The sequence below is a fragment of the Triticum urartu genome, chromosome 6, assembly GCF_003073215.2.
Source record: "Triticum urartu cultivar G1812 chromosome 6, Tu2.1, whole genome shotgun sequence".
NCBI lineage: Eukaryota > Viridiplantae > Streptophyta > Magnoliopsida > Poales > Poaceae > Triticum > Triticum urartu.
Window position 1 is genome coordinate 15,367,051 of NC_053027.1, and position 72,089 is coordinate 15,439,139.

The 72,089-nt window shown below is 44.9% G+C and overlaps 3 protein-coding genes across 3 annotated transcripts; all 3 read left to right on the plus strand.

The window, feature by feature from the left end:
* The first annotated feature begins 34,857 nt into the window (after positions 1–34,857).
* On the plus strand, positions 34,858–35,671 carry LOC125515796 (histone H2A.1). Its single transcript, XM_048681299.1, has 2 exons — positions 34,858–35,125; positions 35,222–35,671. Exons 1-2 carry the CDS (start codon positions 34,949–34,951, stop codon positions 35,483–35,485), a joined length of 441 nt encoding a protein of 146 aa, XP_048537256.1. The 5' UTR covers positions 34,858–34,948; the 3' UTR covers positions 35,486–35,671.
* A 6,998-nt stretch (positions 35,672–42,669) lies between these two features.
* On the plus strand, positions 42,670–43,463 carry LOC125515795 (histone H2A.1-like). Its single transcript, XM_048681298.1, has 2 exons — positions 42,670–42,941; positions 43,029–43,463. The coding sequence occupies exons 1-2, from the start codon at positions 42,765–42,767 to the stop codon at positions 43,293–43,295; spliced, it is 444 nt and encodes a 147-aa protein (XP_048537255.1). The 5' UTR covers positions 42,670–42,764; the 3' UTR covers positions 43,296–43,463.
* Positions 43,464–47,059: 3,596 nt separating this feature from the next.
* LOC125514069 (histone H2B.2-like) lies at positions 47,060–47,813 on the plus strand. Its single transcript, XM_048679316.1, has one exon. The coding sequence runs from the start codon at positions 47,075–47,077 to the stop codon at positions 47,687–47,689; it is 615 nt and encodes a 204-aa protein (XP_048535273.1). The 5' UTR covers positions 47,060–47,074; the 3' UTR covers positions 47,690–47,813.
* The last annotated feature ends 24,276 nt before the right edge of the window (positions 47,814–72,089 follow it).

Sequence of the window (72,089 nt, forward strand, 5' to 3'; positions counted from 1 at the left end):
CTTGTTGAGGAAGGACTGCATCATCTTCTACATTGTCATGTTGACCAATGTCTTCAGCAGTGATGGGATCAGCTGCTGGAATGTCTTCAGCTTCATGAGCCTCTGTGGAAGCAGGCTCATGGACAGTCAGTTGGCGTTCAGCTTCAGGATAGACCATAGAAATGGGTTCAACCATCAAGGGCTCTGTGGGAGCAGCCCGATCTTTCTTGGTCTTCCTCTTCTTCTTAGAGGGGGCAGTTGCAGATGCTTCAGGATATTTTCTCTTCCTTGCTTCAGCCTCAGCAGTCTTGGTCTTCTTGAGCTCTAAAGCGGTTGACCGGCTCTTTGGCTTCGAGCCAGTCATTGCAGTTGGGAAGACAATCGGAACTTCTTCTTGCCTTGGTGCATCGGGTTCAGCCGTAGCAGGCTTCTTCTTCTTCTTCGCGACCATCCTAGGGTCGATGCCTGGACGCCCAAGTGCCTTGCGCTTCTCGGCCTCATTGTAGGCTTGCACACATCTGTCAGCCAAAGTCTTCATGCGCTCACGCGAACCCTGAGCTTCTGCGCGTTTCTTCAGAAAGGTTTCCTTGAGCTCGTGCATCATGATCTTGAAGTTCTTCACTTCTTGCACGCTGAGCTTGGCCATATGCTTCTTGAACTGAGCTTTTTCATAGTCAATCTTCTGCTTTAGTTCAACAATGCGCTGGGTGATGGCTAGTTCTGAAGCAATGGCTCCTTGGAAGGCGACACTGAGGCCAATGGGTAGCTGCAGATCATCAAAGCTGATGTTTGGCATGTCAAACCACTCGTCAATGAAGTTGTGGATGATGGTGACGTCAAAGAGTGGCAGATCATTGAAGATTTCTGCTTCTTCTTTGCTCTTGATGAGTTGCTCAAGAGCGTCATCTGCAAGATCTTCGTCACTTGACAGATCAATGTCATCATTGCGTAGAATGGCAGCAGCAGTGAGCTCTTGGCCAGTGTGAGGTAGAGGCATCTTGGCCTTCTGGGGCTTTGAGACGCATGATAAGTCTTCAGACTGCACACTGTCTTCAGGAGGTGCAGTTTCCAGTGGCTTCGCCCTTGAAATTTTGGGTGAAGGGGCAGGCATTGAAGCTTTAGGCTTCTTCATCTTCTTTGGCTTCAGCACTGCAGGAGCTTCTTCTGATTCAGTGTCAGCTGGAGGCTCATTCACTGCAGTCCCTTGAACTAAGATGCGGGTGATGAGGCCTTCAAGGTTGGCGAAAGGACCAATGACATTGGGTTCTGCTTCTCGTGTGCCATCTGCCCTTGGTGTTGAGGGACCAGGGTTGAAGTCTAACCCAAAATTCTTCTTGTTCTGCTTCGCTGAGTTTTGGGCAAACTGGAAGTTGCGCTTGAACAGATTGTCGTCACGACACCAGAGTAGTGACGACGGATGTGCATCATCAGGCTGTGGCCCACGGACCATGCATGGATAGAAGCCTTGGGCAATGGCTTCATCTCTGGACCTGGGTAGAAGATTCTTTTATAGGATGTCTCCCCACGGTCTTTTGATGGCACTTTTCTCAGCGTACTCTTGGGTTACGAAGCGGTATTTGAACCATTCTTCTGCCCAATATCGTCGAATCCATTGGATTCGGGTCTTGCGCTGACTGTAATCCTCTTCAGGATCTGTCTTGTACATTTCTGCGAGTTCATCTGGCAGATCTCTGGATGTTCCGCCACGACGCTGTCTGCCCCCCTTCCTTGCTGCTTTCTCTGAAGCCATAAACTTTAACTTGAAAGGCTTCAAGACGTTCAAAGGCTTCAAAGGATTTCTCTTGCTGGACCAACAGGAACTGGCTTCAGGAGAATTTATGTGATGCTGTAAGAATTCTGCAAATGAATGCAGACTATGAGAACCAAAGGATTCTCCCACGGACATGTACCTGTGACAGCATTAAGGTGCGAGGGAAGGGGAAGAGGTCATATGCATTCTCAGAAGATTTTGAAGATAAATCAGTTTAGAAGGCATTGACCTCATCGTGCGAAGACATTCACTCATAGATAAGAAGTTGGTTCCAGATTTGTACGAAACCACAGATCAGTACAAGTGAGGAATCTAACTACTTTGTGAAGCACAAGTGAATATACTAGGCATGTTATGAGATGTAGTATGAGAGAGATCTAACTTGTGTGAATAGAAACTTCTTATGGTAGAAAGTGACAAAGCCATAGGATCAAACGGGGCCGTAAAAAGAAGTTTTATTTACCACACTGGGAACTGCTAGACGGAGTGGGAGATGAGGCCGAGCAGTTCAATCTTCCGTGCCCTAACTTGGCGACGGAGGACACCTACGGCGACGGCGGAGAGGACGATGTCCGCGATCGGCGTGAAGACGGCGTCGGAGAGGTTGCGGCAGCGAAGCGCTCCGTCGCCGGCGTCGTCGAGGGCTAGCGGTGGCGCTAGGGTTCGTGCGAGGGTGGAAGAAGGGATAATGACCGCTGTGAGTGTGTATTTATAGGTACAGGGGCGGCACTGCGCTATTACACAGGTGCCCCTGGCGATTCGCATCTGAGTAACACGTGGCCGTCATGCGGAATTTTGGGGTTTGTTCCACGTCCCACACACGCCTGGATTGTCAGGTGGTCGTTCCTACTACTCCGGATTTCATGTGGATGAATGAGCATTGAAAACGGACTTAAAGGTTGTCTCTGTGTCGTCTGCTGACAAGGGCGCAGAGAAGACATTCGACAGTTTCAATAGAATGCATATGACTTGGAGAGATAGAATTTGAGATAGAAAGCATAGAGAGGTCAGGGTCCGATCACATTCACTTAGTTCAAAAGATTCAAACAAGAAGACATAGCTATAAGTGAATGCTGTGGAGGACAGAACACTGGTATATATATATATATATATATATACAATCAACATAGTGAAGATAATCATGAAGACATGTTGAGATTGAAGCCAAACCAAATGTGAAGACATTGCAAGGTAACGCCATGAGTGAGACACTTCAAAATAGAATGTGTGGTGGTGGCGTTACCCACCGTATAGGAAGTATTAGACCCAGACACAGCGCACAATTATCGTGGCGCTCTGAAGTCAAATTCCACATTGATGTATTCACACTTAGAATGTATGTCTTCATTGATTGAAGATATACGTTACTTCGTGTGTTGCACATCTAAGTCATCAATATGCATAAGTGTTAGGATGAGTGCCTGATCACAGGACATTTGAGGATTCCGGGATATTTAGCTCACACCGTAACTTGCAAAATCTCTTCTCATCCAAGGGCTTGGTGAAGATATCTGCCAATTGCTCTTCAGTGTTGACGTGTATGATATCAATATCTTCCTTCACAACATGATCTCTGAGAAAGTGATGATGAATTTCTATGTGCTTTGTCTTCGAGTGCTGAACTGGGTTGTTGGCAATCTTGATGGCGCTCTCGTTGTCGCAGTAAAGTGGCACTTGCTTCAGATGAATTCCATAGTCCTTGAGAGTTTGCTTCATCCACAGAAGCTAAGCACAGCAAGATCCAGCAGCAATGTATTCAGATTCAGCAGTGGATAGGGATACACAGTTCTGCTTCTTTGAAGACCAACATACAAGTGATCGTCCCAGAAAGTGACATGTGCCTGATGTAGACTTCCGATCAACCTTGTCACCAGCATAATCAGCATCCGAGAATCCAACCAGATCAAACTCTGAGCCCTTTGGATACCATAATCCTAGAGTTGGGGTGTGAGCCAAATATCGAAGAATTCGCTTCACAGCTAAGTGATGCGACTCCTTTGGTGCCGCTTGAAATCGAGCACACATGCAAACACTAAGCATAATATCTGGCCTAGATGCACATAAATAAAGCAAAGAACCAATCATGGAGCGGTATACCTTTTGATCGAACTCTTTACCATTGTCGTCGGGACCCAGATGATGTTTGGCTGGCATTGGTGTTGTGAAGCCTTTGCAGTCTTGCATACCAAACTTCTTCAGGCACTCTTTGAGATACTTCTCTTGAGATATGAAGATGCCGTTGCGTTGTTGTTGTATTTGAAGACCAAGGAAGAACTTTAGCTCCCCCATCATAGACATCTGATATTGCTCTTGCATCATATAGCCAAACTCTTCACTGTACTTCTGATTGGTGCAGCCAAAGATAATGTCATCCACATATATTTGGCACACAAACAGTTCACCATCATATGTCTTCGTGAAGAGAGTGGGGTCTAGGGAACCAGGTATGAAGCCTTTGCTCTTCAGGAAATATTTGAGTGTGTCATACCAGGCCCGAGGGGCTTGTTTGAGGCCATACAGTGCCTTTTTGAGCTTGCATACCATGTCAGGATGTTTTGGATCTTCAAAGCCAGGCGGTTGTGCAACATACACTTCTTCTTCAATCTTGCCATTGAGAAAGGCACTCTTCACATCCATTTGAAATAGAAGTATGTTATGATGATTTGCATAGGCCAGCAGTATACGTATGGCTTCAAGTCTAGCCACAGGAGCAAATGTTTCATTGAAATCAATGCCTTCCACTTGAGTATATCCTTGAGCAACGAGACGAGCTTTGTTTCTGACAACTTGACCACGCTCATCTTGCTTGTTGCGGTATATCCATTTGGTGCCTATTACATTGTGCTTCCGTGGATCAGGACGCTTAACCAGTTCCCATACATTATTCAGCTCAAACTGTTGAAGCTCTTCTTGCATAGCTTCAATCCATTCAGGTTCCATGAAGGCTTCTTCAACTTTCTTGGGTTCTGTAATTGAGACGAATGCGAAGTGCCCACAGAAATTTGCCAGCTGAGTTGCCCTTGAACGAGTGAGTGGACCAGGTGCATTGATGCTGTCAATTATTCTCTCAATCTGCACTTCATTGGCAACACGAGGATGTACAGGGCGAAGACTTTGCTCTTGCTGATCTGTGTTGTTGTTGGTAGGAATGTCTTCAGGCTGAGCATTGTCTTCATGTGGATCAGGTGCTGAGATGATAAGTTCTTCTTCAGGATGAGCTTCAGAAGGTATAATCTCTCCAGTTCCCATTAGCTTGATTGATTCACTGGATGGAACTTCATCTAGCACATTTGGCAGTTGCTCTCTTTGTGAACCATTGGTCACATCGAACCGCACATCCACTGTTTCAACCACTTTGTAATGAAAGAGATTGAAGACTCTGTAGGAGTGCGAAATCCTTTCCATATCCAAGCATAAAACCCTCATGTGCTTTTGGTGCAAACTTTGAGGTGTGATGTGGGTCCTTGATCCAGCACCTTGCGCCAAATACTCTGAAGGAACTGACATTTGGCTTCTTGCCAGTTAGGAGTTCATAAGATGTCTTGTTCAGAAGCTTGTGAAGATAAACACGATTGATTGTATGGCATGCAGTGTCAATGGCTTCAGGCCAGAATTTTCTTGGAGTCTTGTATTCATCTAGCATCGTTCTGGCCATCTCAATGAGTGTTCTGTTCTTGCGTTCGACGACGCCATTCTGCTGTGGCGTGTACGGGGATGAGAATTCATGTGTGATGCCCAAGGTATCAAGATATGTATCAAGTCCAGTGTTCTTGAATTCAGTGCCATTGTCGCTTCTGATGTGCTTTATCTTGGCGCCGTAATTGTTCATAGCTCGATTGGCGAAGCGTCTGAAGACATCCTGCACTTCAGTCTTGTAAAGGATTATGTGCACCCAAGTATATCTAGAGTAATCATCAACAATGACAAAGCCATAGAGGCAAGCAGTAGTGGTAAAAGTTAAGTAGTGAGTGGGACCAAAAAGATCCATGTGAAGTAGTTCGAAGGGTCGAGTAGTGGTCATGATTTTCTTCGAGGGATGTTTGGCCCTCGTCATCTTCCCTGCTTCACAGGCACCGCATAAGTGATCTTTCTTGAACTTGACGCCCTCGATGCCTATGACATGCTTCTTCTTCGCAAGGGTGTGGAGGTTCCTCATGCCAGCATGCCCAAGCCTCCGATGCCAAAGCCAGCATTCTGAAGCTTTTGCCAGAAGACATACTGCAAGCTGTGGCCCTGCTGAGAAATCTACCACGTACAAATCATCTTTCCGATACCCTTCAAACACTAGAGACTTGTCAGATTCCATTAGTACCAGGCAACGATATTTTCCAAATATTACGATCATGTTCAAATCGCAAAGCATTGAGACTGACATTAAGTTGAAGCCAAGGGATTCAACAAGCATGACTTTATCCATGTGTTGATCCCTTGAGATTGCAACTCTACCTAGACCCAATACCGTACTTTTACCAGTGTCAGCAAATGTGATGTGGCTCTTGTCGGATGGACGTAAGGTTGAGTCCATAAGAAGGCTTCTTTTGCCAGTCATGTGATACACCCACTGTCAATAATCCATTCTGAAGACGCTGGTGTCGTACCCTACAGTGCAGTTAGGGGGATAGGCTTCACGAAGAGAATTGTGAAGCAAAAACATTTGACGAACCAGTGGGTTATGAAAACTTAGATCCAGATTAGGACTAATAGGGAGAGTAGCATGCGATTCAGGAACGAAGTACATAGTAATGCCATTCGGGCATTTGATCTTGCGCCCTACAAGATGTTTAAGGTCCCCAGCAATAGCGTCAGAAGATTTTGGTTTTCTGCTGGAGACCTTTCCCTGCATATGAGAGTTAAGCTTTCTTAGCCACCTACATCTTCAAGGGTGGCTTAGAAGCAATAAGTCTAAGTGCAGCATCTGAGAATTTTGGCTTTGGAGCCCTAGCAAACAGTCTAGCAGGCGGACAATAGTACTCATAAGAATAGGCAGAATAGTTCTTGGTCATATGAACATGGCGGTTTGATGAACCGCTCTCATATTCATATGCCTGAGTATGGTTTCCCTGCAAAACATTTGCGTTAGTGCGACTCAGGTGAGTCCTCTGTCTGTATGAAGCCTTTGGACCGTATGAAGCCTTTGGTCTGAGGTTTGTCTTCTTCATGTGAGGTGTCATGAAGACATTCACAGGAAGATTTTCAAGACACCTTTTGGGAACCCAGATCTTCTTCATAGGCGGTCCATTCCTGTAGTTAGTACCAATGTACCTGGCAAACACTTCACCATTTTGATTCTTAAACAGTACATAGTTTGCATCAAAGGATTCATCAATGATAATGGGGTTAGCACAACTGAAGCCAGATAGATTGGATGGATCTGCTGAAGGTTCCTTTGCGGCAACCCACTTGGTTTTGGGGTACTGCTCAGGTTTCCAGTAAGAGCCATCTGCATTCATTTTCCTTACGAACCCAACACCCTCTTTCCTAGGGTTTCTGTTCAGAATCTGCTTCTTGAGGACATCACATAATGTCTGATGCCCTTTAAGACTTTTGTACATCCCTGTTTCAAGCAATGTCTTCAACCTAGCATTCTCATCAGCAATAGCGGTGGTATCCTCAGCAGAGGGGTTAGTTACCACATCAACAGTTGAAGATATTGCAACAACAGTAGCAGTGGAACTTTCAGCAACAGAAGTAGCATTATCACGCTCAATGCATTTAAGACATGGTGGTTCAAATCCTTCCTGAGCGGAACTGATCTGTTTGGCGCGAAGTGACTCGTTTTCCTTTTGAAGATCTTCATGAGCCGCTCTCAATTTCTCAAGATCTTGCTTCCTTTGAAGATAATCATAGGAAAGCTTTTCATGAGTTGTTGAGAGAGTATCATGACGACTTTCAAGTTCCTGATACTTAATGTGAAGATTTTTTATGTCTTCAATTAAGGATTCAGACCGAGTCATTTCAGCACCCAACAGATCATCGCTTTTGTCTAACAGTTTTTGAATATGTTCCATAGCTTTCTGTTGTTCAGTTGCAATTTTAGCAAGTGTTTTGTAGCTGGGTTTTGAACCACAATCAGAGTCATCGTCACTAGATGTTTGATAGTGAGTAGTGCGTGTGTTTACCTTGGCACCGCGTGCCATGAAGCAGTAGGTAGGAGCGGAGTAGTCATTGTCATTTGCATCGGTGTCAGTGATGAAGTCATTGTCTTCAGTGTTGAAGATGGACTTGGCGACGTATGTTGTAGCCAGACTTGCAATGCCAGAATCAGACTCCTCCTCAGACTCCACCTCTGCCTCCTCAGAAGAGGACTCCTCCTCTGAATCCATTTCCTTGCCAACAAACGCACGTGCCTTGTCAGATGAGCTCTTCTTGTGTGATGAAGACTTTGAGGAAGACTTGGAAGAAGACTTTGAGTATTTCTTCTTCTTGTCGTCAGAGTCATATTCCTTGCTCTTCTTCTTCTTTCTGTTCTCATTGTCCCACTGTGGACACTCAGAGATGAAGTGTCCAGTTTTCTTGCACTTGTGGCATGTTTTCTTCTTGTAGTCATGAGCAGAAGCTTCATCATTCCTTGAGCTTGATCGTGAAGACTTTCTGAAGCCTTTCTTCTTGGTGAATTTTTGGAACTTCTTCACAAGCATTGCAAGTTCCCTTCCAATGTCTTCAGGATCATCAGAACTGATGTCAGATTCTTCTTCAGATGAGGAAACAGCTTTTGCCTTCAAGGCACGAGTTCGCCCATAGTTTGGACCGTAGATATCTCTTTTCTCAGAAAGCTGAAACTCATGTGTGTTGAGCCTCTCAAGTATGTCAGACGGATCGAGTGTCTTGAAATCAGGACGTTCTTGAATCATCAGGGCTAGGATGTCAAACGAACTATCAAGTGATCTCAGCAGCGTCTTGACGACTTCATGTTTGGTGATCTCAGTAGCGCCGAGGGCTTGAAGCTCATTTGTGATGTCAGTGAGTCGATCAAATGTGTGTTGGACATTCTCATTGTCATTTCGCTTGAAGTGGTTGAAGAGGTTGCGAAGGACACTGATTCTCTGATCTCTCTGGGTTGAGATGCCTTCATTGAACTTGGAGAGCCAGTCCCAGACCAGCTTGGATGTCTTCAAGGCACTCACACGGCCATACTGTCATTTGGTCAGATGACCACAGATGATATTCTTGGCAGTAGAGTCCAGTTGAGTGAATTTCTTGACATCAGCAGCAGTGACACCTTCTCCAGCCTTGGGAACGCCATTCTCGACGACATACCATAGGTCGACGTCAATGGCTTCAAGATGCATGCGCATCTTATTCTTCCAGTAGGGATATTCAGTTCCATCTAAGACGGGGCACGCAGTGGAGACTTTAATTATCCCTGCAGTCGACATAGCTAAAACTCCAGGTGGTTAAACCGAATCATACAGAACAAGGGAGCACCTTGCTCTGATACCAATTGAAAGTGCGTTATATCAACTAGAGGGGGGTGAATAGGCGATTTTTATGGAAGTCTTCAAAACGTGGAAGTTATGAAGACAGACAGTAGAGATATGCCTATTACTATGCAGCGGAAGGTAGACTACACTAGGCAAGCCATGGTCAAGTATTCAATAGAGTGAAAGCACAATGACAAATAGCTGCAGTGTAGTAAGGATCAGGTAGGAAGATATTGTGAGGCCAAACAGAACACACAGTCACTCAGTGAAGACAAAAGATAGAGCAAACATGCAATGACTTCACAACGAGTAACAGTAAGTAAAGGGAAGTGAAGATGAAACCAGTGACTCGTTGAAGACAATGATTTGTTGGACCAGTTCCAGTTGCTGTGACAACTGTACGTCTGGTTGGAGTGGCTAGGTATTTAAACCTTAGGACACACAGTCCCGGACACCCAGTCAAGGACACTTAGTCCAAGACACCCAGTCCTCACCGTTTTCTCCTTGAGCTAAGGTCACACAGACCTCGCCCAATCACTCTGGTAAGTCTTTAATGTAGACTCCCAAACCTTCACAGACTTCGTTCACCGGCAATCCACAATGTCTCTTGGATTCTTAGAACGCGACGCCTAACCGGCTGGAGGGTGCACAGTCCTCAAGTGTAATAAGTCTTCAGATCACTCAGACAAGAAGACTTAAGTGATGCCCAATTCTCTCTGGCTCTGGGTGGTTAGGGCTTTATCCTCGCAAGGTATTCTCTCTCTCAAAGGCTTCGAGGTGGGTTGCTCTCAAACGACAAAAGCCGTGCACTGAATCTGAGCAGCCAACCGTTTATGGTTGTATGGGGTGGGCTATTTATAGCCACTTGGCAACCCGACCTGATTTGTCCGAAATGACCCTGGGTCACTAAGGAACTGACACGTGTTTCAACGGTCTGATTTCAAACTCACACGGCAACTTTACTTGGGCTACAAGCAAAGCTGACTTGTCCGACTCTGGACAAGATTACCTCTCATAGTCTTCACTCGAAGACATAGGTTTTTAATTAGGCATCACTTCAGTCATTCTGACTGGTTCTCTTGGACCCCACTTAACAGTACGGTGGTTCCTATGACTCAACACAAACGAAAAAGAACTATGAAGGATCTAAGTCTTCGAGCTCCACAGGCTTCATGTGGTGTCTTCTCTTGTCATAGTCTTCAATGTGAATATCTTCATATACCACCATTGACTTCAATGTCTTCGTACATTTTTAGGGGTCATCTCTGGTAGGAAAACCGAATCAATGAGGGACTTCTACCTGTGTTATCTTGCAATTCTCACAAACACATTAGTCCCTCAACTAGGTTTGTCGTCAATACTCCAAAACCAACTAGGGGTGGCACTAGATGCACTTACAGTGAGTGAGGAGCGGAGTCCACTCCTCTTGAGAATAACCCGCCTAACATGGAAGATACAGATAGCCCTAGTTGATACATGAGCTATTCGAGCATACAAAACATGATATTTATCTGAAGGTTTAGAGTTTGGCACATACAAATTTACTTGGAATGGCAGGTAGATGCCGTATATAGGTAGGTATAGTGGACTCATGTGGAATAACTTTGGGGTTTAAGGGATTTGATGCACAAGCAGTATTCCCGCTTAGTACTGGTGAAGGCTAGCAAAAGACTGGGAAGTGACCAGCTAGAGAGCGACAACAGTCATGAACATGCATTAAAATTAATCAACACCGAATGCAAGCATGAGTAGGATATAATCCACCATGAACATAAATATCGTGAAGGTTATGTTGATTTTGTTTCAACTACATGCGTGAACATGTGCCAAGTCAAGTCACTTAAATCATTCAGATGAGGATACCACCCTATCATACCACATCATAACCATCTCAATAGCATGTTGGCACGCAAGGTAAACCATTATAACTCATAGCTAATCAAGCATGGCACAAGCAACTATGATCTCTAGTTGTCATTGCAAACATGTTTATTCATAATAGGCTGAATCAGGAACGATGAACTAATCATATTTACAAAAACAAAAGAGGTCGAGTTCATACCAGCTTTTCTCATCTCAGTCAGTCCATCATATAATCATCATTATTGCCTTTCACTTGCACGACCGAACGATGTGAATAATAATAGTGCGCGTGCATTGGACTAAGCTGGAATCTGCATGCATTCAATAAGCAGGAGAAGACAAGGCAATATGGGCTCTTTTGTCAGATCAACAATAATGCATATAAGAGCCACTTCAACAATTTAATCATGGTCTTCTCCTATTGCCCCCCAAAGAAAAGAAAAGAAATAAAACTATTTACACGGGAAAGCTCCCAACAAGCAAAAGAAGAACATGAAATCTTTTTGGGTTTTCTTTTTAATTACTACTACAAGCATGGAAGGTAAATTAATTAAAAGCTACAACTAAATTTTTTTGGTTTTTCTTAAGGTTTATTAAACACACAAGAAGAAAGCATAAAAAAAGAAAATAAACTAGCATGGATGATACAATGAAAAAGTATGAGCACCGACATCTAGCAATGAGTGTGTGAGCATAAATGTAATGTCGGTGAGAAAAACGTACTCCCCCAAGCTTAGGCTTTTGGCCTAAGTTGGTCTATGGCCACGGCTGGCCTGACGGATATCCATAATAATAGTTGTTGGGGTCGTACTATGATGCAGCAGCTATCGCCTGCTGAGCTACAACGTGGCGACGAGCGGCCTCCTCTCTCCTCTCATACTCATCTGCCTCCTCTCTGGTAATAGTATATCCTCCTCTTGCCTGAAATCAAAGAAAGTAGGAGCAGGGAGAGTAATACGGACAGCACGGCGTCTGTCAAAGATTAGTCGATACTGGAGAGGTGATTCGTTCCTCTCGACAAACTGATGGTGAACCATAGCATTAAAATCTAGATAGGCAGGAGGTAATTCAATATCATCTTCGCGCACATCTATACCAAGAAAATTAGCTACGCGGGTTGCATAAATTCCACCAAAGAAATCTCCATTACGTCTATTAAGATGCAACCTACGTGCAACAATGGCTCCCAAATTATATGATTTGTCTCCTAACACAGCACTCCTAAGAATACTGAGGTCAGGGACACACACGTGACATGCTTCATCTTTACCATTTATGCATCTGCCTATGAAGAGAGCAAAATAATGTATGGCAGGAAAGTGAATGCTCCCTATGGTAGCTTGTGTAATATCTCTAGATTCTCCCACAGTTATATCAGCAAGAAAATCTCTAAATTCAGGTTTGCGAGGATCCATTATACTACCCCATTGTGGAAGTTTGCATGCAGTGGTAAAATCCTCTAAGTCCGTGGTATAAGATTTATCATAAAGATCAAACAGGACAGTTGGAGAATTACGTGAAGTGGAAAATTCAAACCTCCTCACAAAGGAGCTAGTGAGCTCATGATACTGACTGCACTTCTCTTCCTCGAAGCTCACGAGATCAGCATTACGCAAATATGCGTTGAATGCTTCATTTATTCCCGCTTGATCCATAAAATTTTCAGAAGGCCACTCACAAGGACGCACTGGAGCGTCTCTCGGTGGCTCTTCGTCAGCATCACACATTGCAAGCCTGGGTCCTTGCTTCTTTGAAGAACCACCTTGGAACATTTTCCTAAGCATTTTTCTTCCTCTGAAAAATTCTGAAAACTTTTAGTAACTTCAAAATTAAAGTAAACCAAACTCAATAAAATTGATAGTAACTACTCCTACAAGTGCCTAGGGCCTATATCATGCATCAAAACTACTTTTGACCATATAAATTTGACATGCAAGTTCAAGAACAGGGTCACCTAAGCAACACAAATTTGCAATGAATAAAGCACTAGAACAAAAACTAATTGGACCAATAGAGGAGTCACATACCAAGGAACAATCTCCCCAAGCAGTTTTTGTGAGAGGTGCTTTGAGCAAGGATATCGAAAATGGCAGCAAGATGAGCTAGAACTCGTGCTTGAGCTGGTTATTCATGTTTGTGGAAGGAAGATGAAGTGTGTGGGTGCAGGAATAAGTGGAGAGGGCCACCATGGGCCCACGAGGCAGGGGGCGCGCCCTCCACCCTCGTGGCAAGGTGGCTGGCCCCCCTGGTGTGTTCTTTGTTCCATAAATCCTCAAATATTCTAGAAAAAATCATATTTAATTTTCAGGGCATTTGGAGAAATTTTATTTTCGAGGTATTTTTATATTGCACGGATAATCAGATAACAGACAGAAAAATATTTATATTTATTTTTATTTAATATGAATAACAGAAAGTAAAAGTGGGGTACAGAAGGTTGTGCCTTCTAGTTTCATCCATCTCATGATCATCAAAAGGAATCCACTAACAAGGTTGATCAAGTCTTGTTAACGAACTCATTCCGAATAACATGGAACTAGAGAAATTTCGAATAACACTATGTTACCTCAACAGGGATATGCACATCCCCAATAATAAGAATGTCATATTTCGTCTTGACAGTAGGAAGAGGAAATTCAAAACCTCCAAATATAATCGATGGAATTTTTCCAATAGAGTTGATACTATGAACTTGAGGTTGTTTCCTCGGAAAGTGTACCGTATGCTCATTACCATTAACATGAAAAGTGACATTACCTTTAGTGCAATCAATAACAGCCCCTGCAGTATTCAAAAAGGGTCTTCCAAGAATAATAGACATACTATCGTCCTCGGGAATATCAAGAATAACAAAGTCCGTTAAAATAGTAACATTTGCAACTACAACAGGCACATCCTCACAAATACCGACAGGTATAGCAGTTGATTTATCAGCCATTTGCAAAGATATTTCAGTAGGTGTCAACTTATTCAAATCAAGTCTACGATATAAAGAGAGAGGCATAACACTAACACCGGCTCCAAGATCACATAAAGCAGTTTTAACATACTTTATTTTAATAGAGCATGGTATAGTGGGTACACCGGGATCTCCAAGTTTCTTTGGTATTCCACCCTTAAAAGTATAATTAGCAAGCATGGTGGAAATTTCAGCTTTTGGTATCTTTCTTTTATTTGTAATGATATCTTTCATGTACTTAGCATAAGGATTGGTTTTGAGCATATCAGTTAATCGCATACGCAAAAAGATAGGTCTAATCATTTCAACAAAGCTCTCAAAATCCTCATCATCCTTTTTCTTGGATGGTTTGGGAGGAAAAGGCATGGGTTTCTGAACCCAAGGCTCTCTTTCTTTACCATGTTTCCTAGCAACAAAGTCTTTTTTATCATAACGTTGATTCTTTGATTGTGGGTTATCAAGATCAATAGCAGGTTCAATTTCTATGTCATTATCATTACTAGGTTGAGCATCATCATGAACATTATTATTAACATTATCACTAGTTTCAGGTTCATTACCAGATTGTGTTTCAACATCAGAAATAGAAATATCATTTGGATTCTCAGGTGTTTCAACAATAGGATCACTAGAAGCATGCAAAGTCCTATCATTTTTCCTTTTCTTCCTTTTAGAAGGACTGGGTGCATCTATATTATTTCTTTGAGAATCTTGCTCAATTCTCTTAGGATGACCTTCAGGATACAAAGGTTCCTGAGTCATTCTACCACCTCTAGTCATAACTCTAACAGCATTATCATTATTCTTACTATTCAATTCATTGAGCAAATCATTTTGAGCTTTAAGTACTTGTTCTACTTGAGTGGTAACCATAGAAGCATGTTTACTAATAAGTTTAAGTTCACCTTTGACATTAGCCATATAATCACCCAAGTGTTCAAGCATATTTGAATTGTATTTCAATTGTCTACCAAAATAAGCATTAAAGTTTTCTTGTTTAACAAATAAATTGTCAAACTCATCTAAGCATTGTCTAGTAGACTTATAACGAGGGATATCACCTTCATCAAATCTATAGAGAGAATTTACCTTTACTACCTGTGTCGGGTTCAACAAGGATTTTGATGCAGATTTGGTGGCTCAATTCTTTGCTACTGTTCATCTTGGAACTGATGCCGACAGGACTCTGACTTGGATGACCAATGGCAAGTTGCTTTCCGTCAAGTGGAAGGCCTTCATGGAGTTACTTGAGGTGGAAGATCACGGGCTTGAGACTCCAGTCGGCTTCCGCCCTCACCTCAATGCTACCTCCACTCACAAGCAAGCTCTCTGGCCCTACTGTACTGTGAAGGTTCACCCTGTGACTAAGAAGGAAACCTATGAGCTGTTTGCCTTTCTGAACATCCTTCATCGTGTCTTCCGAGAGACTCTCTTCCCTCGCATCGGGAATCTGGATATGGTCCACTCCTATCTCGTGGACATGCTTCTATTCTGCCAGCATGACAAGGAAGCAAACACTAGAGAGTGCCTAGACATTTCTCATGTTATGTGGTCTGAACTTCTCTCTGCCGTTTCTGAGCGCAAGTGCCCAATCTATGGTCCATTCATCATGCGGCTCATTGAGAAGGCCTGGGCACGTGTCTATCCCAAGGAGATGTTGGAAACTTGAGAATTGGTTTCTCATGAGATCAAGCGTCTGAGGAAGAAGGACAATTGGGGCACTCCAGCGCCTAAACCAGGGGGTCCATCTACTGCTGCTGACATGGAGACCGAGGGTGGGGCTGCGGCCGATGATCACGATGAGGACTTTGGGCCTTCTAGTGCAGAACCCTCTTGGGCAAAGAAGCTTAAACGCAAGATGAAGAAGCTCTTCTGCATGGAGTCCCATGGTCAGGGGCGTCACAAGGAGCTCATGCGTCAGCTGGGTGGGACCGTTGCCAGCGGTTCTGAGGGCCAGATCACTGATGAGGAGGAATGGATTCAGCAGCACTGTCCGTGGACCGATTCAGACACCGAGCAGTTTCCGACTGAGGATGGCAGTGCGGATGACCCTGCCAGGATGTGATGAGTTTGCTATCACCTGGATTTGTAGCTTCGCTCTATGCCCTTTTGGTGTCTCGCTACCAAAGGGGGAGAGAGTTTAGGGATTTGTGTTGTTGTCGTGTTGCGAGTGTGTCTTTGTGGTTTGTGGTGCCGTGTTGCGAGTGTGTCTTTGTGGTTTGTGGTGTCTTGTGTTTTCTCGTCGTTTTGCTTGGTTTGGTTTGGTGCCAGTGGTACCTAAGTTCTAGACATATGGTGTTAGACATATGCTACCCTACCTTTACCTTATTATCTATGTCTATTCAGTACTGTAGTATCTTATGAGTTGCATGCTTATCCTGTTTTATACCCTGCTCTCATGTATCCCGTGCTTAGAACTTTTGGACTATAAAATATAGGGGGGTGTTGATCCAAATGTGTGTGCCTTGCATTCCAAAGGCACTACTAACTAGGTGCATGATAACCCACAAGTATAGGGGATCACAACAATTTTCGAGGGTAGAGTATTTAACCCAAATTTATTGATTTGACATAAGGGGAGCCAAAGAATATTCTCAAGTATTAGCAGTTGAGTTGTCAATTCAACCATACCTGGAAACTTAGTATCTGCAGCAAAGTGTTTAGTAGCAAGGTAATATGATAGTGGTGATAACGGTAGCAAAAGGTAACATTAGTAAAAGCAATGTTTTTGGTATTTTGTAGTGATGATAGCAATAGCAACGGAGAAGTAAATAAGCAAAGCACAATATATGGAAGGCTCGTAGGCGATGGATCGGTGATAGAGAATTATGCCGGATGCGGTTCATCATGTAACAGTCATAACCTAGGGTGACACAGAACTAGCTCCAGTTCATTGATATAATGTAGGCATGTATTCCGAATATAGTCATACGTGCTTATGGAAAAGAACTTGCATGACATCTTTTGTCCTACCCTCTCGTGGCAGCGGGGTCCTTACGGAAACTAAGGGATATTAAGGCCTCCTTTTAATAGAGAACCGGAACAAAGCATTAACACATAGTGAATACATGAACTCCTCAAACTACGGTCATCATCGGTAAGTATCCCGATTATTGTCACTTCGGGGTTAACGGATCATAACACATAATAGGTGACTATAGACTTGCAAGATAGGATCAAGAACACTCATATATTGATGAAAACATAATAGGTTCAGATCTGAAATCATGGCACTCGGGCCCTAGTGACAAGCATTAAGCATAGCAAAGTCATAGCAACATTAATATAAGAACATAGTGGACACTAGGGATCAAACCCTAACAAAACTAACTCGATTACATGATAGATCCCATCCAACCCATCACTGTACAGCAAGCCTACGATGGAATTACTCACGCACGGCGGTGAGCATCATGAAATTGGTGATGGAGGATGATTGGTGATGACGATGGCAACGGATTCCCCTCTCCGGAGCCCCAAACGGACTCCAGATCAGCCCTCCCGAGAGGTTTTAGGGCTTGGCAGCGGCTCCGTATCGTAAAACGCGATGATTTCTTCTCTCTGATTTTTTTTCTCATCGAAACTCAATATATGGAGGTGGAGTTGGAGTCGGAGAGGCAACAGGGGGCCCACGAGGTAGGGGGCGTCCCCCCCAACCCTCGTGGCAAGGTGGTGGGCCGCCTGGCCTTCATCTTTGGCAGGTATTTTTCTTATTTTCTGAAAAGTGTCTCCGTGAAGTTTCAGGTCATTCCGAGAACATTTGCTCCTGCACATAAATAACACCATGGTAGTTCTGCTGAAAACAGCATCAGTCCGGGTTAGTTCCATTCAAATCATGCAAGTTAGAGTCCAAAACAAGGGCAAAAGTGTTTGGAAAAGTAGATAGTTGGAGACGTATCAGTGCACACATTCGGGGGAGCCCATCTATATTTTGTAGTTCTAAGTATCCTTACTTTTATGTCTTTTCCCTGTGCAAATCCCTGGTTGTCATCAATCCACCAAAAAGGGGGAGATTGTTACGGCATATCTCTCTCGATGTAGTTTTGGTGGTTGATGACAACATATTTGCGGACTAACCGTGTGCTTTGAGCATTTCAGAGATTCATCCTTTGGCTCGAGACGATTTCTTTCCCCTCGGAGTGTTTTCCAAGATGGTGTAGCTCTTTCGTTTCTTGTTGGTGGATTAGTTTCGTAGGAGTCACCGTACTATCAAGAGGGGGTCCGCTTTGGTATGGCTAGGGTGGAATCATCGCGTACACTTTCGTTTCACACCCTCAGGGCCTTCCCGCGTTGTTGGGGTCTTATTCCCTGCTGTTTCGGCAGTCTTTAGCCCCAGCGGTAGTACCATGGTGCCCAGCGGTAGTACCACTTGTGTGTCCTGCTACCTCTTGAGCACTGAGTTGGTTTTCCCCGAAGAGGAAGGGATGATGCAGCAAAGTAGCATCAATATTTCCCTCAGTTTTTGAGAACCAAGGTATCAATCCAGTAGGAGTCTACGCGCGAGTCCCTCGCACCTGCACAAAACAAATAAATCCTCGCAACCAACGCAAATAGGGGTTGTCAATCCCTATAGGGCCACTTACGAGAGTGAGATCTGATAGATATGATAAGATAATATTTCTGGTATTTTTTATGATAAAGATGCAAAGTAAAATAAAGGCAAAGGAAATAACTAAGTAGTAGGAGATTAATATGATAAAGATAGACCCGGGGGCCATAGGTTTCACTAGTGGCTTCTCTCAAGAGCATAAGTATTCTATGGTGGGTGAACAAATTACTGTTGAGCAATTGACAGAATTGAGCATAGTTATGAGAATATCTAGGTATGATCATGTATATAGGCATCACGTCCGAGACAAGTAGACCGACTCCTGCCTGCATCTACTACTATTACTCCACTCATCGACCGCTATCCAGCATGCATCTAGGGTATTAAGTTAAAACAGAGTAACGCCTTAAGCAAGATGACATGATGTAGAGGGATAGACTCATGCAATATGAAGAAAACCCCATCTTGTTATCCTCGATGGCAACAATACAATACGTGTCTTGCTTCCCTTACTGTCACTGGGAAAGGACACCGCAAGATTGAACCCAAAGCTAAGCACTTCTCCCATTGCAAGAAAGATCAATCTAGTAGGCCAAACGAAACTGATAATTCGAAGAGACTTGCAAATATAACCAATCATACATAAAAGAATTCAGAGAAGATTCAAATATTATTCATAGATAGACTTGATCATAAACCCACAATTCATCGGTCTCAACAAACACACCGCAAAAAGAAGATTACATCGAATAGATCTCCACAAGAGAGGGGGAGAACATTGTATTGAGATCCAAAAAGAGAGAAGAAGCCATCTAGCTACTAACTATGGACCCGTAGGTCTGAGGTGAACTACTCACACTTCATCGGAGGGGCTATGTTGTTGATGTAGAAGCCATCCGTGATCGATGCCCCCTCCGGCGGAGCTCCGGAACAGGCCCCGAGATGGGATCTCGTGGATACAGAAAGTTACGGCGGTGGAATTAGGCTTTTGGCTCCTGTTCTGATCGTTTGGGGGTACGTGGCTATATATAGGAGGCAGGAGTATGTCGGTGGAGCAACAGGGGGCCCACGAGGGTGGAGGGCGCGCCTGGGGGGGTAGGCGCGCCCCCTATGTCGGTGGGAACGACACCTATGGGATCACGAGAATCCCTACTACGGTTAGCGGGGCGCGGGGTCGTGAGAAGAGCGGATCAAGCAGGTAGCACACAGTTCGTTTATCCAGGTTCGGGCCGCAAGGATGCGTAAAACCCTACTCCTGCTTTGGTGGATTGTATATCTGTGTTCTTGAGCTAGCTATGGGGCGTGAGGAGCTCCAAAAAGCCGAATCCTCCTCCTGGTCGCCTCGGGCCTCCTTTTATAGAAAAAAGGGTTGCCACAGTGGCACACAGGAGGTGGAAAGGGTACAGTGATGCGAGGTTATCCCTTGCATTACATGACAAGGCGCATTTAATGCGTCTTGCTTAGGTGTCCTTGCTTTATCGGGGACGGGGGAGAGATCTGTCTCGTCCGTCGCCGCTCCTTCTTGTGTCGACACGCGCCCTGGCCAGCGATGCCTGAGATGCCACGTAGGTAGGCAGGCAGCTGAGGTGGCGCAGTGGTGGGTCTTCACGAAGATCTACATGCCGCCACGCAGGTGCCTGCCTAGCTGGTTGGGTCGGCAGCTGCATGCATGCGGTGGTGGAGGTTTAGTTGGCGTGGGCCTGATGGTGGCCCTGCGGGTGTCCTCGGCAAGGGCCTTGCCGGGGCCCCGGCAAGGGTTTTGCCGAGGCATCTGCTGTCATCCCCAGCAAAGCGCTTGCCGGGGGCCTTGTGGTCTTCCTCGGCTGGGATCCCGCCAAGGGTTGTCGTCTCCTTAGTGCGTATCTGATCTTGAATGTCTTCACAAAGATCTGCATGCCACCACGGGGATGTTTCCCGAATCCTTGCCCCATGGGGGCAGTGGACTCAAGGGTGATTTGCTCCGTAGGTGTGAGACGAGTCGCCGCGGCAAGGGTCTTGCCGGGGCTGCTAGAACTGTCTCCCGGCAAGGATCTTGCCGGGGGAGTCCGCTTCGTCCCCTTTGCTCTTCGTGGTCTTGGCCTTGGCGTCGTTCTAGTTCTCTTGAGCTTCGGTCTTACCCTGGCTCACCTCCCTTGCCTTGCTTGGTGTGGTGGTGCCCGTGGCTCAGACTGCCCGTGCACAGTTATAGGGGTACAAAAAGTGTACCCCCCTTTTTGTACACCGACAGGAGCCCCCGGGCCTGGGCCACACATAAGCACAATGCGTTGTTGGGCTAGGCCCAAAAATGGTGCGCGGGCAGGCAGGGCGGTTTTTACCGCGGTAAGATTCTTCGCGCGCTGCGCTTCCCACGACTCCCGCGCGTGGCGCGGCGTGGGGAGGTGCGTGTGACGTGGGCAGCATGCGTGGGGTTGGTTCCCGCGGGCAGGCGTCACACCACAGTTAATGTGAAAGGAGGCGGCCCGTGTTTTCCCCCATAAAAAGGGAATAACCACGGGGGCGCTGCTCACTTTCTCCTCTTTCCTCGTGCCTTCTCCAATCTCAGAGCCGCCGTTTCCTCTCTTCCTTCTTTCCTAAGCTTCCACCGTCGCCCGCCGTCGTTGCTTCTCCATCCCCCTTCCTCAGCCCTCTAAACTTCTTGGCCGCCATGGCGCCCAAATCCGTCAAGGGCAAGGGGGTGGCTAAGGGCGCTGGGACTGTGGAGCCGCCGGAGAGCGCGCTGTCGGGGACCAAACGAAGTCCGCCTTTTTCTTCCCCTCGACGGTTGATGTTCATGAGCTCCGGGCCTCCTTCAGGCCCCTATGGGGAGCGAAGACGGGGGGAGAGAATTTGGGACACCCGGCGACGCGTGTCATTCCTGCTGCTTGCGCCGATCCTGCTCCAAATCGGTATCCCTTTTTCGTCGACTATCTTTCTTGTGGGTTATGCCCCCCTTTCTCCGATTTCTTCTGCGACATTATGCACACCTTCGGCTTTCGCCTCTTGGATTTTACTCCGAATGCGATGGTGTGCATGGCTTTTTTCGCGCATCTTTGCGAAGGCTTTGCCGGGGTGCAACCCAACACGGCACTCTTCCGCCATTATTTCTTCCCACGGATCCAGCCGGGAGGTGCCATCTCTGGTTGCGTCACCTGGATCCCAAGATCCAAGGGGGCGTATCCGGACGGTGCCGTGAAGGAGAGGTGGGAGGAATGGCGTGGCCGGTGGTGCTGGATTGAGGATGAAGACCCGCCGGAATTCTGCAAGGTCCGCCGAGTGCCGCCGGTCCGTGGCAGCGATTGGAGCGATGTCGACGCCGCCGACGGGAGGCTCACTGTTGCCACTACTAGGATTCTCCGGCTCACCCGGGCTGGACTCACCCTTGAGATGATAGGGGCGGACTTCATTCGTCGCCGGATCACCCCGTTGCACAACAAGGGGAGGCCAGCCTGGCTTTTTACGAATCCGGCTGACATTATGCGACTCCGCCCCGGCCTCGACCACAATTTCACGGTGTTGGCGCATGCCCACTTCTGCCAGCGGCTTTTCCAGCTTGATGTGGGTCGCGATGGCGAGGTCGAATGGACCGTCAAGGCCACGAGGGCTGCCGCAAAGGTTGGCAAGGCCCTCAAGGGGCCGTTTTTCAAGCTGCCAGTGGGGGTGGTCCCGTTGTGCAACAATTCACGTCGGTCCGAGATAATCGCCATGATGCCGGACTGTAATGCGCACGGCCCTGTCCCGAGCTGGAAGGAGCCGAAGGACACGGATGTGCAACAATTCTTTGACACCCTGATCGAGGTGTATGTCAATGCTGACGCCGAGCGGTGGCTTGTCATGGACACCACCCAGGCAGAGCTGGACTACATCGCCACTAGGGCAAGGGAGGCGCAGCTCGCCATGGAGGCCGGCAGTGCCGGGGGCGTGGAGGACAAGGCCGCAATGGCTGCGGAGGAAGAGCAGCTCACCCGGTGGGCGGCGGCCACCGAGGAGGTCAGCAACACCGACACTGGAGCTCCGCTTGTCAAAGACGCGGCCGACGAGTCGTCGGAGGAGGAGGACGTGGCGGCGGGCTCGACGCCAACCAGGGGAAGAGGGCGAGTCCTGCGGCGGGCTGGCTCCGGTGAGCCGGTCCGGCCTGGCAGGGCTACGCGGCCTCAATTGGCCCTGGAGGGGTCTGGGCGTCACACGAGGGCCACGGCAGCCAAGAGGCTGACGAAGGCCGCTGAGAAGAAGAAGACAACAGCCCCTTCCTCATCTGGGCGCGCACAAACCCCGCCGTCTTCGCCTCCTCCGGCAGATGTCAACTCGGATGTTGACGCGGAGGTCACTTTTGATCTCGGGCCTCTCAGCCCGAAGAGGAAAAGGAAAGTGGTGGAGGAAGAGGAGATAGATGACGAGTAAGTACTCTGTTCCTTACTGCCATTTCCATTCCCCTGAATTAAGTCACTTATCTTGATCCGTTTTTGCTTTTGCAGGGATGCAGAGACGTTGGCCCAAAGGGTGAAGAGGGCGAAGGCCTCGGCGAGCAGTCAGCCCCCGGCTAGGGCTTCAAAGACGCCACTGGTGGTGTTGATCAGTCCAGACAGCAGCCCCCGGCACAACCCCCAGCGTAAGTTCGTCACCCTCCTCCTATTCGACACGTGGTAGGCATTCGATGCTATGGTATTGACCTTGTCGGGTTTGCAGGAGGGGAGCGGCAGCAGGAGGAGCCGCAGAGGGCTACCCCCAACACACCACCCCCATCGACTACGCCGCCGCGAGGGGCGTCCCCGGCAAGGGCATCAAGCACGGAGCCCACACCCATGGAGGAAGAGGGGAACTTGGGCGCTGGTGACTCTGCCACGGCGCCAAATGCTGGCGGGGAGGGGACTTCTACTTCACAGCCCGACACTGGTGAGTCGCCTGTCCTCCGTCTCTGTTTTTTTCCTTATTCTTTTTCTTGGCTTCAATGCTCCCATTACTACCCAGGCCCTTCTTCAATAGGTATGGAGGACGTGGATACTGTTGTTGGGAATATTGCTGAGGAGGCCGCGGCGGGGGCCGACAGGATTGCTGCCGAGGAGGCTATCAGGGATGCTGGCGAGGTCACCGCTGATGAGGCCGCCAAGGATGCTGCCGAGGACACCGCTGCGGGGGCCGCCAAGGCGACCGGCGAGGCTTCTGCCGAGGGCGCCAATGGTGGGCCCGCCGGGGAAGCCGGCAAGGCCACTGCCGAGGAAGAGGTGGTTGATGATCAGCCTCCCTCCTCCTCAGCCTCGGGACCCGGCAAATATCTGAAGGTGGGCGACGATCTTTTCTTCCATCTCCCAAGGGCGTCAAGTTCCCGAGCGCCCGCTGAAGGGGAAGTCTTTGACGGCGAGGTGCTTGCCGCCACCGGGCTCGAGGTTGTCGATGAGCCGGGCGTTGGCGGCGATGGTTCTCCAGAAGAGCAGCTTTTCCGCGCTATGGGGGCCAACTTCCGAAAACTCCAGGCGCTCTACCGTGTCCGTCTGGACAAGGTTAAGTCCAGGACGGCAACGGTGGACCAGGCGGAGGTGGATTTCAAGGCGCGCGTTGCTGAGACGCAGACCTGGTTCCACCAGACTCGCGAGGAGCAGAGGGCCTTTCAGGAGGAATTGGCCAAGCGCAATGTCGATCTCACCATGAAGATGGCTGACATCGAGAAGGCCCGGAAAAGGCGGCGAACTTGGCTGCCGCGGCCGAGGCCATCCGGAATCAACATCAAGCCGCACTGGATTCCCAGGAAGAGGACCTCACCATGCGTGAGGCGAAGCTTGCCGCAGCGCTCCGTGGCAAGGATGAGGAGCTTGAGGCCCTTGTCGCGCGGCGGACTCGTGAGCTGGAGCAGAGGCACAAGGAGGCACTCGATGCCCAGGCTCTGGCCCATGCCGGCAAAGTAAGGGAGTTGGAGGTGGGGCGGGACGAGCTGAAGGAGCAGGCCCTCAAGCTTTCCAACGAGAAGAGCACGCTCAACAACGCCTTGGTAGAGGCGCAAGGAGCGATCATCAGCAGGACTGGGGAGCTCTCCGAGGCGCAAAACTCCGTCGGAGATCTCAAGCTGAAGCTGGAGAATCTCGAGAAGATGTTGTCGGAGAGCAGGGCTCGGGAGGAGATCTTAACCAGGAGTCTGGAGGAGGAGAAGCAGCTGCGGGCGAACGAGGCCGCCTCCCACCAGGAATACGTGGCGGGCGAGAACAGATGGATCAGCCGTCTGGAGGACGTCGCCGGCAGGGTCACCTCATAGTTGGCCACCATGGGGATGCCAAACGTGAGGTACGCCCCTGAGCGCAGTGGGACCGTCAACACCAAGCTGACTCTGTTCTTCGAGGGCGTCCTTGGAGCCTTGGCTTATCTTCACTCCAGCAGAGCGGCCACGTTGGCCGGGGAAGCCCGGCGACTTTGCCGGGGGGTCATGACCAAGGTCCTCACCAAGATGGCGTACTAGAACCCTGACCTCGACTTTGGTGTCGCGATGGATAGCTTGCCGGACGGTATTGACCTCACGGTGCTCAAGGAGCGCATCAAGCCCGTCATCAGCAGCATCGACGAAATCAAGAGGGTGGAAGGCCAGCGCCGGGATTAGGCATCCCGTTCTTCACCGCCGCTGCAGGTTCATGACCAAGACAAATTTCATCTTTAGTTAGAACCGCAGCAATGATGTGGTGTAATATAACTTTGCAGTACTTTTAATTTCATGCACGTTATTTCCCCGTTCAATTCCTCTTTGTATGCGCGCCCTACGTCGATTGGGTAGGCTCACCAGCGCGGAAGCCCCTAGCAGCGTTTTGGGGACGGATCCCCATGGGCCTGCTGGCTACGCGTGCTGCCGGACGAGCCACCTTTCCGCTCTGAACGCGGCCGCTCGAACTATCGAGCTTGACTCGAGTCAGAATCGAGAGCGTTGTTGATCGCGGAAGGCTACTCTGCCATTCTCGACGCAGCCGTTGAGCTGTTGAGCGGACTCGAAACAGGGCAAGGGCATTGCCGATCGTGGGAGAGCCCCCTGGCGTGCAGGTTTCTCATACAAAGGCGTGACATCTCGGGGGGGATAACCTCATATAAGAAGGATAGAAAAAATAAGGGTTCAGTGCAACTTAGCTTCTGTTTGCAATCGCTCGAGTGCTGAACTTCTGGCCTCCTTTCTTCTCCAAGGGCCACGAAGACGAAGGAGTGCTGGGCTGATTGCTAGAGCCGATTCTCACAACTGCGCCCCCTACCTGGCGCGCCAAAGATGTCGGTGGGAACGACACCTATGGGATCACGAGAATCCCTACTACGGTTAGCGGGGCGCGGGGTTGTGAGAAGAGCGGATCAAGCAGGTAGCACACAGTTTGTTTATCCAGGTTCGGGCCGCAAGGATGCGTAAAACCCTACTCCTGCTTTGGTGGATTGTATATCTGTGTTCTTGAGCTAGCTATGGGGTGTGAGGAGCTCCAAAAAGCCGAATCCTCCTCCTGGTCGCCTCGGGCCTCCTTTTATAGAAAAAAGGGTTGCCACAGTGGCACACAAGAGGTGGAAAGGGTGCAGTGATGCGAGGTTATCCCTTGCATTACATGACAAGGCGCATTTAATGCGTCTTGCTTAGGTGTCCTTGCTTTATCGGGGACGGGGGAGAGATCTGTCTCGTCCGTCGCTGCTCCTTCTTGTGTCGACACGCGCCCTGGCCAGCGATGCCTGAGATGCCACGTAGGTAGGCAGGCAGCTAAGGTGGCGCAGTGGTGGGTCTTCATGAAGATCTGCATGCCGTCACGCAGGTGCCTGCCCAGCTGGTTGGGTCAGCAGCTGCATGCATGCGGTGGTGGAGGTTTAGTCGGCATGGGCCTGATGGTGGCCCTGCGGGTGTCCTTGGCAAGGGCCTTGCCGGGGCCCCGGCAAGGGTTTTGCCGAGGCATCTGCTGTCATCCCCGGCAAAGCGCTTGCCCGGGGCCTTGTGGTCTTCCTCGGCTGGGATCCTGCCAAGGGTTGTCGTCTCCTTAGTGCGTATCTGATCTTGAATGTTTTCACAAAGATCTGCATGCCACCCCCGGGATGTTTCCCGAATCCTTGCCCCATGGGGGCAGTGGACTCAAGGGTGATTTGCTCCGTAGGTGTGGGACGAGTCGCCGCGGCAAGGGTCTTGCCAGGGCTGCTAGAACTGTCTCCCGGCAAGGATCTTGTCGGGGGAGTCCGCTTCGTCCCCTTTGCTCTTCGTGGTCTTGGCCTTGGCGTCGTTCTAGTTCTCTTGAGCTTCGGTCTTACCCTGGCTCACCTCCCTTGCCTTGCTTGGTGTGGTGGTGCTCGTGGCTCAGACTGCCCGTGCACAGTTATAGGGGTACAAAAAGTGTACCCCCCCTTTTTGTACACCGACACCCTACCTCATAGCCTCCTCTTTTCTTTCTTGACGTAGGGTCCAAGTCTCCTGGGTCTTGTTCGTTGAGAAAATCACGTTCCCGAAGGTTTCATTCCGTTTGGACTCCGTTTGATATTCCTTTTCTTCGAAACCCTAAAACAGGCAAAAAACAGCAATTCTGGGCTGGGCCTCCGGTTAATAGGTTAGTCCCAAAAATAATATAAAAGTGGATAATAAAGCCCAATAATGTCCAAAACAGTAGATAATATAGCATGGAGCAATCAAAAATTGTAGATACGTTGGAGACGTATCAAGCATCCCCAAGCTTAATTCCTGCTCGTCCTCGAGTAGGTAAATGATAAAAACAGATTTTTTGATGTGGAGTGCTACTTGGCATAATTTTAATGTAATTCTTCTTAATTGTGGTATGAATATTCAGATCCGAAAGATTCAAGACAAAAGTTCATATTGACATAAAAATAATAATACCTCAAGCATACTACACAAAGCAATTATGTCTTCTCAAAATAACATGGCCAAAGAAAGTGCATCCCTACAAAATCATATGGTTTAGTCATGTTTCATTTTCGTCACACAAGAATGCTCTCATCATGCACAACCCCGATGACAAGCCAATCAATTGTTTCATACTTTAGTAATCTCAAACCTATAAACTTTCACGCAATATATGAGCGCGAGCCATGGACATAGCACTATAGGTGGAATAGAATATAATGAGGGGGGTTATGTGGAGAAGACAAAAGAGGAGAAAGTCTCACATCAACGAGGCTAATCAATGGGCTATGGAGATGCCCACCGATTGATGTTAATGCAAGGAGTAGGGATTGCCATGCAACAGATGCACTAGAGCTATAAATGTATGAAAGCTCAACAAAATAAACTAGTGGGTGTGCATCCAACTTGCTTGCTCACGAAGACCTAGGGCACTTGAGGAGGCCCATTGTTGGAATATACAATCCAAGTTCTATAATGAAAAATTCCCACTAGTATATGAAAGTGACAAAACAAGAGACTCTCTAACATGAAGATTATGGTGCTACTTTGAAGCACAAGTGTGGCAAAGGATAGTAACATTGTCCCTTCTCTCTTTTTCTCTCATTTTTTTGGGTCTTTTCTTTTTTTTATGGCCTTTCTCTTTTTTATAGACTTTCTCGCTTTTTATGGCCCTTTTTTTATATTCCTCACTTGGGACAATGCTCTAGAAAATGATGATCATCACATTTCTATTTATTTACAACTCAATGATTACAACTCGATACTAGAACAAAGTATGACTCTATATGAATGCCTCTGGCGGTGTACTGGGATATGCAATGGACCAAGAGTGACATGTATGAAAGGATTATGAATGGTGGCTTTGCCACAAATACTATGTCAACTACATGATCATGCTAAGCAATATGACAATGATGAATGTGTCATGATGAACGGAATGGTGGAAAGTTGCATGGCAATATATCTCGGAATGGCTATGGAAATGCCATAATAGGTAGGTATGGTGGCTGTTTTGAGGAAGATATAAGGGGGTTTATGTGTGAAATAGTGTATCATATCACGGGGTTTGGATGCACCGGCGAAGTTTGCGCCAACTCTCAATGTGAGAAAGGGCAATGCACGATACCGAAGAGGCTAGCAAGGATGGAAGGGCGAGAGTGCGTATAATCCATGGACTCAACATTAGTCGTAAAGAACTCACATACTTATTGCAAAAATCTACAAGTCATCAAAAACCTCGGTACTACGCGCATGCTCCTAGGGGGATAGATTGGTAGGAAAAGACCATCGCTCGTCCCCGACTGCCACTCATAAGGAAGACAATCAAATAACACCTCATGTTTCAAATTTGTTGCATAACGTTTACCATACGTGCATGCTACGGGACTTGCAAACTTCAACACAAGCATTTCTCAATTTCACAACTACTCAACTAGCACGACTTTCATATTATTACCTCCATATCTCAAAACAATCATCAAGCATCAAACTTCTCTTAGTATTCAAAACACTCTTAAGAAAATTTTACTAATCTTGAATACCTAGCATATTAGGATTTTAAGCAAATTACCATGCTATTAAGACTCTCAAAATAATCTAAGTGAAGCATGAGAGATCAATAGTTTCTATAAAACAAATCCACCACCGTGCTCTAAAAGATATAAGTGAAGTACTAGAGCAAAATTATATAACTCAAAAGATATAAGCGAAGCACATAGAGTATTCTAACAAATTCCAAATCATGTATGGCTCTCTCAAAAGGTGTGTACAGCAAGGATGATTGTGGTAAACTAACAATCAAAGACTCAAATAATACAAGACGCTCCAAGCAAAACACATATCATGTGGCGAATAAAAATATAGCTCCAAGTAAAGTTACCGATAGAAGTAGACGAAAGAAGGGATGCCTTCCAGGGCATCCCCAAGCTTTGGCTTTTAGGTGTCCTTAGATTATCTTGGGGGCACCATGGGCATCCCCAAGCTTAGGCTCTTGCCACTCCTTGTTCCATAATCCATTAAATCTTTACCCAAAACTTGAAAACTTCACAACACAAAACTTAAAGTAGAAAATCTCGTGAGCTCCGTTAGCAAAAGAAAACAAAAGATCACTTCGAGGTACTGTAATGAACTCATTCTTTATTTATATTGGTGTTATACCTGATGTATTCCAACTTCTCTATGGTTTATAAACTATTTTACTAGCCATAGATTCATCAAAATAAGCAAACAACACACGAAAAACAGAATCTGTAAAAAAAACAGAACAGTCTGTAGTAATCTGTAGCTAGCGCAAGATCTGGAACCCCAAAAATTCTAAAATAAATTGATGGACGTGAGGAATTTATCTATTAATCATCTGCAAAAATAATTAACTGAATAGAACTCCCAAATAAAAATGGCAGCAGTTCTCGTGAGCGCTAAAGTTTCTGTTTTTTACAGCAAGTTCAACAAGACTTTTCCCAAGTCTTCCCAACGGTTCTACTTGGCACAAACACTAATTAAACACAAAAAACACAATCAAAACAGAGGCTAGATAAATTATTTATTACTAAACAGGAGCAAAAATCAAGGAATAAAAATAAAATTGGGTTGCCTCCCAACAAGCGCTATCGTTTAACGCCCCTAGCTAGGCATAACAAGCAAGAATAGATCTAGGTATTGCCATCTTTGGTATTAGGAAAGAAAAGAGCAAACTTGCTATATATAGAATTAATCCTTCTATTTTGATAAAGCACATGGCTATTAATGGTAGAAGAAATATTAAGCATGTTACGGAAGTTTGTATCTAGGCTAGCCTTTATCTCTTTAATAGATTCATTTTGGTAAGAGAGCAAAAGAGATGTAGATTCAACTTTCTCATTCATGGGGTGCCCAAATATAGTTTTCATTTGTTCATAAGTGTCTACGACATCCCCTTCAAGGAAACCTTCTTCAAATATAGAATCTAAGACATGCTTAAAAGAAGAAGGAAGGGCAATATAAAACCTTTTTAGGTAAACTTCGATTTGATATTGAGGAACATAGCTAGCCCTGATCCTTAATAGTCTATACCAAGCATCTTTCAAAGATTCATCAAGTAAATAACGAAAAATTCCAGAATCATCTTCATCAAAATTATTAAGACTCTCATTGATAACTTCGGTAGGTTTTTCCATAGTATCCTTATTTATAAGTTTAGCGAGGATAGAGGGGTTGTCCAAAGTACTAAAACTCTGGAGAGAACCCCCAACCCTTTTTGATTCAGACATAGCGGAAGAAAGGCAAGCGGAAAGAGAGGGAGGATAGAGAGAGAGGGCGAATAAAATGGCGTAGAGGCCCTTCTTGAGGTAACGCCTGATGCGGCCGATGAAGGAAATATGCCCTAGAGGCAATAATAAAGTTGTTATTTATATTTCCTTATATCATGATAAATGCTTATTATTCATGCTAGAATTGTATTAACCAGAAACTTAGTAGATGTGTGAATACATAGACAAACAGAGTGTCCCTACTATGCCTCTACTTGACTAGCTCGTTAATCAAAGATGGTTAAGTTTCCTAACCATAGACATGTGTTGTCATTTGATGAACGGGATCACATCATTAGAGAATGATGTGATGGACAAGACCCATCCTTTAGCTTAGCATAATGATCGTTTAGTTTTATTGCTATTGCTTTCTTCATGACTTATACATGTTCCTCTGACTATGAGATTATGCAACTCCCGAATACCGGAGGAACACCTTGTGTGCTATCAAACGTCACAACGTAACTGGGTGATTATAAAGATGCTCTACTCGTGTCTCTGATGGTGTTTGTTGAGTTGGCATAGATCGAGATTAGGATTTGTCACTCCGTTATGTAAGAGGTATCTCTGGGCCCTCTCGGTAATGCACATCACTATGAGCCTTGCAGGCAATGTGAATAAAGAGTTAGTTACGGGATGACGCATTACGGAACGAGTAAAGAGACTTGCCGGTAACGAGATTGAACTAGGTATGATGATACCGATGATCAAATCTCGGGCAAGTAACATACCGATGACAAAGGGAAGGACGTATGTTGTTATGTGGTTTAACCGATAAAGATCTTCGTAGAATATGTAGGAGCCAATATGATCATTCAGGTTCCGCTATTGGTTATTGACTGGAGACGTGTCTTGGTCATGTCACATAGTTCTCGAACCCGTAGGGTCCGCATGCTTAATGTTTGATGGCGATTTGTATTATGAGTTATGTGATTTGATGACCGAAGTTTGTTCGGAGTCCCGGATGAGATCACAGATATGACGAGGAGTCTCGAAATGGTGGAGAGGTAAAGATTCATATATTGGAAGGTTGCATTTGGACATCAGAATGGTTCCGAGTTGTTCGGGCATTTTTTTGGAGTACCGGGAGGTTACCGGACCCTCCCCCCCCCCCGAGGAAGTTAATGGGCCTTAGTGGGCTTTAGTGGATAGAGGGAAGCAGGGCCACGAGGTGGCACGCACCTCCCCCTGCCTAAACCGAATTGGACAAGGGGTAGGGGCGCGGCCCCCTCCTTTCTTCTCCTTTTCCCCTCCTTCCTTTCCCTCCGGTGGGGTGCCCCAATAGCACAACAGACAATCTCTTAGTCGTGTGGGGTGCCCCCCCTCCACAGTTCAACACCTCGGTCATATCGTCGTAGTGCTTAGGTGAAGCCCTGCGTCGGTAACTTCATCATCACCGTTGCCACGCCATCGTGCTGACGGAACTCTCCCTCGTCCTAAACTGGACCAAGAGCTCGAGGGACGTCATCGTGTTGAACGTGTGCTGAACACGGAGGTGCCGTACGTTCGGTGCTTGGATCGGTTGGATCGTGAAGACGTTCGACTACATCGACCGCGTTACTAAATGCTTCCGCTTTCGGTCTACGAGGGTACGTGGACACACTCTCCCCTCTCGTTGCTATGCATCTCCTAGTTAGATCTTGCGTGATCGTAGGAATTTTTTTGAATTACTACGTTCCCCAACACTAGACCCACCCGTTAGCTTAGCATATGATCATTCAGTTTATTGCTACTACTTTCTTAATGTCAAATACATATTCCTATGACCATGAGATCATGCAACTCCCGGATACCAGAGGAATACCTTGTGTGCTATCAAATGTCACAACGTAACTGGGTGATCATAAAGATGTTCTACATGTATCTCCGAAGGTGTCTGTTGAGTTGGCATGGATCGAGATTGAGATTTTTCACTCCGTGCATCGGACAGGTATCTCTGGGCCCTCTCGGTAATACACATCACAAGAAGCTTGCTAGCAAATTGCCAAGGAGTTAGTTACGAGATGATATATTATGGAACGAGTAAAGAGACTTGCCAGTAACGAGATTGAACTAGGTATAGAGATACCGACGATTGAATCTCGGGCAAGTAACATACCGACAGACAAAGGGAACAACATACGTTGTCATAAAGGTTCGACCGATAAAGGTCTTCATAGAATATGTAGGAACCAATATGGGCATCCAGGTTCTGCTATTGGTTATTGACCAGAGAGGTGTCTTGGTCATGACTACATAATTCCCAAACCCGCAGGGTCGCACGCTTAACGTTCGTTGACGCTAGAGTAGTATTGTGATATTTGATGAGTGGTAACCAAATGTTGTTTGGAGTCCCGGATGAGATCACGGACGTCACGAGGAGTCTCGGAATGATCGAGAGGTAAAGATTTATATATGAGAAGTCATATTTTGGGTTCCGGAAAAAGGTGCAGTTTTCTCGGTATTGTATCGGGAAGCTTCCAAAAGGTTCCGGAAGATTCCGGAGGGGTCTGAAAGTCCACAAGTGGGTCGACCATGACCCAAGGGCTAGCATGGGCTGCGGGAGGCGCCCTTGCCTTATTGGGCTAGGCGCACCAAGTCCTTAAAAGCCCATGTGGCTAGGGAAGGCAAAAAAGGAAGGAGTCATCGAGCCTACGTGTTCGGCACTAGATTGGTTGGATCGTGATCGGATTGCGAGGAGTACGACTACATCAACCGCGTGATAAACGCTTCCGCTTAACGGTCTACGAGGGTACGTAGACACACTCTCCCCTCTTGTAGCTATGCATCTCCATGGATAGATCTTGCGTGAGCGTAGAATTTTTTTTTTGTTTTCCATGCAACGTTTCCCAACAGATACGTCTCCAACCCCTGCTAAGGATGTTAGCGAGGGTTGCCTTGATTGAGAAAATCATTTGCAGAAACACCACCATACATCAATATCAGCATACAACAACAACACGGTCATACATCATGTGGAAGTGAAATTACCTTCAGTAGTAAGAGATCAGAGGGAGGGGGCACAAGAGATGGAGCCCATCATCTAGAGATGGAGATGGACGAAGAAGGATTGATTTATCTAGAGGTGGTTGAAATAGCAAGTCCTAGTCAGGTGTAGGTTGAGTTGTTGACGGCTGGATACCGAGTCAGGGATGGCGGAGATTGGGACCCGACCGGGAGGGGGGGTCGTACACGGACTAGCGGGTGTGGTGGCGGCTGAGGGACCGTGAGGCTCGAGGATCAATGGTGTCTTAGGAGCTCGGGTGTGGCAATGTAGCTTGGGGACTATGTCAAAGGATAATGCACAATCCGCTCCATTTTCATCTCACAAAGTCACATGAATCACGCTAATCATTAAAAAGATAACAAAAGTAACATTAAACACAAAGTTCAACAAATAATAGTAACATCTCATGCGCTGTAAGAGTGAAAAAAAGACAAAGGACCAGAGTAATGAAAGTAGGCAAAAAACAAACAAATGAACAGACTAATGAAAATAGGCTCATTAATAACAAGGGTTAACAAAAAATCCACACACAAATGTGTCATATACATGTTCACCCAGCTCTTTTTAAACATACCATTGACATTTTTTAGATGCTATATATAGAAACATTTCACGCACCCAAGCAAATCAACTTCTTTATTACTCGCATGATTCATGATTGTTTTCCCAATGTGAAACAACTTATGACGACATTGACATTGGCCATACAATTGTTATCCTTACCCATCCTTATTTTTTCACTCCACAGACTGTACAACGCATATACCTTCCATTTCTTAAACTTCAAGTTTCTAATCAATTTGCCAAATTTGAACATTTTAGTCTATGGAGTGATGAAACTGAATATGGCCAATACCCGATGCTAAATTGTTGATCCACACATGATGAATGGGCTTACTACCAAAAAAAAGTGATTAGCTACAACAACAAAATAATGTTATACATATAAGCAGATTCGTCTCAGTGAAAAATCAATTGGCTGCAAGATAAGAGTGGATTTTTTTTGTACAAATGATGCACAAAGACAATCATCAAGTGGTTAAAAAATCCCTACTCTCTGATTGGCCGATTAGACCCTCACACGGATCGTGCCCCCAAACTGATCTCGACCGCCCGCACCCCGCAGATCCAACGGCTGGCGCACCGCATCACGCGGATCGCTCCCCCCGCCAGCGGCGCTCCCGCCTCCCGATAAAACCCGCGCCCACGCCAGCGTTCCAACACACAAGCTCAGAGCATTCCGATCTAGCACCGCCGCCGCAAACACCACACATCGAGAGTCCTCGTCGCCGGAGAAGTAGTAGCAAGCAAGATGGCCGGAAGGAAGGGCGGCGACAGGAAGAAGGCGGTGACCAGGTCCGTGAAGGCCGGGCTCCAGTTCCCCGTCGGCCGCATCGGGCGCTACCTCAAGAAGGGCCGCTACGCCCAGCGCGTCGGCTCCGGCGCCCCCGTCTACCTCGCCGCCGTCCTCGAGTACCTCGCCGCCGAGGTATGCCCTGATCTCTCCCCTCCTCGAGCCTCTGTTACTCTGTTCTTGCCCTGTTCGACGGATGACTGACTGATCTGGTTCTTGGTTGAATCTCAGGTGCTGGAGCTTGCCGGCAACGCGGCCAAGGACAACAAGAAGACCCGCATCATCCCGCGCCACCTGCTGCTCGCCGTCCGCAACGACCAGGAGCTCGGCAGGCTGCTTGCCGGCGTCACCATCGCCCACGGCGGCGTCATCCCCAACATCAACTCCGTGCTGCTGCCCAAGAAGTCCCCCGCCGCCGCCGAGAAGGAGGCCAAGTCGCCCAAGAAGAAGACCTCCACCAAGTCCCCCAAGAAGAAGGTCGCCGCCAAGGAGTAGAATTCCCCATAGCATAGCCATTGTTGCTTAGATCCATTTCTCGTGGACAAGATGAGCAGTCTTTTGGTTAGTTAGATGAGTAGTCGTTCTGTCCTTAGATTCGCTGAGCAAGGGTGGCATTGTGTCTGTGATTTCTGTAGGAATGGCTAAATATGCAATCGCTCAGATCTTAATTCTCTTGCTCTATCTATGATTCCTGTTAATCCTTGCTTCCTGTGCTGTTTTATCCTAGTACTAAATTCTCGCTTGTATCAGCTGAAAAATTCCCCAATTCTTTGCTCTCTGAATTATGGTGCTCAATTGCAAACACTGATTGTAAATTCCTTATGAAGATCAACACAATCATATTGCTATTGAGCTGCAGAGAAAAAATTCGCACCTCATGATCAGCTTTCTGTTAGTCAGCATCACCATCTTAGACTTGCTCAAGCATGTACCAACGAACCACAAAAGGCCATGCCAAGACATTTCTGGAGTTAATTTTGCCTTGATCTTTCCCTCTGTAGTTGAGTTCTTTACATGTTGCATTCACAGGCCAAACAAATTCTTCCGGTTGGAGTTGAGCCGGCCGTATGCAAACTGAAGTTTGGGGAGTCAGGTGTACGTAACAAACCACAAACCAGATTTATGAGCCACTGGCCAGGTAAGGTACTAATTTAGATTGACCTAAAGCAGAAACAAACATTGAGGAATTAAGATAGCAACCATGCTCATGTAAGAAAACTGATATAGTGATGTTTCACCTCGTTCCATCAATAAAAATATATTTTCTGAAAGTAAAATTGGTAACCACCATGGAAATACAACAGGTACAAATCTCAGTAAAATAAAACTTGGAATTGAACACATTGATTCTATTACAACCGATTCTCCACTAAATCGCTTGCGACCAAAACTAGTACCGAGTCCAGGGAAGGTCTTGTGCTAAGGATATAGGTTTTGTGTACGCTTCTCTTGTTTTTCATGCTGTTTCCATGGGTTTATATGGTTTCCCATAAAATTTTTCTGTTTGTTACAATTTTCTTTTGCTGAATTCCATTTTATTGTTTCATTTTTTTCCTCTATTGTCTCTATTTATTTTTCCCATTGTCTTCTTTTGAAGTTTTCCTTTTTTACTTTTTCGTCGACTTTCTCTTATTTGTTTTTGTTTTGTCTCGGATTTTTAGTACTTTTTATAAATACATTTTTTAAATACATATTTTTTAAAATAAAAACATGAACCATTCTTAAAATGGCACATGCATGTTTTGTAAAATAGGTGATACTTTATGAGAAAACTTTTCAAATGACCCATCACTTTTAAAACATAAATTTTTTTTCAACACATCAACACTTTTAATAACTACATGAATAACTTTTAAGAAATACAATTGTGAACACTTCTAGAAATTAAGAACATTTATTTTAAACATGCAAACTCTTTTTCGAATTACATTAGCACTTAAAACAACTGAACATAAATCACAAGAACACTTTTTAAGTCTATTTGGATTTTTTATGTGTAAATTTATTTCAACATTACAGTATCACTTTTTAAAATATGTGAACACTTTCTTGTAACTTCATGAACATGTTTCAGAATGGAGCAAACATTTTTTTTAAATGATACTATATAAAATACATGAAACATTTATCAGCTTACTTTAATTATAGTAAAGAAATGCATGACCACTAATTAAAAAAATCTTTTTTAAAACCTACATGAACATTTTTTTAAACATACAAATATGTTTTGAAAGCCACGAGCATTATCAGATATATTTTATAAAATTACATAAAAAGTTCATCTGTGTGAAAAATTAGTAGCACACATATTTTTATTTTTTTAACTTATTATTTTACATTGTACTTATAAAAGCGACAAAAAACATAAAACCATTGGGGGTGAAGAGACTCACTCACGCTCGGCCACTCGCATCTGGTACTCAGTTTTTTTTCTCTATGTATGGACTCAACTACTCCCTCCCTTCCATTTCTTTTCGTAGTTTTAGTTCAAATTTAGTTCTTACCAATTAACTATACCTTCGTGTTGCACACATGGGCTAGTCCAAAATAGAACATTCGCTGGCGGCGCACGTGTTGAACACTATACCACCATTGGCGCCTACTTGTAATTATGATGCTCAGTTGGACGGTGGCCCAATAGGGATTGCTCGCTCCCTCTGCCCAATGTAACAGCGCCATTCGCAAAGGCTATATCTCTGTTACTGTTTCTCTAAAAAAATACATTTCTTTTTTTTGCAATGAAAAGGGAGTTTTATTCCATATTTATTGGGTTACAATCAAAGAGGCAATAATTCCTCAATACATGGAGGTGTGTGACCTAATCACACCTCGGTGACCTAGTCGATCTGTTGCACTATTTTTATCTTGTCTAAGTTTCTGAGGATGTAGCATGTACTCACCTCTGGCGCTTGGGGTGCTCACATCTTAGTGGGCCAGTTCATTGAACCCATTTTGGGGCGGTTCTCACGATTGGGTTTTAGAACCTTCCTTGCAGTTTTTTATTTTTGTTTTTCTGTGTACCAAATACAGTACATGAAAAACATTTTTCAAATACATGTTATGAAAACAAGTTAAATATTTTTCAAAAACATGTTGACTATTTTTTGAATGGATGAAGCATTTCTTTAAAAATAGATGAAGAATTTTCGTACAATATATAAACATTTTCTGAAATATAGGTTTGAATGTTCTTATCACTACATTAAAACTTTTTGCAAATTCATGGGAATTTTTCCAATGATACGAAACAAAAAATTTAAACTATGTGATCATTTTTATTCATTGTATAACCATTTCTTAAAATTTTCATAAACTTATTTCTGAAATGTGTGAACAGTTTTTTAAATTTCACAATTTCTTTTGAATGCAACGATTTTTTAAAAGATACACATATGTTTTTTCCATTGTTCAAACGTTTTAAAAAACGGTAAGTACATTTTTTTGAAACACACAAACATTTTGAAATTGTCATGACCATCTTGTTGAATAGTATGACATTTTTAAAAAATTATGCAAACAATTGTTTTATATTGTGTTAGCTAATTGTTGAATATATATATTGTTGTGTTTTCAAAATCATAAAAAGGTAAAAAAAACAATGAAACAAATGAAACTAACGAACCTAACACTTTTGGGTCGGCCCACCATACGTCGTGCTTAAGGCAAGGTGCTGTTGGTCTTGTAGAAGCGAGAGAAAGCATCACACTGCCCAATATAGAGCATCTTCAACTGCTAGGAAGAATTATATAGCGCTTATTGCGAGAAGTTCGGAATAAGTAGGGTCAATAGTTCAACATTTAGGTCGTAACATTTAGCAATAAAAGAATCTTAGACCCAACAAGTGCTTTCCGAACCACACCAACCAACCTGGATTTTGATTCTTTTTTGTTATTCTAACCGGATATAAAAACCATAAAGATTGTTTCCAGCCGAGTACCCATATGACATAAGCGCTCTTGGGTGGGGTGGGCCCTCATTCTCCAGGTATTTGAGTGCACGTCGTACCACGTGGTTGGTACACTAGGCGAATAGATACTTACTTTAAGGATTTGGCACCTTTGCTAGACGGAGAGTAAGTGACTTCTATTAGCACCGGACCATCGAGTCGAATTTCTCGTGTCATGTGCCTAGCCTCACCATTAGCGAAGTAGCCGACTCATTAAACCACTTTTTGGGACGGGAACGCATAGAAAGAAAAGAAAGAAACAAACCAAATGAATAAACGAATGAACTTACAACTGGGCCAGCCCACTAGGGAGCGAGATATAGCCTCTATCCCTGACAGGACCTCCTATTTGACCGGAGGCAACTGTCCATGCGTGTGTTGATGGGCCGACTCATTAGCATTATGCTGTAGCAAGCCGGAAAGCAATAGAGTTTTCTTGATGATGTATCGTAGCGAACCGATGAACTGTAGAAAACAAGTGTATTATATGTAGCGAGCCAATTTATCTTAGCAATAGATGCACTATATCGACCGGGATAATGTAGCAAGCATTTTTAAAATATTGAGAACATTTTATTGAAATTGTGAACAATTTTTGAAAACACAAACAATTTTTAAAATGCTGAACAATTTTTGAAAGATTTGATAGTTTTCATTTTTAATGATTTTTAGCAATTCCATTCATTTTTGAAAAAACAAACAATTTTTAATTACAAAACTTTTAAAAGAATATGAACATTTTTCTCAAAATTTGAACATTTTTTAAGTTCCATTTTTTTAACGATATGATTTTTAAAAAAAATTCTAAACATTGTATTTAATAACAAGGATGGATTGTCATCTAGCTACTGCCATGTACCCATAGTCCAAAGAAAACTACTCATGTGAAATTATGGTAGTAGCAAGGTTTATGTTGATGGCTGCCGTGATGAATTCCCTCATGGAGAGTATGGGAAAATGCATATAGATTGGATCACGACGGGACATAGAGGTGTGGCTGTGAATTGTTTGCCTCTATATAAAATCGGTGTTTTCGTGCAATTATAAAGGTGGATGTGCCGAGAGGTGGTGGAGCGGAGTCCCATGGGGCCCACGTGGACACCCCTCGCATCGTGGGGCTCATATGACTCTCCAAGCGGGGCTAGGTGCCTCTGGAAGCTTCTGGACTTGAATCATTTTTGGGAATTGCCCCCTTTTTTGAGCTTGTGAAAATTGATTTTACTTAAAAGCCACAAAACTACAGAAAACATCATATTGTCCTTGGACCGAATTAATAGGTTAGTTAAAAAAAATTGGTGCTAAAACTATGGAAAATAACGTAATTATATTATGAAACAAGCGAAAATTATGCACACATCTAAGACATATGAAAAGCACTCGAGTGTAAATACCAAGAATTCGCGACAAAATCAGGGAACCTCGGGATGGCTGTGAGTACATATGGACTGAATTCGTTTGTGAACTAGCACATCACATAACACATGGCGTGTGTTTGTATGGTTATACAGCCCCATGGCTCTACATAAAGTGGAAGTATATACACACATGGTTATGCTAATTCAAGGGCCGACACAACCAAGGAACAATATTAACTTGTATCTCCAGCTATTGAAGGATGATGTACACATCATGGGCTGCTGGAGGGGTCAATACCTGGGATGCCAACGAAGGGGATCATTTCCCTGTAAGAGTTGTGTTGATCACGATGGTGCAACGCTATCTTGGTTATGTATATGTCTCCTGCAGGTATGCCATGGACACTGCAAATGTGTTACATGTATGGATGATACAACTTTTGACGAGACATCAAAAGCCAGCTCTTGCAAAATTGTGTTTATGGGGCGTTGAAAGTGGCTTCAGAAGGATGAAGTGGATAACTCGCAAAGATCTATTCGACAGTAAAACTCAAGACCGATTAAAGTCGCATACAAGAAGCGGAGAAAAAAAGCCACCATATGTTGAACGACAGAACTAGTGCCCTGAGTCAGGATAGAAGCAAAAGGCCCATAGAAGTCATTGTTAACAGTATGAAAAAGGGAGTCTGCTTTTTGGGGCTTGTCGCATTGGATAGTCCTCGATACACCTCGTTGTCTTGATGTCATGCAGCTCACAAAGAATGTCTGTGAGAGTTTGCTTGGCACATAGTTTGACATGTCAAAAAAAGAAAAAAATAGGTTGAAGGCAAGATAAGATTTGGAAGACCTTAGTATTAGGGCTGAGTTGCACGCACATCATGAGTAGAGGAAACAGTCACGTGCAATTTTTCTTCTTCCAAAATTCAAGGATGACAACTCCCTCCCCCTCCCCCACACACATTCGCTTTACTCTAGATGAGAAGGAGCCTAGTCAAGTCTTCAACTGTCTTCAAGGTATCAAAGTTGGTTCCACTTACTTAGGGAGTATCTGCATACATGTGCCGTTAATGGACAAATGTTCAGCGGGACGAAGTCTCATGATTGTTGCGATCATGACACAAATACTTCCGTTTGTTGTCAGAGGCGTAACAGATAAGCGTATCCTCAAAACACTTCTTGTCCTATGTAATTTTTTTGATATTATCTCTCAAAAGTGATCAACTTAGAAGTGCAAGGCTACAGGAGGAAAACATTATCATATTATGTGAGCTTGAGAACTACTTCCCACCCGCACTCTTTGATGTTATGGTTATAATCCCCAAGTGCAAAGACTATTGCAACGCTTCCCAAAGTGGATGTGGTACATATGAAGTGTCAATATCACATAGGTGCTAAAGGTAGGAATCATATTCTCTCAAAGTTTCATCTGACACAGACATAGTCCTGCCTATAGTAAATGTTGTTTTACCTGGACTTTCTACTAAAAGATACTCCCTCCATTCTTAAATATAAGTCTTTTTTAGAGATTTCAACGCGGACTACATATAGAGCAAAATGAGTGAATCTACACTCTAAAATATGTCTATATACATCCGTATGTATTCTTTGTTAAAATATCTAAAAATACTTATATTTAGAAACAGAAGGAGTAGTTTGCAAGTTTCTGAGAGGGCGAAATGTGGGGTAGTGGTGGAAGGTGTTGCAAAATTGTTGCTCACCAATTGTCTATGATATCGGATCGATAATCATACATTTTCCAGGTTCATACGCAGGAGAGGCCTATGCTAACATGCAGTAACATCCATTGACATCATGTTCTTATTGATAAACCTTACAAAGCATCGTATGAAGAATTCATTAAGTTAAAGCCCAACCATAAGATCTATGGGTCCCGTGTATCCCATATGCATGAACTCTTATACTCACGTGAAAGTGATAGCATTGCTTTGTCGATGAAAAAAAATTAAGTGTAAAATTCGGAGGTAACATTTGTCGCTCGACTTGTTTTTTTTTTTTTGGGTGTAAGTCAAAATGTTCAAGCCTTTACCCTAAAATTTCGCAAATAGCATTTTGGTGTGACAATGAACACATCTATTTTTTTTACATTTGCAAAATTACATTTTGTGTGCGCATGCGCGTATGCTCAGTAGAGCCGAATTGGATTTCTGTGAAAAAAACATGCATATATATGGCGCAGAAAGTGAATCAAGTGCTAAAACAAAAGCTCTGCGCTCTGATTGGTCGGTAGGACCGTCCCACGGATCGCGCTCCCCTACTAATCTCCACCGTCCACTACGCGCAGATCCAACGGTGAGCGCAGCATGTCACGCGGATCGCTCCCTCCTCTGCTTCCCAATAAAACCCGCGGCCACGCCGCCGTTCCAACACACAAACTCAGAGCATTTCCATCCAGCGCAACCGCCGCCAACACCACTCCTAGAGAGTCCTCTCCGCCGGAGAAGCAGCAAGCAAGATGGCCGGAAGGAAGGGCGGCGACAGGAAGAAGGCGGTGACCCGCTCCGTGAAGGCCGGGCTCCAGTTCCCCGTCGGCCGCATCGGGCGTTACCTCAAGAAGGGCCGCTACGCCCAGCGTGTCGGCTCCGGCGCCCCCGTCTACCTCGCCGCCGTCCTCGAGTACCTCGCTGCCGAGGTATGCGCCGATCTATCCTCTCCGCGAGCCTCTGTTCTTCCCTCCTCTTGTCCCGATTGACTGATTTCGTTGGCTTTTGAATCGCAGGTCCTGGAGCTCGCCGGCAACGCGGCCAAGGACAACAAGAAGACCCGCATCATCCCGCGCCACCTGCTGCTTGCCGTCCGCAACGACCAGGAGCTCGGCAAGCTGCTCGCCGGCGTCACCATCGCCCACGGCGGTGTGATCCCCAACATCAACTCCGTGCTGCTTCCCAAGAAGTCCCCCGCCGCCGCCGAGAAGGAGGCCAAGTCGCCCAAGAAGAAGACCACCACCAAGTCCCCCAAGAAGAAGACCGCCGCCACCAAGGAGTAGCCGTCGTCCCCATAGCCCAGCCATTGTTGCTTAGATCCATTTCTCATGGACTAAGATGGGATCCTGTATGTAGTGCCTGCTAGTCTGTAGTGCCCGTCAGATTCGTCGAGCAAGGGTGACATTGTACCTGTGATTTCTGTGAGAATGGCGAAAGATCCAATCATTTCAGTGTGTTGTTCTATCTATGGCTGCAATGATTTCAATCCCTTGTTCTACATATGGCTGCAATTGATCTTGCGAATACTTGCTCCCTGCGTATGCGTCTGATGATCTGAAATTTTCCTAGGATTCAGTTCACTTCAAGCTTATTCCTACCAATCTGCAGGAAACTGAATCTATGAAGAACTGCACCTAGGATTCTCAATCATATTCCACCTCTCCCTTCGTGGCAGCTTATAAATTGAGCTTCAGAATTCCTGCAGTAAAACATTTCAGTTTAGAGCTTGACCATGCCGAAACATTTTGCAGAAATGTAACCTTGATCTTTCTCTCTGTAGTTGAGCTGGTGACATGTTGCTTTGTTCATGAGCCAAAAGAATTCTTAAAGTTGGAGTTGAGCGGACTACATGCGAACTGAAGTTTGGATAGTTGTTTGATGCAGGTAACAAACCACAGACCTGACAACATCTTGGCTGCTACTAGATGCAAAGTATAATAACTAGCCAGACGAGGTGCTGATTTTGTAATCAGATAAAGCTGAAACAGATACTATTGAGGAATTTAGAATTAGTCAGGCCCTTGGAATAGAATTAACACTTGACGATTCCCAATCATCCTCCACCTCTGTCTGCGGCGCAGCCTATAGATCGGTGCTGGCTCTAAATTGGACAAGTAATAAGCAAGATTCTTCAGAAGTACTGCAGACAAACATGGCAAATTAGAGCTTGATCATGCCGAAACATTTTGCAGACAATTGATCGTTGATCTTTCCCTTTGTAGTTGAGCTGGTTACATGTTACTTTGTTGGACAAAATAATAATTCCAGTTGGAGTCGAGCCGGCTACATGCGAACTGAAGTTTGGATAGTTTGATGTAGGTAAAAAAACACAGAACGTTTTGGCTGCTATAGATGCAAACTACAATAACTAGCCAGATGAGGAGCTGATCTTGTAATCAGCTAAAGCAGAAACAGATATTGAGAAATTTAGATACTAGGATCAGTCAGGCCCCTTAAAACGGTCCAGTAGAAAATTGTTCTTCACCGGAGTGCACAAGATTTCCTGGGTAAATAAGCAAGTTAATGTTGCATGGCGGGAACAATAGTAAGAAAGAATTTCAGTAAAACTGACGAATAGGGAAAAAATAGGTTAAATGCAGAGTGGGTATTCCGTATATCCATCTGTTATTTTTTTTTATTATCAAAAATAGGCCCAGTGGCGGGTTAACTTTTCTCCATTCTGCGTTCCCCATTGAAATTTTAAATTTGTTGTGGAAAACAGGCATGTGGTAATTTTGAAGTTCGGCAGATGATTGTTTAGATATTTTCCGCTTTAGGAAAACAAGCTAGGAAAAACAATTTAGATGTTTCATTCTAGCTAAAAGTTTTTTAAAGGAGTTGAAGACTTTTCAATATTTCTGCATATACTGACAGTCCTTCTCGTTTGATTCTGGTTTGATTTGTGGTATGAAACACTTTGTGAACCGGCATGAGCTGTGATTCTGGTTTGATTTGTGGTATGATTGTGAATCTGGTTTGATTTATGGTATGATTGAATGTGCTCATACCACTGCTCGTCTTCTGTTTTGTTAAATTTATGACTTGTGTCCGACTTCTTCTATTTTGTGGTATGTGTGGACAAGTTTGCAGACGCACTTTGTATGAGTATGAGTGCTCGTCAGTCCTTCTAATAACTTGGTCATGTGTGGTCTCTAGCGATATGAGCTACACTGCGACCGAGGGCTGTTGTATCACTAGTCAACCGATGGTGTTACGGCCCAGGGGTACCTCACCTTGTCGGTTACCGGTCCAAGTAGGACGGCCCGAGGCCCCTAGGGCGGTACCGCTTGGGCCATCTTGTCAGCCCATTGGCCCTCTAGGAGAAAATTTTTGAAGCCTTTTCGTTCAAGAGAAAGAAGTCGGATCCGTGGAGGACTCCTCTCCACCGACGTTGCCAACTAGGACTCTTATAACCCTAGGGCCCCCGATATCTTATATAAGCTAGGTTTGGGCTAGTCAACTAAACATCTTAGACATTACAATCCTTCGGTATTACATGTACTTTGTATACCCCGGTCAAAATATACACAAAGTAGGAGTAGAGGTTTTACATCAATCATGAGGGCCTGAACCTTGGTAACTCGCTTCTTCTTTCTCCTCTAGCCTAATCACCATGCAAGGATACCCTACTGGGGGATATACCGGAATCATCTCCGACACCATAAAAGGACCACATCAGCCGGAAAACAACACCGCATCAACACTGATACCACAGTACCATTAGAGGGACCAACTTACTGTTAAGTAGTACACATCCCATAAGAAGCAGGCTTACCAGAGCCCAAAGAACAAGCTACCTAAGCGATAAGGTAGGAGATAAGGATACTCTCAGGTAGCATAGAGGTGGGTGGCTGCTCCGGATCCAGGCAGAGGCATGGTGGGGCGCGGCGTGGTCCAATTCTGGGCCTGGCAAGCAGGCACATGCATGCAAGACTGGGCGCACCGAGAGGGTGCTCATGGTCCAGATCGCATGGTGCACGACGAGCTAGGGCAGGCCGGAGTAGTAGGGTGTGACCAGAAGGTTTTTGTGGCTCGAGATCCGCGTGGTGCTTGCTCCTAGTGGGCGTGTTGCTCGTGAGTGTGCACTTTGCAGCACGATGGAGGAGCTTGATGCAAGATGCTAAGCAAGTGGTTTGATGCGCATATGGCTTGTTAGGGGGGCTGCCCGAGTCCTGGGGCTTGGAGGGTGATGAAGGCGAAAGATGTATTCTCACGATGGCGCCTTCGAGCCCCTTTTCCTTGTTGGAGGTGTCAAGGTGGAAGTCCTCACTCCCCCCTCCCTCCGACAAGCTATGGTGGAAAACCTAGATCTGGTTTACCGAATTGGGCGACGACAGTGTTGTTAGCTTTGCTTGGTGTGGCGCGCATGCCCTCTTGATGGCATCGTTTCGAAGGTGCTGATCGGTGGGACCTGTGGCTTGTGGAGTTGGCCGGTGACGGCTAGTGTGTTTTTGCCCGTGTGACGTGCTTACTGAATTGGGTGGTGGGTAGTAGGAGCATCCTTCACATGTGGCGTGCGTCGGGTGAGGCACATCAGCCAACCTCATGGGATGGAAACTGCATATGTTCGATTGAACATACATATCAGTCCTTTTTGATGTCGTCGTGGTTCGCGGAGAATCTTGTGACAAGCCCAGACTAATGCAACGGCTTTCAGCGTGCAGTCTGGTAGCGGCGAAGGCGCTGGAGCCGGTTTTCCTCAAATATAAACCGAGCGGCCCCTTTCTTTCATTCTTCTTTCTCTAGCACATGCTTTATGCGGTGCATTGCTTTTATTTGGGTGTTCATGTTATACCCGTTTTCTAATTCAATGTTTTCTTTTTTTGGGGGTTCTAAATCAATGGTTTTATTTTTTTTCACACTCTCTTTTCAATGCTCTGCACGTGCTGTAATGTACACGGGTGTGTAGCGTACGCTCGACGACGAGTGCGCGGGAGTCCACAGGCCATCGATCCGCGCCGCTCCAGCCCGCGCACGTTCTCGCCACGTCATCGATCCGCGACCAAGCGCATCGGGTCCGTCCGTGCCAAGCATCACCGAACGGCTGGAACCAGTCCACGGCATGGATCCGAGGCACCATCCTCTCCGCCAACCGCAGCCCACCTCCCTCCTCCTCCTCCTCGCTCCCTACATAACCTCGCCGCCCCCTTCGTCTCTACACATCTCAGCATCAGCAGCCCGCCTCACATCCCACCCAAGCCCCACCTCCCCACGCGCTCCAACCAGCAGCACCCATGGCACCCAAGGCGGCGGAGAAGAAGCCGGTGGCCACGGCCGAGAAGACGACGGCGGGGGAAGAAGCCCAAGGCGGGAGAAGCGGGCGCCGGCGACCAAGGAGGCCGGCGGCGAGGGGAAGACGAGGGGCAGGAAGAAGGGCAGCAAGGCCAAGAAGGGCGTGGAGACGTACAAGATCTACATCTTCAAGGTGCTCAAGCAGGTGCACCCGGACATCGGCATCTCCTCCAAGGCCATGTCCATCATGAACTCCTTCATCAACGACATCTTCGAGAAGCTCGCCGGCGAGTCCGCCAAGCTCGCCCGCTACAACAAGAAGCCCACCATCACGTCCCGGGAGATCCAGACCTCCGTCCGCCTCGTCCTCCCCGGCGAGCTCGCCAAGCACGCCGTCTCTGAGGGCACCAAGGCCGTCACCAAAGTTCACCTCATCCTAGGCTAGTCTGCCGTGTCCGTGAACTGATGGCGGCATTCTGTATGTAGTTTAGCAGTACCATGTTACAACCTTTGTAAGAATTGTGCTGCTGCCTATGGTTTTGAAGAAACAGTGATGTCGTTTGAATCAATGTTCATGTCTGCCTGCGTGTAGCGTCAGACTCGTCTTGCTTTCAGCATGTCTATTACAGTGAAACCTCTTTTCGACGGTGGTTCTGTACATCTTGCTTTTCCGTGGAACCTCTTTTCTCCGATTTTTGTTTACTGTGGTAGTTTGTAAGTCTGCACATAGAGACCTCAAATTAAATTTCTACACTCTTCAAAGTTTGAAATTCTGTAGTTAAATTCATGAACATTTGCAGTCGGTTCCATTTCGATGGTGATAGTTTGTAAGAATTTTGCAGTCGTTTACATATTGTTAGTTTTTGTTTTAAAACTAAAGTTGGTGAGTTTTGTTAATCTCTGACGGAAAACTACAAGTTTTTTCCTCAGTGGGTACTTGTCATCCATATGGCAAGAAGCCAAGAACAGCTTGCCAGCTGTGCTCTGAAAGGCAGAATGCGTTAGATTTTGATTTAACTTCTTGAGGCAAATTAGAGCTTTTTTGCAATAAAAAATAAGAGATAAATCAGAGGCAGTGCAACCATTTGTTTTAGAGTCAAGGATCATGCCAGATGCAACCATCATTTTATTAGGATCACGCACGGAAAGTTTGCTGTTGCCACCTGAGTTTCTTCTCTATATATGTTTACATGTTTAGGAATTTCATCAATACCAGCTTGCGGAAACACTCAGGTACAACAACATATTCCTATAGAGAACTTTTTGCCAAAGCTTGCCACCAAAGACGGGCATCTCCGTGGGAATCGTTGGTACAAGTACATATACAGTTTGGTGTTCCTGGTCACTTTATCGGCAAGATTTTGCAAGAGAGTCCGTCGTTTTGGACCCTCATCGTCTGGTCCAGGATCATGAGATCCGAACTACAAACATAATCTCTTTTCTCGACAATAGAACGATAACCCATCACCAGTTTTCTGACTTGGCAAACTGGCAATCCATCAAAAACTGCAGCCTGAAACATGTCTTTGCGCATCATTTGCATAGCTAGGTAGATTCTGCAAAGCATCCAAGCTTCTGCCTATTCTTTCTTCTATCCACGCAAGTCTCCTCTCAAGTTTTAGCACACTGGCATGAATAACCCTAATGTCAACCTCCACAAGCTTGGCAAATGAGCATACCAACATGTAATAATCAGTGTGTCGAACACAAACAAGACTACCAGTTATTGTTTTCTTTCTATAGTGAAGATAGCCATCTGATCTGGGACACTTCCTTGGCGGCACTAACAAAATCCATGGTCTTCCATTTCTGACTTGATACTTAGTATCCCTGATGATGAAGAAGAAAAGCACCTTGCGCTGACAAAAGTTCCATCCCGATCTCGTTTATTCACTCCAGTTGTGGTTCGCATTTCCTCCATGTGTGCTTTTGGATTCTCATCCTATAATGCAACAGATTTAACCATTAAGCCAACAACATCACCCCCAAAAGAGATGTCGCAAATCCTCAAGGTACTCATTTGTACAAATTTTAAGCTCAGATATGCTGCGAATAAATAAAGTTTTTTACGATTAACAATTGTTTTTCTATTTATCTTTTGATTTTATAATTTGGCTGTTTCTCAAAAAGAAAACCAGTTGTGTTTGGTTTCTATAATCATTTTCTTTCATGCTGATTTTGTTCCTGAAATAACGTTCATAGATAGAAGGGTCTCAATGGTTTGTACCCAAGGTTCAGAAATGCTACATCCGTAGAGATTAGAAGTTCAAAATAAATACATTATGTGATTAGAGTAAAATAGAAAACTCTTTCTGAATGGCAACTTTATTGTTCTTAATCTTTTAAATTTATAATATGGCAGTTCCTCAAAATAAAATAAAATAAAATATCATTGTGTTTGGTTTCTAAGATCTTTTGTGTTTTTTTTGTTCTGATTTTGTTCCTAAAATAGTATCCATACATAGAACCTTGTTAATAGTTTGCACTAAAGGTTCAGATCGAAAGGCACTAGGCACTAGGCGGGCGTTTTGTGATAATTCATGATGAATATTATTAAATACATGATGAACAATTCCAATAAAGTTTAATTATTTTTAGTACCCAAAATACATTTTCTTAGTACACGAAGAACTCTTTTAGTACATGGTATTTTTTAAAAACACGTGGATTATTGTTAGTGAAATATAAATATCTTTTACACACTATATTTTTTTAATAAAGTCTTGTCATTTTCAATAAATTGTAAAACATTCTTGATATACATCAAATATTTTTTTAACCAATAAATGATTCTTTAATACACAAAGAACATCTTTTAAACAAGTAGCTAATATTTTTTTAATGCATAATAAAAACATAAATACATGTTGAACACTTTTAATACACATGCACATTTTTAATACTCCCTACGTTCCAAAATGTAGTGCATATAATTCTTTCGAAAAATCAAATTTTGCAAACTTTGACGAAATTTATAGAGAAAAAAAATATATATCTAGAATACCAAATATATAAAATACTCCCTCCGTCCAAAAATAACTATCGCTCAAACGAATGTATCTAGCACTAAAATACATTTTGATACATCCGTTTGAGCGACATATATTTTTTGGACGGAGGTAGTATGAAACTACATCTTATGATGAGTATAATAATATATATTTTTGGCAATCTAGATGTAAATGTTTTTCTTTAAAAAATAGGTCTAAGTTGGTGAGGTTTGCAGTACATTATGAAACAGAGGGAGTACATGACAAAACATATCTCGAAACATGGGGACCATTTTTTAGAAAGTGATTTCATAAATGGTATGGGAAAAGGAAAAAAGAAATAAACAGAAAAAACAGGAAAAAGGAAACCCCAAACGGAAACAATAAATGTATAAAAATAAAAAGGAATAGAAAAATAAATGCGAAGAAAAATTAAGGTGAAAGAAACAGGAAAACAAGAAAAAAATGTGGGAAACGAGAGTTAAACAGAAAATATATGCACATAAACCACCCATCCCACAGGAAACAAGAGGCAAAACCAGGGAGGCAAACCCCCATACGTTGCCCGAGCCATGACCCATGTCGAGATTGCTAGAGGCGAGTACATGGTATATCTAGCAATAAGCGAGATATATTCTTCGCAAAAACAAACAACCAAATGGGAAGCGCTGCCAATACATAAGAGAGCGGCTCCAGGCCACTTTATGCATTAAAGCCATGACGAGAACGGCGTACTTTCGCTATGATGCTGCCTTCGTTGCATCTGATTTCCAAATACCATCTTGTTTCCTGATTGATGAAGTTCACTCTCGGAACCAACTCACATCGTTGTCTTTTAAGGGGGGGGGGGGGGGGGGGGGGAGTACTAAACGGTTTCTACTAGGCATGATCCCCACAATGATGCAACCTCAACCCCTCTTAATAGAGCGACTTTCCTAAGATTTAAATAAACCAGAAAAATACTTCAAGTCCTTAGACAAACCGACACATTTTGGGGGAGGGGGGGAGGGGTGAACCATCCCGTTCCTTTTCATCAAGGAACCAATATCGTCAAATAAATTTGATAAACGCCTTTAGTCCTACTGAACATATCATCATCACATCAAAATACAATTAGGGTCTATATGCACTCTCAAAACTGTTTACTTTCCTTTTTTAGTTAGATCCACACAACTAAGAAATATATTAAGATAACATTGATGGGTTTTGTGTACTAATTGTTGGGAATGCAGTATTTAAAAAAAAATCCTACGATCACGCAAGATCTATCTAGGAGATGCATAGCAACGAGAGGGGAGAGTGTGTCCATGTACCCTCGTAGACCAAAAGCGGAAGCGTTTAGTAACGCGGTTGATGTAGTCGAACACCTTCGCGATTCAACCGATCTAGCACCGAACATACGACACCTCTGTGTTCAGCACACGTTCAGCATGATTACGTCCCTTGAGCTCTTGATCCAGTTGAGGATGAGGGAGAGCTCCGTCAACATGATGGCGTGGCGACGGTGTTGATGATGTGATCCGCGCAGGGCTTCGCCTAAGCACTACGACAATATGACCGAGGTGGTAAACTGTCGAGGGGGGCACCACACATGGTAAGACAATTGATCTTGTGTGTTCTAGGGTGCCCCTGCCTCCATATATAAAGGAGGAGAGGGGGAGGCCGCCCGGCCCCTGTAGGGTGCGCCAGGAGAGAGCAGTCCTACCGGGACTCCAAGTCCTAGTAGGATTCCACTTGGTGGAAGGGGGAAGAAGGAAGGGAGAGGGGGAGGGAGAGGGAAAGGGGGGCCGCGCCCCCTCCCCTAGTCCTATTCGGACTCCCCATGGGAGGGGGTGCACCACCTCCTCGTGGCCTGCCCTCTCTTTCCCCTAAGGCCCGTGTTGGCCCATTACTTCCTCGGGGGTTTCCGGTAACCCCTCCAGCACTCCATTTTTACCTCGTACCTCTCGGAACTCTTCCGCTGTCCGAATAACATCGTCCAATATATCATTCTTTATGTATCGACCATTTCGAGACTCCTCGTCATGTCTGTGATCTCATCCAGGACTCCGAACAAACTTCGGTCATCAAAAACACATAACTCATAATACAAATCATCATCGAACGTTAAGCGTGTGGACCCTACGGGTTCGAGAACTATGTAGACATGACCGAGACACATCTTTGGACAATAACCAATAGCAGAACCTGGATGCTCATATTGGCTCCTACATATTCTACGAAGATCTTTATCGGTCAAACCGCATGACAACATACGTCATTCTCTTTATCATCGATATGTTACTTGCCCGAGATTCGATCGTCGGTATCTTCATACCTAGTTCAATCTCGTTACCGGCAAGTCTCTTTACTCGTTCTGTAATGCATCATCCCATAACTAACTCATTAGTCACATTGCTTGCAAGGATCAAAGTGATGTTCATTACCGAGAGGGCCCAGAGATACCTCTCCGATACACGGAGTGACAAATCCTAATCTCGATCTATGCCAACTCAACAAACACCATCGAAGACACCTGTAGAGCATATTTATAATCACCCAGTTATGTTGTGATGTTTGATAGCGCATAAAGTGTTCCTCCGGTATTCGGGAGTTGCATAATCTTATAGTCAGAGGGACATGTATAAGTCGTGAAGAAAGCAATATCAATAAAACTAAACGATCATAATGCTAAGCTAACGGATGGGTCTTGTCCATCACATCATTCTCCTAATGATGTGATCCCGTTCATCAAATGACAACACATGTCTATGGTCAGGAAACTTAACCATCTTTGATTAACGAGCTAGTCAAGTAGAGGCATACTAGGGACACTTTGTTTTGTCTATGTATCCACACATGTATCAAGTTTCCGGTTAATACAATTCTAGCATGAATAATAAACATTTATCATGATATAAGGAAATATAAATAACAACTTTATTATTGCCTCTAGGGCATATTTCCTTCAGTCTCCCACTTGCACTAGAGTCAATAATCTAGTTCACATCATCATGTGATTTAACACCAATAGTTCACATCTTTATGTGATTAGTTCACATCGCCTTGTGACTAATACTCAAAGGGTTTTACTAGAGTCAATACTCTATTTCAAATCGCTATGTGATTAACACCCAAAGTGTACTAAGGTGTGATCATGTTCTGCTTGTGAGAGAAACTTAGTCAATGGGTCTGTCACATTCAGAGCCGTATGTATTTCGTAAATTTTCTATGTCTACAATGCACTGCATGGAGCTACTATAGCTAATTGCTCCCACTTTCAATATGTATCCAGATTGAGACTCAGAGTCACCTGGATCGGTGTAAAAGCTACTCCCTCCGTCCGCGAATAAGTGTACTTCTAGCCTTTGTTCTAAGTCAAAGTTTTAAAATTTTGACCAAATATATACAAAAGAGTAGTAACATATATGACATAAAATTGATATATTATGAAATTACAATTCAAAACGAATCTAGTGATACTAATTTGGTGTCATAAATGCTGCTACTTTTCTCTATAAAGTTGGTCAAAGTTTTAAAACTTTGACTTAAGACAAAAGCTAGAAGTACACTTATTCATGGACGGAGGGAGTATTGGGGAACGTGGTATTTAAAAAAAATCCCTACGATCACGCAACATCTATCTAGGAGAAGCATAGCAACGAGCGGGGAGAGTGTGTCCACGTACCCTCGTAGACCGAAAGCGGAAGCGTTTAGTAACACGGTTGGTGTAGTCGAACGTCTTCGCGATCCAACCGATCCAAGCACCGAACGTACGGCACCTCCGCGTTCAGCACACGTTCAGCTCGATGACGTCCCTCGAGCTCTTGATCCAGTTGAGGACGAGGGAGAGTTCCATCAGCACGACGGCATGGTGACGGTGATGATGAAGTTACCGGCGCAGGGCTTCGCCTAAGCACTACGACAATATGACCGAGGTGTGTAACTCTGGAGGGGGGCACCGCACACGGCTAAGAGAAGACTTGGTGTGCCTTTGGGGTGCCCCCTGCCCATGTATATAAAGGAGGGAGGGAGAGAGGCCGGCCCTCCTAGGGGCGCACCAAGTGTAGGGAGTCCTACTAGGACTCCCAAGTCCAAGTAGGATTCCCTTTCCTTTTCAGAGTAGGAAAGAAGGAAAGGAGGGAGAGGAAGAAGAAGGGGGGGCACCCCTTGTACAATTCGGTTTGGGCAGGAGGGAGGCGCGCTCCACCTCGTGGCCCTTCTTCCCTCTCTCCACTAAAGCCCAATAAGGCCCATTAACTTCCCCCGGCGAATTCCCATAACTCTCTAGTACTCCGAAAAATACCCGAATCACTCGGAACGATTCCGATGTCTGAATATAGCCTTCCAATATATCGATCTTTACCTCTAGAACATTTCGAGACTCCACGTCATGTCCGTGATCTCATCTGGGACTCCGAATAAACTTCGGTCATCAAATCAGATAACTCATAATATAAATCGTCATCGAACGTTAAGCGTGCGGACCCTACGGGTTCGAGAACTATGTAGAGATGACTGAGACAAATCTCCGGTCAATAACCAATAGCGGAACCTGGATGCTCATATTGGCTCCTACATATTCTACGAAGATCTTTATAGGTCAAACCGCACAACAACATACGTCATTTCCTTTGTCATCGGTATGTTACTTGTCCGAGATTCGATCATCGGTATCATCATACCTAGTTCAATATCGTTACCGACAAGTCTCTTTACTCGTTCCATAATGCATCGTCCTGCAACTAACTCAAGTCACATTGCTTGCAAGGCTTATAGTGATGTGCATAACCGAGAGGGCCCTAGATACCTCTCCGATATACAGAGTGACAAATCCTAATCTTGATCTATGCCAACCCAACAAACACCTTCGGAGACACCTGTAGAGCATGTTTATAATCACCCAGTTATGTTGTGACATTTGATAGCACACAAGGTGTTCCTCCGGTATTCGGGAGTTACATAATCTTATAGTTAGAGGAACATGTATAAGTCATGAAGAAAGAAATATCAATAAAACTAAACAATCATTATGCTAAGCTAATGGATGGGTCTTGTCCATCACATCATTCTCCTAATGATGTGACCCCGTTCATCAAATGACAACACATGTTTATGGTCAGGAAACTTAACCATCTTTGGTTAACGAGCTAGTCAAGTAGAGGCATACTAGGGACACTCTGTTTTGTCGATGTATTCACACATGTACTAAGTTTCCAGTTAATACAAGTCTAGCATGAATAATAAACATTTATCATGATATAAGGAAATATAAATAACAAACTTTATTATTGCCTCTAGGGCATATTTCCTTCAGTATCCCACTTACACTAGAGTCAATAATCTAGTTCACATCGTCATGTGATTTAACACCAATAGTTCACATCTTTATGTGATTAGTTCACATCTCCATGTGACTAACACCCAAAGGGTTTACTAGAGTCATTAATCTAGTTCACATCGCAATGTGATTAATACCCAAAGAGTACTAAGGTGTGACCATGTTTTGCTTGTGAGAGAAGTTTAGTCAACGGGTCTGCCAGATGCAGAGCCGTATGTATTTTGCAAATTTTCTGTGTCTACAATGCTCTGCACGGAGCTACTCTAGCTAATTGCTCCCACTTTCAATATGTATCCAGATTGAGACTCGGAGTCATCTGGCTCGATGTAAAAGCTTGCATCGACGTAACTCTTTACGACGAACTCTTTATCACCTCCATAATCAAGAAATATCTCCTTAGTCTTCTAAGGATAATTTTGACCGTTGTCCAGTGATCCACTCCTCGATCAATATTGTACCCCTTGCCAAACTCATGGCAAGGTACACAATAGATTTGGTACACAACATAGCATACTTTATAGAACCTATCAAGGTTGTCAGAATCGTGATTTTGAATCGGATCGGAGCTTCGATGGTTGGATCGCAAATCATAGGATCTTCACTATCAGGATCGTAAAGTCGTAGATTCTAAGAACTAAAATCGTAGAATCATAGGGGTTAGTTTGGATCGTAAAGTCGTAGAATCGTATAACAGAATCGCGATTCTGACAACCTTGGAACCTATGGCTGAGGCATAGGGAATGACTTTCATTCTCTTTCTATTTTCTGTTGTGGTCGTATTTTGAGTCTTACTCAACTTTACACCTTGCAATACAGGCAAGAACTCCTTCTTTGGCTGATCCATTTTTGAACTCCTTCAAAATCTTATCAAGGTATGTACTCACCAAAAGTCTGATCAAGCGTCTTGATCTATCTTTATAGATCTTGATGCCCAATATGTAAGTAGCTTCACTGAGGTATTTCATTGAAAAATTCTTATTCAAGTATCCTTTTATGCTATTTAGAAATTATGTATTATTTCCAATCAACAATATGTCATCCACATATAATATCAGAAACGCTACAGAGCTCCCACTCACTTCTTTGTAAATACAGGCTTCTCCAAAAGTCTGTATAAAACCGTATGCTTTGATCACACTATCGAATCGTACATTCCAACTCCGAGATGCTTGCACCAGTCCATAGATGGATCGCTGGAGCTTGCACACTTTGTTAGCACCTTTAGGATTGTCAAAACCTTCTTGTTGCATCATATACAACTCTTCTTTAAGAAATCCATTAAGGAATGTAGTCTTGACATCCATTTGCCAGATTTCATAAAATGTGGCAATTGCTAACATGATTCAGACAGACTTAAGCATCGTTACGAGTGAGAAAATCTTATCGTAGTCAACACCTTGAACTTGTCAAAAACTTTTTGCGACAATTCGAGCTTTGTAGATAGTAACACTACTATCAGCGTCCGTCTTCCTCTTGAAGATCCAATTATTCTCAATGGCTCATTGATCATCGGGCAAGTCAATCAAAGTCCATACTTTGTTCTCCGATGTCGCTTGAAGCTACGTCGGTATTTCCCCAAAGAGGAAGGGATGATGCAGCACAACGGCGGTAGGTATTTTCCTCAGATATGAAACCAAGGTTATCGAACCAGTAGGAGAACCAAGCAACACAACATAAACAACCCCTGCACACAAATAACAAATCCTCGCAACACGACGTGTTAAAGGGGTTGTCAATCCCTTTTGGGTAACGGTGCCAGAAATTGGTGCATGACGGGAAAAAGGTTATAATAGATTGGATAAATAGATCGCAAATAAAATAAAGTACAACAAGATATTTTTGGGTTTTTGGATTAATAGATCTGAAAATAAAAAGCAAATAAAAATAGACCGCAAAGGCAAATAATATAAGAAAGAAGACCCGAGGGCCATAGGTTTCACTAGTGGCTTCTCTCGAGAAAAATAGCAAAGCGGTGGGTGAACAAATTATTGTTGGGAAATTGATAGAACTTTAAATAATTATGACGATATCCAGGCAATGATCATTATATAGGCATCACGTCCAAGATTAGTAGATCGACTCCTGCCTGCATCTACTACTATTACTCCACACATCGACCGCTATCTAGCATGCATCTAGTGTATTAAGTTCATGGAGAAACAGAGTAATGCAATAAGAACGATGACATGATGTAGACAAGATCTATCTATGTAGAGATAGACCCCATCATTTTGTCCTTTGTAGCAACGATACATGCGTGTCATTTCCCTTTCTGTCACTGTGATTATCTCTACAAATCTTGACCTTGCAATACATACAAGAACTCCTTCTTTGATTGATCCATTTTTGAACTCCTTCATAATCTTATCAAGGTATATACTCATCGAAAGTCTTATCAAGCGTCTTGATCTATCTCTATAGATCTTGATGCTCAATGTGTAAGTAGCTTCACCGAGGTCTTCCTTTGAAAAAACTCCTTTCAAACACTCCTTTATGCTTTCCAGAAAATTCTATATTATTTCTCATGAACAACATGTCATTCACATATACTTATCAGAAAGGATGTAGTGCTCCCACTCATTTTCTTGTAAATACAACCTTCTCCAAAAAGTATGTATAAAACCATATGCTTTGATCACACTATCAAAGCGTATATTCCAACTCCGAGAGGCTTGCACCAGTCCATAAATGGATCGCTGGAGCTTGCTCACTTTGTTAGCACATTTAGGATTGACAAAACCTTCTAGTTGCATCATATACAACTCTTCTTTAATAAATCCATTAAGGAATACAATTTTGACATCCATTTGCCAGATTTAATAAAATGCGGCAACTGCTAACATGATTCAGACAAACTTTTAAGCATTAATTCGAGTAAGAAAATCTCATCGTAGTCAACACTTTGAACTTGTCAAAAACCTTTTGCGACAATTCAAGCTTTGTAGATAGTAACACTACTATCAGCGTCCGTCTTCCTCTTGAAGATCCATTTATTCTCAATGGCTCGCCGATCATCAGGCAAGTCAATCAAAGTCCATACTTTGTTCTCTGATGTCGCTTGAAGCTATGTTGGTATTTCCCCAAAGAGGAAGGGATGATGCAGCACAACGGTGGTAGGTATTTCCCTCAGATATGAAACCAAGGTTATCGAACCAGTAGGAGAACCAAGCAACACAACGTAAAGGATAAAACGATGGGGTCTATCTCTACATAGATAGATCTTGTCTACATCATGTCATTGTTCTTATTGCATTACTCCGTTCCTCCATGAACTTAATACACTAGATGCATGCTGGATAGCGGTCAATGTGTTGAGTAATAGTAGTAGATGCAGGCAGGAGTCAGTCTACTAATCTTGGACCTGATGCCTATATAATGATCATTGCTTGGATATCGTCATACTTATTTGAAGTTCTATCAATTGCCCCAATAGTAATTTTTTCACCCACGGCTTTGCTATTTTTCTCGAGAGAAGCCACTAGTGAAACCTACGGCCCCGGGTCTTCTTTCTTATATTATTTGCCTTTGCGATCTATTTTTATTTGCTTTTATTTTCAGATCTATTAATCCAAAAACCCCAAAATATCTTGCTGTACTTTATTTTATTTGAGATCTACTTATCCAATCTATTATAACCTTTTTCCTGTCACGCACCAATTTTTGACACCGTTACCCGAAAGGGATTGACAACCACTTTAACACGTCGGGTTGCGAGGATTTGTTATTTGTGTGCAGGGCTGTTTATGTTGTGTTGCTTGGTTCTCCTACTGGTTCGATAACCCTGGTTTCATATCTGAGGGAAATACGTACCGCCGCTGTGCTGTTCCTCTTTGGGGAAATACCAACGTAGCTTCAAGCGACATCAAAGAACGAAGTATGGACTTCGATTGACTTGCCCGATGATCAATGAGCCATTGAGAATAAATGGATCTTCAAGAGGAAGACGGAGACGCTGATAGTAGTGTTACTATCTACAAAGCTTGAATTGTCGCAAAAGGTTTTTGACAAGTTCAAAGTGTTGACTACGATGAGATTTTCTTACTCGAATTGATGCTTAAAAGTTTGTCTGAATCATGTTAGCAGTTGCCGCATTTTATTAAATCTGGCAAATGGATGTCAAAATTTTATTCCTTAATGGATTTATTAAAGAAGAGTTGTATATGATGCAACTAGAAGGTTTTGTCAATCCTAAATGTGCTAACAAAGTGAGCAAGCTCCAGCGATCCATTTATGGACTGGTGCAAGCCTCTCGGAGTTGGAATATACGCTTTGATAGTGTGATCAAAGCATATGGTTTTATACATACTTTTTGGAGAAGGTTGTATTTACAAGAAAGTGAGTGGGAGCTCTGTAGCATTTCTGATATTATATGTGGATGCCATATTGTTGATTGGAAATAATACATAATTTCTAGATAGCATAAAAGTATACTTGAATAAGAATTTTTCAATGAAAGACCTCAGTGAAGCTACTTACATATTGGGCATCAAGATCTATAAAGATAGATCAAGACGCATCATAAGACTTTCGATGAGTACATACCTTGATAAGATTTTGAAGTTGTTCAAAAATGATCAGTCAAGGAAGGAGATCTTGCCTATATTGCAAGGTGTAAAGTTGAGTAAGACTCAAAATACGACCACAACAGAAAATAGAAAGAGAATGAAAGTCATTCCCTATGCCTCAGCCATAGGTTCTATAAAGTATGATATGATGTGTACCAAATCTATTGTGTACCTTGCCATGAGTTTGGCAAGGGGGTAAGATATTGATCGAGGAGTGGATCACTGGACAACGGTCAGAATTATCCTTAGAAGACTAAGGAGATATTTCTCGATTATGGAGGTGATAAAGAGTTCGTCATAAAGAGTTACGTCGATGTAAGCTTTTACACCGATCCGGATGACTCTGAGTCTCAATCTAGATACATATTGAAAGTGGGAGCAATTAGCTAGAGTAGCTCTGTGCAACGCATTGTAGACATAGAAAATTTGAAAAATACATACGGCTCTGAATGTGCTAGACCCGTTGACTAAACTTCTCTCACCAGCAAAACACGATCACACCTTAGTACTCTTTGGGTGTTAATCACATTGCGATGTGAACTAGATTATTGACTCTAGTAAACCTTTGGGTGTTAGTCACATGGAGATGTGAACTAATCACATAAAGATGTGAACTATTGGTGTTAAATCACATGACGATATGAACTAGATTACTGACTCTAGTGTAAGTGGGAGACTAAAGGAAATATGCCCTAGAGGCAATAATAAAGTTTGTTATTTATATTTCCTTATATCATGATAAATGTTTATTATTCATGCTAGAATTGTATTAACCGAAAACTTAGTACATGTGTGAATACATAGACAAAACAGAGTGTCCCTAGTATGCCTCTACTTGACTAGCTCGTTAATCAAAGATGGTTAAGTTTCCTGACCATAGACATGTGTTGTCATTTGATGAACGAATCACATCATTAGGAGAATGATGTGATGGACAAAACCCATCTGTTAGCTTTGCATAATGATCGTTTAGTTTTATTGCTATTGCTTTCTTCATGACTTATACATGTTCCTCTGACTATGAGATTATGCAACTCCCAAATACCGGAGGAACACCTTGTGTGCTATCAAACGTCACAACGTATCTGAGTGATTATAAAGATGCTCTACAAGCGTCTCCAAAGGTGTTTGTTGGGTTGGCATATATCAAGATTAGGATTTGTCACTCCGTGTATCGGAGAGGTATCTCTGGGCCATCTCGGTAATGCACATCACTATAAGCCTTGTAAGCAATGTGACTAATGAGTTAGTTACGGATGATGCATTACGGAACGAGTAAAGAGACTTGCTGGTAACGAGATTGAACTAGGTATGTGGATACCGACGATCGAATCTCGGGCAAGTAACATACCGATGGCAAAGGGAACAACATATGTTGTTATGCGGTTTGACCGATAAAGATCTTCATAGAATATGTAGGAGCCAATATGAGCATCCAGGTTCTGCTATTGGTTATTTACCGGAGATGTCAGTCATGTCTACATAGTTCTCGAACCCGTAGGGTCCACACACTTAACGTTCGATCACGATTTGTATTATGAGTTATGTGACTTGATGACCGATGTTTGTTTGGTGTCCCGGATGAGATCACGGACATGACGAGGAGTCTCGAAATGGTTGAGAGGTGAAGATTCATATATTGGAAAGTTATATTCGGACACCAGAATGGTTTCGGCAAGTATCAGATAAGTTCCGGAGTACCGGGGGTTACCGGAACCCCCCTCCCGGGAAGTTAATGGGCCACACATGGGCCTTAGTGGAGGAGAGAGGGCCGGCCAAGGAGGTGGCGCCCCCCTTGCCAATCCGAATTGGACAAGGGTGGGGGGCCCCCCTTTCCCTCTCCTACTCCTCTCTTTCCCTCTTTGCTATTCCAAAAAAGGAAAAAGGATAGGTGTCGTGGTGGGTGCACGACAGATGCCTTGGGATGGCTAAAGAGAGGAGGAGGCTCGAGGGCACTGGTGGGCTCCAGAGGCGAGGTCGGCATGAGCGAGCGCGGGACACAAGACATACCCAGGTTCGGGGCTCTCCAGAGAGATAACACCCCTAGTCCTGCCGAGTATGATTTATATGTAACAGTACAAAGTTGCTCCTAGAGATGTATGGAGGGAGAAGGAGGTCTGGCCAAGGCTTAGGCTGCTCCGTCTCCTCAGGTGTTGCTTTGTGTGTGATCGATTGTGTGAATGAAGTGGGTTCTGCTCGTATGCAAGGGGGCTCCTAGGGGGTTTTATAGGTCAACCCCCAGGGGTACAAGGGTAATATTACAAGGTCGTAGGGCCGGATTGTCAGTGTCCAGGAACCCAGTGCTGGGACCCGCCGGGTACCAGGGCTCGTCGGGTTCTCCAGGCGCGGGCCCCATGCGCCTAGGGGGCACTGTGTGCTGTCTTGTCGATCGTCAGGGCATGGCCGGGTTGAGTCGGCTACAGTGGCGCTCCATCAGGACGCCACTTGTGGGCGTCATTGGTCACGCCGGGACACTGTTGCCACACCAGGCCTAGCTAGTGGGTAGGTGTAGGGCACTGTAGCCACGCGGGCCCTAGTCAGTGGGTAGGTGGAGGGCACTGTTGCCTCATTCGGCTGACCAGAGGCATGGGCGGGGTACTGTGGCGTTGATCATTAGCTGGCGGAGATTCGTCCCATCGTATGGCCGGGGTGGGACGGCTGCTGACCCTTGCCCGGGTTTTGAGAACACGCCAAGGGCGGTCCTGGCTTGCTGGAGAAGTCTTGAGCTTGGTTGTTAGGGCCGAGTCGAGGAGCCTGGCCGGGTTGGCCTGCTTGGCCAGATCGAGCGACCTGGCCGAGTCGAGCAACTCAGCCAAGGTCGGGCCGGATTGAGGGGTGATGTTGGCCCCATTGTTTTTGAAAAGGACCCAGATTCCGTTGCCTGCCTGGGGTTCATCCCCCCGACAATAGGGGAATCCTACTTGGACTAGGGAGTCCTAGTAGGACTCCCCACACCTGGCGCGCCCCCTTGGGCCGGCCACCTCTCCTCCCCCTTTATATACGTGGGAGGGGGGCACCCCAAAGGTACACCAGGCTTTCTCTTAGCCGTGTGCGGTGACCCCTCCACAGTTACACACCTCAGTCATATCATCGTAGTGCTTAGGCGAAGCCCTACACCGGTAACTTCATCATCATCGTCGCCACGTCATCGTGCTGACGGAACTCTCCCTTGTCCTCAACTGGATCAAGAGATCGAGGGACATCATCGAGCTGAATGTGTGCTAAACGCGGAGGTGTCGTATGTTTGGTGCTTGGATGGGTTGGATCACGAAGACGTTCGACTACATCAACCGCGTTACTAAACGCTTACGCTTTTGGTCTACGAGGGTACGTGGACACAGTCTCCCCTCTCATTGCTATGCATCTCCTAGATAGATCTGGCGTGATCGTAGGAATTTTTTTGAAATACTGCGTTCCCCAACATGAACGTGTGCTGAACACGGAGGTGCCGTACGTTCGTTGCTTGGATCGGTTTAATCGTGAAGACGTTCGACTACATCAACCGTGTTACTAAACGCTTCTGCTTTCGGTCTATGAGGGTACGTAGACACACTCTCCCCTCTCGTTGCTATGCATCTCGTAGATATATCTTGCGTGATCGTAGGGAATTTTTTGAAATACTGCATTCCCCAACAGTGGCATCCGAGCCAGGTCTATGCGTAGATGTTATATGCACGAGTAGAACACAAAGAGTTGTGGGTGATAATAGTCATATTGCTTACCACCGACGTCTTACTTTGATTCGGCGGTATTGTTGGATGAAGCGGCCCAGACCGACATTGCATTACCGCGTTCATGAGACTGGTTCTACCGACGTGCTTCGCACACAGGTGGCTGGCGAGTGTCTGTTTCTCCAACTTTAGTTGAATGGAGTTTGACTATGGCCGGTCCTTTTTGAAGGTTAAAACAACACAGTCAAAGAAAAATCGTTGTGGTTTTGATGCATATGTAAGAACGGTTCTTGCTAGAAGCCCGTAGCAGACATGTAAAACTTGCAACAACAGAGTAGAGGACGTCTAACTTGTTTTTGCAGGTCATGTTGTGAGGTGATATGGTCAAGACGCGATGAGATATAAATTGTTGTATGAGATGATCATGTTTTGTAAAAGTAATCGGCAACTGGCAGGAGCCTTATGTTGGAAATATGCGCTAGAGGCAATAATAAAATGGTTATTATTATATTTCCTTGTTCATGATAATTGTCTATTGTTCATGCTATAATTGTGTTATCCAGAAATCGTAATACATGTGTGAATACATAGACCACAACATGTCCCTAGTGAGCCTCTAGTTGACTATCTCGTTGATCAATAGATGGTTACGGTTTCCTGACCATGGACATTGGATGTCGTTGATAACGGGATCACATCATTAGGAGAATGATGTGATGGACAAGACCCAATCCTAAGCCTAGCACAAGATCGTGTAGTTCATATGCTAAAGCTTTTCCAATGTCGAGTATCCTTTCCTTAGACCATGAGATTGTGCAACTCCCGGATACCGTAGGATTACTTTGGGTGTGCCAAACGTCACAACGTAACTGGGTGACTATAAAGGTACACTACGGGTATCCCCGAAAGTATCTGTTGGGTTGGCACGAATCGAGACTGGGATTTGTCATTGCGTATGACGGAGAGGTATCTCTGGGCCCACTCGGTAAGACATCATCATAATGAGCTCAATGTGACTAAGGGGTTGGTCACGGGATGCTGTGTTATGGAACGAGTAAAAAGACTTGCCGTAACGAGATTGAACAAGGTATCAGTATACCGACGATCGAATCTCGGGCAAGTACTATACCGGTAGACAAAGGGAATCGTATACGGGATTGATTGAATCCTTGACATCGTGGTTCATCCGATGAGATCATCATGGAACATGTGGGAGCCAACATGGGTATCCAGATCCCGTTATTGGTTATTGACCAGAGAGATGTCTCGGTCATGTCTGCATGGTTCCCAAACCCGTAGGGTCTACACACTTAAGGTTCGATGACACTAGGGTTATAGGGAATAAATGTACGTGGTTACCGAATGTTGTTCAGAGTCCCGGATGAGATCACATACGTCACGAGGAGTTCCGGAATGTTCCGGAGGTAAAGATTTATATATGGGAAGTCCCGTTTTGGACATCGGAAGTGTTCTGGGCGTTATCGGTAACGTACCGGGACCACCGGAAGGGTTCGGGGGTCCACCGGGAGGGGCCACCAGCCCCGGAGGCTTGCGTGGGCCAAGTGTGGGAAGGGACCAGCCCCTAGGTGGGCTGGTGCGCCTCCCACAAGAGGCCCAAGGCACAGGGAAGGGGAGAAGGGGGAAACCCTAGGCTCAGATGGGCCTAAGGCCCACCTAGGGTGCGCCCCCCTCTCTCTCCCTCTGGCCACCCCCTAGATGCATCTAGGGCTGGCCGCCACCCCTAGGGGGGGGACCCTGGATGGGGGCGCAGCCCCTCCCCTCCCCCTATATATAGTGGGGGTTTTGGGGCTGCCAGAGACACGAGTCTCCCTCTCTCTTGGCGCGGCCCTACCCCTCTCCCTCCTCGTCTCTCGCAGTGCTTGGCGAAGCCCTGCTGGAGTGCCACGCTCCTCCTCCACCACCATGCCATCGTGCTACTGCTGGACGGAGTCCTCCCCAACCTCTCCCTCTCCCCTTGATGGATCAAGGCGCGGGAGACGTCACCAGGCTGCACGTGTGTTGAACGCGGAGGCACCGTTGTTCGGTGCTTAGAACAGATTCGGCCGCGATCTGAATCGCTTCGTGTACGACTCCTTCATCCGCGTTCTTGTAAAGCTTCCGTTTCGCAATCTTCAAGGGTATGAAGATACACTCCCCTCTCTCTCGTTGCTAGTCTCTCCATAGATTGATCTTGGTGATGTGTAGAAATTTTTTAATTTCTGCAACGATCCCCAACAACTTATGGTTGTCGCTTTATTGTATGAAATGCAATTGCCATGTAATTGCTTACTTTATCACTAAGCGGTAGCGATAGTCGTGGAAGAAATAGTTGGCTAGACGACAATGATGCTACGATGAAGATCAAGGTGTCAAGCCGGTGACGATGGAGATCATGACGGTGCTTTGGAGATGGAGATCAAAGGTACAAGATGATGATGGCCATATCATGTCACATATATTGATTGCATGTGATGTTTATTCTTTATGCATCTTATTTTTCTTAGTACGATGGTAGCATTATAAGATGATCCCTCACTAAATTTCAAGGTACAAGTGTTCTCCTTGAGTATGCACCGTTGCTACAGTTCGTCGTGCCGAGACACCACGTGATGATCGGGTGTGATAAGCTCTATGTTCACATACAACGGGTGCAAGCCAGTTTTGCACATGCAGAATACTCGGGTTAAACTTGACGAGCCTAGCATATGCAGATATGGCCTCGGAACACTAAGACCGAAAGGTTGAACATGAATCATATAGTAGATATGATCAACATAGTGATGTTCACCATTGAAAACTACTCCATCTCACGTGATGACCGGACATGGTTTAGTTGATATGGATCACGTGATCATTTAGATGACTAGAGGGATGTCTATCTAAGTGGGACTTCAAACACATTTTGAACGTCATGGAGCATATGAGATGTTCCAGGAGTTGAAGTTAATATTTCAAGCAAATGCCCGAATTGAGAGATATGAAGTCTCCAATAAGTTCTATAGCTGCAAGATGGAGGAGAATAGTTCTGTCGGTGAACATATACTCAGAATGTCTGGGTACCACAACCACTTGACTCGACTGGGAGTTAACCTTCCTCATGACAGTGTCATTGACAGAGTTCTTCAATCACTGCCACCAAGCTACAAAAGCTTCGTGATGAACTACAATATGTAAGGGATGGATAAGACAATTCTCGAGCTCTTCGCAATGCTAAAGGCTGCGGAGGTAGAAATCAAGAAGGAGCATCATGTGTTGATGGTTAACAAGACCACTAGTTTCAACAAAAAGGGCAAAGGGAAGAAGGGGAACTTCAAGAAGAACGACAAGCAAGTTGCTGCTTGATACGTCTCCAACGTATCTATAATTTTTGATTGCTCCATGCTATATGATCTACTGTTTTGGGCAATATTGGGATTTATTATCCACTTTTATATTATTTTTGGGACTAACCTATTAACCGGAGGCCCAACCCAGATTTGCTGTTTTATGTCTATTTCAGTGTTTTGAAGAAAAGGAATATCAGACGAAGTCGAAACGGAACGAAATCAACTGGAGAAGTTATTTTTGGAAGGAAACACACCTGATGGACTTGGACCCCACGTCAGAAGATACAAGAGCTTCCCACGAGGGTGGGGGGCACGCCCACCCCCCTAGGGCGCGCCCTCTGTCTCGTGGGGCCCCCGTGGCTCCCCTGACGTGCTTCTTCTGCCTATATAACTCCATATACCCTAAAACTTCTAGAATGCAAGATAGATCGGGAGTTCCACCGCCAGAAGCCTCTGTAGCCACCGAAAACCAATCTAGACCCATTCCGGCACCCTGCCGGAGGGGGGAATCCTTCTCTGGTGGCCATCTTCATCATCCCGGTGCTCTCCATGACGAGGAGGGAGTAGTTCTCCCTCGGGGCTAAGGGTATGTACCAGTAGCTATGTGTTTGATCTCTCTCTCTCTCGTGTTCTTGATTTGGCACGATCTTGATGTATCGCGAGCTTTGCTATTATAGTTGGATCTTATGTTTCTCCTCCCCCTCTTCTCTCTTGTAATGAATTGAGTTTCCCCTTTGAAGTAATCTTATCGGATTGAGTCTTTAAAGATTTGAGAACACTTGATGTATGTCTTGCCGTGGATATCTGTGGTGACAATGGGATACCACGTGCCACTTGATGTATGTTAAGGTGATCAACTTGCGGGTTTCGTGACATTGGGAACCTATGCATAGGGGTTGGCACACATTTTCATCGTGATTCTCTAGTAGAAACTTTGGGGCACTCTTTGAGGTCCTTTGTGTTGGTTGAATAGATGAATCTGAGATTGTGTGACGCATATCGTATAATCATACCCACGGATACTTGAGGTGACATTGGAGTATCTAGGTGACATTAGGGTTTTGGTTGATTTGTATCTTAAGGTGTTATTCTAGTACGAACTCTAGGGCTGTTTGTGACACCTATAGGAATAGCCCAACGGATTGATTGGAAAGAATAACTTTGAGGTGGTTTCGTACCCTACCATAATCTCTTTGTTTGTTCTCCGCTATTAGTGACTTTGGAGTGACTCTTTGTTGCATGTTTTTTTTGACAGAAAGACTGTAAGGGAACCCCATACAGTATAATTGGTGCAACAAACCCAAATTGCAAGTACCATGCCTTGAACCTGGGTGGGTGGGAAGGCATCAGCCCCTTCCCACCACTAGGCTATGCCTTAGTCTGCTCTTTGTTGCATGTTGAGGGATAGTTATGTGATCCAATTATGTTAGTATTGTTGAGGGAACTTACACTAGCGAAAGTATGAACCCTAGGCCTTGTTTACCATCATTGCAATACCATTTGCGCTCACTTTCATCACTTGCTACCTTGCTGTTTTTATAATTTCATATTACAAATACTCATATCTACTATCCATATACCACTTGTTTCACCATCTCTTCGCCGAACTAGTGCACCTATACAATTTACCATTGTATTGGGTGTGTTGGGGACACAAGAGACTCTTTGTTATTTGGTTGCAGGGTTGCTTGAGAGAGACCATCTTCATCCTACGCCTCCTACGGATTGAGAAACCTTAGGTCATCCACTTGAGGGAAATTTGCTACTGTCCTACAAACCTCTGCACTTGGAGGCCCAACAACGTCTACAAGAAGAAGGTTGTGTAGTAGACATCACTGCTCAAGTAAAGAAGCCCAAGTCTGTACCTAAGCCTGAGACTGAGTGCTTCTACTACAAAGGGACTGGTCACTGGAAGCGGAACTGCCCCAAGTATTTGTAGGGGAACGTTGCAGAAAACAAAATTTTTCCTACGGTTTCACCAAGATCCATCTAGGAGTTCATCTAGCAACGAGTGATTAGATGCATCTACGTACCTTGTAGATCGCGAGCGGAAGCGTTCAAAGAACGGGGATGTAGTCGAACACGACGTGATCCAAATCACCGAAGATCTTAGCACCGAACGGACGATGCCTTCGCGTTCAACACACGTACGGGACAGGAGACGTCTCCTCCTTCTTTATCCAGCAAGGGGAAAGGAGAGGTTGATGAAGATCCAGCAGCACGACGGCGTGGTGGTGGATGAAGGGCGTCACAGTAGCAGGGCTTCGCCTATACTACGCGAGAGAGACGTAACGGGGAGAGAGGGAGGCGCCAGGGGCTGTGGTATGAAATCCCTCCTCTCCCCCAACTATATATAGGAGGGCCAAGGGGGGGTGGTGCGCAGCCTAGGAGATCCAATCTCCTAGGTGCGGCGGCCAGGGGAGGGTTTCCCTCCCCCCCAAGGCACCTCGGGGTGCCTTCCACCACTTGGACTCCTCCGTGGTGGAAACCCTAGGCGCATGGGCCTAGTAGGGCTGGTGCCCTTGGCCCATAGGCCAAGGCGCACCCCTACAGCCCATGTGCCCCCCGGGACAGGTGGCCCCACCCGGTGGCCCCGGGACCCCTCCGGTGGTCCCGGTACAATACCGATAAACCCCGAAACTTGTCCCGATGCCGAAACACAACTTCCAATATATAATTCTTTACCTCCGGACCATTCCGGAACTCCTCGTGACGTCCGGGATCTCATCCGGGACTCCGAACAACATTCGGGTTACTGCATATACATATCTTCACAACCCTAGCGTCACCGAACCTTAAGTGTGTAGACCCTACGGGTTCGGGAGACAAGCAGACATGACCGAGACGACTCTCCGTCAATAACCAACAGCGGGATCTGGATACCCATGTTGGCTCCCACATGCTCCACGATGATCTCATCGGATGAACCACGATGTCGAGGATTAATCAACCCCGTATACAATTCCCTTTGTCAATCGGTATGTTACTTGCCCGAGACTCGATCGTTGGTATCCCAATACCTTGTTCAGTCTCGTTACCGGCAAGTCACTTTACTCGTACCGTAATGCATGATCCCGTGATCAACCACTTGGTCACCTTGAGCTCATAATGATGATGCATTACCGAGTGGGCCCAGTGATACCTCTCCGTTATATGGAGTGACAAATCCCAGTCTCGATCCGTGTCAACCCAACAGACACTTTCGGAAATACCTGTAGTGCACCTTTATAGTCACCCAGTTACGTTGTGACGTTTGATACACCCAAAGCACTCCTACGGTATCCGGGAGTTACACGATCTCATGGTCAAAGGAAAAGATACTTGACATTGGAAAAGCTCTAGCAAACGAACTACACGATCTTTGTGCTATGCTTAGGATTGGGTCTTGTCCATCACATCATTCTCCTAATGATGTGATCCCGTTATCAATGACATCCAATGTCCATAGCCAGGAAATCATGACTATCTGTTGATCAACGAGCTAGTCAACTAGAGGCTTACTAGGGACATATTATGGTCTATGTATTCACACGTGTATTACGATTTCCGGATAATATAGTTATAGCATGAATAAAGACAATTATCATGAACAAAGAAATATAATAATAATGCTTTTATTATTGCCTCTAGGGCATATTTCCAACAGTCTCCCACTTGCACTAGAGTCAATAATCTAGTTACATTGTGATGAATCGAACACCCATGGAATTCTGGTGTTGATCATGTTTTGCCCTAGGGAGAGGTTTAGTCAACGGATCTGCTACATTCAGGTCCGTATGTACTTTACAAATCTCTATGTCTCCATTTCGAACATTTTCATGAATGGAGTTGAAGCGACGCTTGATGTGCCTTGTCTTCTTGTGAAACCTGGGCTCCTTGGCAAGTGCAATAGCTCCAGTGTTGTCACAAAAGAGTTTGATTGGCCCCGACGCATTGGGTATGACTCCTAGGTCGGTGATGAACTCCTTCACCCATATTGCTTCATGTGCTGCCTCCGAGGCTGCCATGTACTCCGCTTCACATGTAGATCCCGCCACGACGCTCTATTTGCAGCTGCACCAGCTCACTGCTCCACCATTCAACATATACACGTATCCGGTTTGTGACTTAGAGTCATCCAGATCTGTGTCGAAGCTAGCGTCGACGTAACCCTTTACGACGAGCTCTTCGTCACCTCCATAAACGAGAAACATGTCCTTTGTCCTTTTCAGGTACTTCAGGATATTCTTGACCGCTGTCCAGTGTTCCTTGCCGGGATTACTTTGGTACCTTCCTACCAAACTTACGGCAAGGTTTACATCAGGTCTGGTACACAGCATGGCATACATAATAGAACCTATGGCTGAGGCATAGGGGATGATACTCATCTCTTCTATCTCTTCTGCCGTGGTCGGGCATTGAGCTGAGCTCAATCTCACACCTTGCAAAACAGGCAAGAACCCTTTCTTGGACTGATCCATTTTGAACTTCTTCAAAATCTTATCAAGGTATGTGCTTTGTGAAAGACCTATGAGGTGTCTTGATCTATCCCTATAGATCTTGATGCCTAATATATAAGCAGCTGCTCCAAGGTCCTTCATTGAAAAACTCTTATTCAAGTAGGCCTTGATGCTGTCCAAGAGTTCTATATCATTTCCCATCAAAAGTATGTCATCTACATATAATATGAGAAATGCTACAGAGCTCCCACTCACTTTCTTGTAAACGCAGGCTTCTCCATAAGTCTGCGTAAACCCAAACGCTTTGATCTTCTTGTCAAAGCGAATGTTCCAACTCCGAGATGCTTGCACCAGCCCATAAATCGAGCGTTGGAGCTTGCACACCTTGTCAGCATACTTAGGATCGACAAAACCTTCCGGCTGCATCATATACAACTCTTCCTTAAGGAAACCATTAAGGAATGCCGTTTTGACGTCCATTTGCCATATCTCATAATCGTAGAATGCGGCAATCGCTAACATGATTCGGACGGA

Excerpts from the sequence above, each read along its gene's own strand:
- LOC125515796 (XM_048681299.1), top strand. The coding sequence starts at position 34,949 with ATGGCCGGAAGGAAGGGCGGCGACAGGAAGAAGGCGGTGACCAGGTCC. Across the intron at positions 35,126-35,221 it reads TCGAGTACCTCGCCGCCGAG|GTGCTGGAGCTTGCCGGCAA; the intron begins GTATGCCCTGAT and ends GTTGAATCTCAG.
- LOC125514069 (XM_048679316.1), top strand. The coding sequence starts at position 47,075 with ATGGATCCGAGGCACCATCCTCTCCGCCAACCGCAGCCCACCTCCCTC.
- LOC125515795 (XM_048681298.1), top strand. The coding sequence starts at position 42,765 with ATGGCCGGAAGGAAGGGCGGCGACAGGAAGAAGGCGGTGACCCGCTCC. Across the intron at positions 42,942-43,028 it reads TCGAGTACCTCGCTGCCGAG|GTCCTGGAGCTCGCCGGCAA; the intron begins GTATGCGCCGAT and ends TTTGAATCGCAG.